General features: G+C 43.9%; 2 protein-coding genes across 3 annotated transcripts; both read right to left on the bottom strand.

The window, feature by feature from the left end:
• Positions 1–13,464: 13,464 nt before the first annotated feature.
• On the bottom strand, positions 13,465–47,595 carry ube2h (ubiquitin-conjugating enzyme E2H (UBC8 homolog, yeast)). 2 transcript variants are annotated; one of them, XM_071332128.1, is made up of 7 exons: positions 47,351–47,595; positions 25,596–25,672; positions 21,720–21,794; positions 21,478–21,517; positions 20,846–20,898; positions 16,741–16,869; positions 13,465–16,333 (listed from the first exon to the last, which is right to left on the bottom strand). In XM_071332128.1, the coding sequence occupies exons 1-7, from the start codon at positions 47,401–47,403 to the stop codon at positions 16,209–16,211; spliced, it is 552 nt and encodes a 183-aa protein (XP_071188229.1). In that variant the 5' UTR covers positions 47,404–47,595; the 3' UTR covers positions 13,465–16,208. The 2 variants fall into 2 exon arrangements, with proteins under 2 accessions (XP_071188229.1, XP_071188230.1); XM_071332129.1 differs by having other exon boundaries at positions 21,720–21,791; positions 47,351–47,592.
• Positions 47,596–51,902: 4,307 nt separating this feature from the next.
• On the bottom strand, positions 51,903–60,865 carry zc3hc1 (zinc finger, C3HC-type containing 1). Its single transcript, XM_071332127.1, has 10 exons — positions 60,495–60,865; positions 56,151–56,253; positions 55,739–55,889; positions 55,494–55,577; positions 55,159–55,286; positions 54,767–54,915; positions 54,207–54,474; positions 53,792–54,007; positions 53,278–53,493; positions 51,903–52,957 (listed from the first exon to the last, which is right to left on the bottom strand). Exons 1-10 carry the CDS (start codon positions 60,629–60,631, stop codon positions 52,886–52,888), a joined length of 1,524 nt encoding a protein of 507 aa, XP_071188228.1. The 5' UTR covers positions 60,632–60,865; the 3' UTR covers positions 51,903–52,885.
• Positions 60,866–61,223: the final 358 nt, after the last annotated feature.

The following is a 61,223-nucleotide window of genomic DNA, read 5'->3' as shown; positions in this document are numbered from 1 at the left end:
CCATTAGCTCCCTCACCCTGGGCCCTGCAGTGGAGGAGAGCCCACATTGATTCCAGCTCTCAACCCATGTTCTAAGTGATTTCTCAGACACCCAAATGGCTCCCAGAGCAGGACTCCTGTTGCCATTTCCTGGAGAAATCAATAGCACTAAAAAGCCCAAGTTGAAAAAGCACTGCATCCAGTCAGATTGACCTGTCTTCAGTTTTTTCAGCTGATTAAAGAGCCTAATTTCTGTGTATCATTGGCCATTCGTTCTAATTTAAAGAACCTGAGATTTACATACGGTAGTCGGTAGTCGGTAGCCGTTTGAAATTCAGAAGATTCTATGAAAAAACAGACAGGTTTGAAATGAAATATAGTATGGTAAACAAGTCATTCACAAAGTGTTTTATGTGAATGAAGATGAGATTTCAATCATTTCAATAAGATGAGTTCAAATTTTGAAACAGAAAATAAATGACATTTTGGTTAGAGATTGAGTTTTCATTGATTTGAGACATGTTTAAACATAGACATTTTTAAACAAATAACAATTAAATTAGTAAACTGATCCACATGTATTATGTAGCCTAGGCCTATCTATGAATTAAGCTATTTTGAGTACAGAAACAAAACAATCCTTAGCCTACTCAGTACTCACTGCCAACTAAAGGTGCTGTGTATTGCGTGCCCGTCTCTACCATGGTATATTCTGGACACCCATCGTTCATTTAACCCCAATGACAGTTGCAAAGCCTTTTCGTCTAATCGCATTTGTCTGATTACGGAGTCTGCAAGTCCTCCAACTTCGGTTATTTTAGGAGAGATTTGACGCGATGTTGCTATGGTCTCTCTCTGAGGTCACGATAGGGTTGACGAATTAGTTGACAAAAAACAAGACTGGAAAAATGGGAAATAAAATCTGAATTAATAATATATATATATATAAATGTGCAGCATGATATGGCACATAAATAAAACAAACGAAATTGTAAATAATTTAATTTTAAGATCATCATATTGTAGCCTAGGCTATATGGGGGATTTCGTTACATTTTTCCATTTACAAATGATTGTAGCCGAAATACAATTCCAGAAATATTCTACACTACAGTTAGACTAAATGAAATACAGACATATGAAACTAGTTGTAGCAGTTACGGTCCATATCCTATTCATAACGTGTAAACTACTGTATAAACAGGTGTAATGGCTCAAAATACACTAATTAGCCTACACCTGCTCTAATTTCACCCCTAGCCTGTGGCATGATGCAAATAATTTCCGTAAAACATTTTTTAAGAACGATATTTCTCATTACGATGTAATAGCTAGGCTACAAACTTCCAGTAAAATATTGTTCGAAATGTTTTATTGTAACAAAATAATAATATTAAATGTTAGGCTATATATTTTACTGAATGTATTTTCTAGTCTAGCCTAATTTATAGGCTAATAATTGTTCTAGTTTGCTGAAGCGTGTCCGAATTGCTTTATCTTGGAATAGGCTAACGGATTACAGAAATGTAATGTTGCCAGAAGAAATGTCTCTCCAACAAAATAAAGAGATTTTTTAAAGGAAAATACAGTCATTAAAAAAGTTTTTGAGGACCGATGGTCTACCAAATCGAATTATTAGCCTATATAAAACTATTCTCAAAAAAGAATCAGCCTACCTGTTCTCGATGCGCGACGAAATGTGCATTAGCAAATCGAATAAAAAATGTACCTAACCTAAGACTAGACTTATTCTAAAAGCTGGGGGAAAAATAAACACTTAATTGAGGTCCCCTTTACTTTTTTTCAGAGCTCACCACTTTGAGCAAAACATATTCAAATCAACATTTGACTAGCCAACGCTTTTTAAAACAGAAAGCTATTTGCTCGCCCCATTTCGACAAAATAAAACGTCGTTCGAAGCTCCCTAGACCTCAGCAAAACTGTAGAATTACAATGAAACAAAGAAATCCAAGCGGCGTCGTTAACTTCCTGAGTATCAAATGTCAATTCCAACCCCGTTCCCCCCATACGATTCGCCTCTCTGTCCCAACCTTTCTTTTACCTGCGAGAGAGGCTCAATCCGCGGCGTTTTGTCGACTCCAGGTGCGCTAGTCTCCTGTTGCCTCGTTTACTGCCTTCTATCCTGCCGCATGCTGCAAAGGCTCTACTTCTGCCCACAAGCCGTTGCTCCTTGTTTGGGCTGTGAGAGCAAGGATTTGCTAGGAAAGAAAATTAGTTTGTAAGCATCTTACTATCGTACCAAAGGAATAATCCAAACCCGCCTCTGTCTCTCGTATTCTGCGATGTCACTGGCTCAAGTGCTTTTTTTTCTTTTAAGGTGGAGCTCGCGGGAGGCAAGGCAACATTAAAAGTGCTTCGATTTTGGCTGGAGGACTATTGCAGCCTGAGCAGATGAGGATTGGTTGCTCCCTGGATTAAATTATTTAATGGAGAATCATTTGGTCCAGCCCCTCTTTAGCCTATTGCTTGATTTAACAAGAGGCTCTCTGTGATTCTGTATCTATGGTGCTCTGATGGTTTTGGGACTACATCGGAGAGAGACCTACGTTTTAACCATTAGGAATAATATTTTATTGCCTTTTAATTGCTATTTCTAGCAAGTCTTTTGACCTCACATACACATATTACAAATTCAATAGAAGTTATCCGAAATTCGTTCCGCAAAATCCTGCTGTGGGTCATTTTACCATTGTTTTATGGGGGACAATGATACAACATGATACATGTTATATAACATCTAAACATAATAGTAAGTACTTTTTTGCAACGGACATGTACGCAAGACAGTTCTGATTGTGTCTGTCTGGATAAAGTTAGACAGGTGTTTACCTGCGGTGCCCAGCAGACAAAAGAGGCTCTGTCTAGGGTGGAAAGGAAAGGGAAAGGGGGAGGGAGGGAGTATAACGGATCGACGGACTTGCCCTGTACTGAATTGTATTTTTAAAAATTAAAAAACATTTAGAAAGGGCTATTTGATATTACCTCTGATGATTACAATTAGCTATTTATGGATGTAGGGCAGGCAAAGCCTATCCAATTGCCATTGCGCATTTCACGCAGCCTTTTTTATTTGTTTTACCGACAATCTCTACATATGGTACAATACATAAACTAAATTAATATAAATAGTTAGTGCACTACTTTTTAGTTTCCCACAACATCAGGCATTGCATATTATACTTTTTAATTTAATCATATGATTTTTCTAATTGTAGAATAGGTCTAGCTATGCTGCATTTTCTGATATTAAGCCATAGGCCTGTGATACAGAGAAAATGGCTGCATCTTCCCAGCCCCCACTCAAGGATTAGGTTTAGTCGGCTGGAATACTGTTGAGCTTGCAGTTCTTGGGTTAAATTGATGTAGGAGGATCAAATGACCGCGTCCAGATGGCCAATAATTATCAAGAAGAACTAAAAAGCAGCATTTCATATGAACAAGCTGCCACAATGCGGTATACGTCTGTCCCTATTACCCATCATGTTAAGGCTGACAATAGGCTTACACAATTTCAGTCTACCAATATGTGTATTGTAATTTACCAAACAGTTGAGATAATTGCCAAATAAATCATCATGCGCTTGTTGGATGCATGTAAGACTAAAGTGAATGAAATGTTGCCAATTGTCCGCCGACGACATCCCCTTTCTGCTATACTACTATTTCAGCACAATCATGATCTTATACAACCTGAAGAGTGAGGACCATGACGTGCAGAGAGTCCAAGCAGTTGACAGTCAACTCTCCGGCGAGGACGTCACTCGATTCGTCCATAACGCATCGTCCATAACGCACAAACCCTTGAACCGATAGCCAGGCCGTGCGGTTTTACGCAGCTGAGCGCCTCACCACTAGGCCAAGGTCGCTCTACTAAGCTAAACTAGGTTTGGCATTCTTGAGCTTTGGATGTCTAATATATGCAGGTGAATTCTACCCATACTCCTCTCTGAGAGCTAACCAGAGTCCATTTACCTGCTGTTGATAATTGGACAGATATCGCAGTGGGAAAAAATGACCTAATATTTTGGAGTAATCCAAACGGCTTCAGTAGCCCTATATGTCCGATCTGGTTACCTCCCTTTCAAAAATAATAGCGACAGTGAAATCTATCCTTGGTAACACATTGTCGTAGTAGTCAGCGGTGAACCTGAGCGCGGCCTAAACCTCTCCAAGTCGCATACTTGGTTTCCACCTGGAAAAGTGGAAATTCGAGCTGCGAATCATCTGTGCACGAGGCACAGTATAGAAGAAAGAGTAGCCCAATAAATATTTAAAATTCTAATTTCGCTCTGCCCCACTGTGCCATGCCATTCCAGATTACGTTTTGGGTTCAGCATACTCTTCCACCTGCCAGGAAAGGTATCGGATGTACCGCCGCTCGTGTGGCATGGCGTCTCCTTTTTCAGGGTTTAGGCTATGCGATAGCGGCCAACTGAATAAATAATGCGGGCCCTCAACATGTACACTTGTTAATGATGGACATCCGTTTTTTGATGATCATTCGAGATCTGAAGTTAATTCCTCGAGCAAATTGGTGTTACAGTCTGCACTTTGTTCATCTCCCATTCACCTTTAGGGACAAGTGATGTGAAATATGCATACTTTTTCGATCACATATTCTCCTTGGTAGACCTTCAGTAATAAGAATAATCAAATAAATAACTTTATCCTGTAGAATAGTAGGCTTATAGGACTTTTGGCAAAGTCAAAGGCAACCCACTGGGCACAGACTTCAATTCAAAGTCTATTCCACTGGCCCAACGCTGTAACCACAAGGCTACCTGCTGCCTATAAGCCTAGGATGCCACTTTTCCAACAAGTCAGTTAGTCAAGTTTCTGCCCTGCTAGAGCTGCCCCGGTCAACTGTAAGTGTTGTTATTGTGAAGTGGAAAGTCTAGGAGCAACATTGGCTCAGCCACAAAGTGGTAGGCCACACAAGTTCACAGAACAGGACCTCGGTGTGCTGAAGCGTGTAGCGTGTAAAACTAGTCTGTCCTCGGTTGCAACACTCACTACCGAGTTCCAAACTGCCTCTGGAAGCAACATCAGCACAATTGTTCATCGGGAGCTTCATGAAATGGGTTTCCATGGCCGAGCAGCCACACACAAGCCTAAGATCACCGTGCGCAATGCCAAGCATCAACTGGAGTGGTGTAAAGGTCGTCACCATTGGACTCTGGAGCAGTGGAAACGTGTTCTCTGGAGTGATGAATCATGCTTCACCATCTGGAAGTGTGATAGACAAATCTGTGTTTGGCGATGCCAGGAGAACGCTACCTGTCCGAATGCATGGTGCCAACTGTAAAGTTTGGTGGAGGATGAATAATGGTCTGGGGCTGTTTTTCATGGTTCGGGCTAGGCCACTTAGTTCCAGTGAAGGGAAATCTTAATGTGACAGCATAATGTGACATTCTATATGATTCTGTGCTTCCAATTTTGTGGCAACAGTTTGGGGAAGGCCCAAAGCAAGGTCCATACAGAAATAGTTTGTCGAGATCGGTGTGGAAGAACTTGACTGGCCTGCACAGAGCCCTGACCTCAACCCCAACCCCAGAAATTGTTTGAGATGAATTGGAACGCTGACTGAAGGCCAGGTTTTATCGCCCAACATCAGTGCCCAACCTTGCTAATGCTCTTGTGGCTGAATGGAAGCATGTCCCCGCAGCAATATTCCTACATCTAGTGGAAAGCTTTTAGTCACGTAGTGTACGTGAAATTGCACATTGATAGAAATATCACTATCCTAGATGATAAAAATAAATAGTCTGATTTATTATGTTGTTCCTCTACATTCTGATTCGCTATCATTTAATTTGTTTTATCTGATCACACTATTCATTGCATTTTCCCGAGCCTATCATACAAAATGTATATAGCCTATAGACTAAAGGCATAATATCATGCGCAGTATGACACATAATCATTTGGAAAATCCAATGAATTTGTTAGGGGTAGGATACATATTTTCTTTATATCACAGTGCATATTTTGTTTCATGATGATATGATGCAATGCCAGAATGTGTGCATAAATAAATGGCCAGAATGTTTGAATACTTTTCTTAAATGAAAACGTATACATCCTCGACCTGAATTATATATTCTTAATAAATGTAAGAATATGCTTTTTGGATCAAATATGTTTGTTCCAAAAAATTCATTTGCTAGATATTTCTGTCTGATTTCGAACGCAAATCTGGTGCTGCTAATCCACCCTTGTGTAGCGGATTACGACGCATTAATCTTTCTGGGATGGAAAGGACACCACACAACACCATTTACCCTAAAAATATCAACCAGTAGGCAAAGATGTCCATACATTGGTTTTAGGTTAGATAGTCTATAATATATTGATATGTTTAGAAGGCTGGATATTTGGTGCAGGCTATGGCTACATGCAATTGTTAATAAATACAATGAAATAGGCTATACCAAATTCATTACATTATATACAATTTAAATATTCATTTAAAATGATAGCCCATATTTAATATGATAGGCTACTCTTTAGGGTCCATTTCTCACACGATGCAATCATTGAAATAATATCAGATTAGAATAATGGAGTCTCCATATACAACTACGGGGGAATCATTGTCAATATACATTTAGAATATATATAGGCAATATTTATATATATATTAGCAACATATATATATAGATATATTTTCCAATGTAAAGAACGTCACGCTGCTTGCTTACAGAGTACCACTTCCTTCTGACCATACTAGTGGGTATAATGTTTTGTATTTTTTGCCTGAATCGAAAATGATGGTGATGATGCAATATTGTTGCAGAATATTGCACTACCATTGGGCATCAGCGGCACTGTTATCCATAAACGCTCCCTCTTGAGAGTCTCTGATCATTTGAATAACATACAGCACACTTGAAGGAAAACTCGACATCAAAGCATGAGGACTTCATCAACACCAATAGTGTTTTAGATATTATTTCAATTTTCCATCCAAGTAGTCTTTAGTTAAAAATATATATATATAGCTTGAGGTTGTAAGTTGTGTGTGTGTGTGTATATACCTGTATATGTGGACTGGGAGGCCTTTTTAATCAGTAGGTCATCCATTAATAAAGACCTAGGATCAATGTTCAGTAGGCCCCCACTGTGCCCCTGAAACTGAGCTGGAAACCTGAGAGAGTCTGCTGCCTGCCTGCCACCCAGCCCCAGCCAGAGAAACCCTGCCATGTTGCATGGTGTTACATTCACCCATGGGGATGTCATTTCATCCACCTGGGACCGGCACCCAGTCTCCTGACTGCCAGGCTCAGATGAGAGGGGAAAGCCGTCTTGTAGTTGTACCTTCATCACTAGTAGGCTTAGAGTTAACTCGTTTCTAGCCTCAATAGCCTGGGGAGGAGGTTATACGTAAACATACATGTATTTGAAGCCAGGTCTGGTGTGAAATGCTGTTTGGGTGAATACCATTTCAATTATATTAAATGGAAATGGACATAGATGGAGTAGCGTGAACTGAACTGTTGTTTTCAATTAAAATCGTCAAAAAGGAACAAAAATAGCTTCTTAGTAAATATTTTTTTTATTTGACCTTTATTTAACTAGGCAAGTCAGTAATGAACAAATTCTTATTTTCAATGATGGCCTAGGAACAGTGGGTTAACTGAAATAGCAATTTCTCAAGCAAGAACTTTGCTAGGACTGTCTGGAAGTGGTCTGAGTGGGGAGGGGAAAATCAAAATGTAGCTGTTATTGGCAGATGTTTGGAACTCTCTTTCTTATTGGTCTATTAACTAATTTAACCGCATGGTGATGTCACCATTGAAGGCCAAAATTCCATCCCCCCAAAACTGGCTGAAAGTTCAAGTAGTCTTTTCAAACAGCTCCAACACTAAAATGGCATTATCATCATTATCAGCATTATCATCATTATCATCATTATCATCATTTTCACAATTTCACAGTATTATTCCAACCTCAGTGTGGAAATACATAAAACACTGGAAAATCACCCGTTTGACTGCACTGGGCCTTTAACCATCAGTGGGGGACATGCTAAACTGACCCAAAATCAGCCTCTATGGGCAACTTCATCCTACTCCGTTATAAACAGAGAGGAGAGAGCATTTGGGCGGTGACCATACCTCAATCCCACTGCGGCATTCTGGGACAGCAGGATTCTGACTCCACACCCTTGTACCAGCATCCTGCATTAAGCTCACAGAGAGCCCCACCCCTAAGCAGTGCAGCAGGAGATGTGTGCATTGTGCACGTTGTTTACAGAATTAGATTTCTCCCAATCTCAAAATGTTTCTGCAGGTTTCATTCAGTTTGGATGTTTTTAGATTGACACAGTGTGTTAGGTAATGACATTCTGTAACAACATTATACCATGGTTACAGAGTTTTTATTTAATTTAACATTTAAATATACAGTTTAGTCTCACTGACATCAAATATATTTCACAAGAGAGACCTGTTAGAGATGGCAGCAGTCACTGATGACTGTCAGTAGCTCAAAACATACACACTGATGACTGTCAGTAGCTCAAAACATACACACTGATGACTGTCAGTAGCTCAAAACATACACACTGATGACTGTCAGTAGCTCAAAACATACACACTGATGACTGTCAGTAGCTCAAAACATACACACTGATGACTGTCAGTAGCTCAAAACATACACACTGATGACTGTCAGTAACTCAAAACATACACACTGATGACTGTCAGTAGCTCAAAACATACACACTGATGACTGTCAGTAGCTCAAAACATACACACTGATGACTGTCAGTAGCTCAAAACATACACACTGATGACTGTCAGTAGCTCAAAACATACACACTGATGACTGTCAGTAGCTCAAAACATACACACTGATGACTGTCAGTAGCTCAAAACATACACACTGATGACTGTCAGTAACTCAAAACATACACACTGATGACTGTCAGTAGCTCAAAACATACACACTGATGACTGTCAGTAACTCTTGGGTAAAACACAGTATTGACAAAGGACGGCCGCTGTCCTGCAGTCCTTGCCAGTGAGTATCTTTACTCTCAGTATTCAGCTAATGGGTCCACAGGTCATGAGGACATCATTCACCAACTAGCCTACAGTAGTCGAACCAATAGCAGTCCGCTGTGGAGCCTGGGGGAATTGGGATGGTTTATAATAGCGCCAGAGGCACAGCCCACGGGTCACCTGACCAATCGGGCTCTGCCTCGTCCTATCAGAAGGTCAGTATGAGGTTGTGCATTACGTCATGCAGCCAGGCCCGGGTGGCGCAGCCCTTTTGACCAACGCACTGCGGATAAAGCAGCAGCTCTAAATATTTCATTGAGGAGCTCGGGTTTCTGGACTCTTGGAGGTCAGGCCTGTGGAAAGAAGCCTCTTCCTCCGCCCATCCTCCACGGCTACAGGGAGAAGGCAGGAGGGTGGGGGGGGAGTGGTGTGGAGGCTGGTGTTCTTCCTCTCTGTGTAGGCTGTGGCCCGGTACTGCGTGTTTCAAATCCCACCTCTGAAGACCAAAGTGCTTGTGACTTTGAGCGACGACCAGAGGCAAATCATGCTCATTTGTCCGTTTAAAAAGTTCCCCCTCAAGAATATTAGGTTCATGGCTCCCGTTTGCAACAATTAAATCAACCGACAACTGAAGTCGACAGTATAACAGTGGTGGTCCTGTATAACTCATGTCTGTGTTGGGGCCTATTGGCAGTAACACATGTCCATCACTGACATTACTCCCAGTGTCCGTGTCCCTTTAGGGGAGAGCCCTGGACAGGCTGGGGCTTGTCCCTGTAGGGGAGAGCCTTGGACAGGCTGGGGCTTGTCCCTGTAGGGGAGAGCCCTGGACAGGCTGGGGCTTGTCCCTTTAGGGGAGAGCCCTGGATAGGCTGGGGCTTGTGAGCTAGGACAGACACGGTGGCCTGTGGGCTACGACAGGCTGGGGCCGGTGGGCTACGACAGGCTGGGGCCTGTGGGCTACGACAGGCTGGGGCCTGTGGGCTACGACAGGCTGGGGCCTGTGGGCTACGACAGGCTGGGGCCTGTCGGGCCTGTGGGCTACGACAGGCTGGGGCCTGTGGGCTACGACAGGCTGGGGCCTGTGGGCTACGACAGGCTGGGGCCTGTGGGCTACGACAGGCTGGGGCCTGTGGGCTACGACAGGCTGGGGCCTGTGGGCTACGACAGGCTGGGGCCTGTGGGCTACGACAGGCTGGGGCTTGTGGGCTACGACAGGGGGCATGTTCACAGAGGGAGAACAATGGTGAGGGAATTAGAGGTTTAGAGAGGGAGGCAACAATAGAGAATAGAGAAAAATAGGGTGAGAGAGAGTGAGGGAGTGAAACTGAGGTAGAGAGTCAGTGAGTGAAACAGCAAGGTAGAGAGAGTGAAACAGCGAGGTAGAGAGTGAGTGAAATAGGGAGGTAGCGAGAGAGGTAGAGAGAGGGAGTGAAACAGCAAGGTAGAGAGAGTGAAACAGCGAGGTAGAGAGTGTGAAACAGCGAGGTAGAGAGTGAGTGAAACAGGGAGGTAGAGAGTGAGTGAAACAGCGAGGTAGAGAGTGAGTGAAACAGGGAGGTAAGAGAGTGAGTGAAACAGGGAGGTAGCGAGAGAGGTAGAGAGAGTGAGTGAAAAAGGGAGGTAGCGAGAGAGGTAGAGAGAGGGAGTGAAACAGCAAGGTAGAGAGAGTGAAACGGAGGTAGAGAGTGAGTGAAACAGGGAGGTAGAGAGTGAGTGAAACAGGGAGGTAGCGAGAGAGGTAGAGAGAGTGAGGGAGTAAAACAGAGAGTTTTGTTTTCCCTGTTTTCCCTTTTGTACTTTAACTACTTGCACATCATTACAACACTGTATATAGACATATGAACCTTTGTAAGTGTAATGTTTACTGTTCATTTGTTATTGTTTATTTCATGTTTGTTTATCTGTTTTACTTGCTTTGGCAATGTAAACATACATTTCCCATGCCAATAAAGCCCTTAAATAGAATTTAAATTGAATTGAGAGAGAGGGACGGAGTGAAGGAGGAAGTGAGGGAGGCACAGAGAGAAAGATAGGGAGATCTACCTTCAGATCCCTGTGAGTTCTAGGGGCTCCATCCTCCCTAAAAAAACTAAACAGTGAGAAGGACACATTTTAATTCTGCTCCTCAGGATTCCAGTGTTCACATGAAAGTAGACAGAGATAGATTACAGATTTCTATGTGAGTTCATATTTTTGGGTGGAGGAGATGAATAATGCCTTATAACGTAGAGTTTAGGTACAGCAGTGATAAGGAAAGCAAATGAGTATAGCAGCGCCATCATCTGGGCTAATGTGGAACTGCAGGATCTTTGGGGATCAAGTGGCATCATGGCAGCTACAAACTACCCATCCCTTCACAGTAATGTGCCTACCCCAACCATAGTGTGGTGGCTCAGATAGTTATTTTCACAATGGTGGCCGTGTAACCAGTTCACCACAGTACAGCTCAGTACTGGTATATCAAGGTTCACCCAACTCCCATGCCCAGCATGAACTCTTTGTTAGCCCCTAGCAGAGACACTCTACGATGGTTGCGTGATCGTTCTGAAAGGATCTGGTTTCTGTAAGCATTAAAAGGCTGAAACTCCCTAGCCCTCATGAGAGTTTCTGCCATGTTGCTTCACTGATCCAGTTCTTTCCTATCCATCTTCGAAGGTCCACCAATAGCTGTCTGGTTATCCACACGCCAAACTGGTACATATTCAATAATGAGAAGCTCAAGCTTTCTGCTCATTTATTCAACTATCAACTTGTGAAATGCAAAGATTTTTGGTTGCAGTCATTAACAGGTTTCAGCCACCTAGGCCTGGCATACTAGCCTGAATCTCAGGATTCGCTGCACCCTGGCTGTTCATGTGGAAGTTGGAACAGTGGTCCACATTGGAGAGTTTGACACAGGTACGTTGTGGAAGTGTGGACTGTAGTGAGAGGCTGCCATCTATCGGTAATAAACAGTATGACAACCATTAAAGATGTAAGGCAGGGCTCTAACTCTGGTTCATTACAGTTATCTAAAAACTCTACTTTGAGTCAAGGCAGATCAACTCAATAACCGTTCATAAAGGGACTAATAATTCTAAATTTAACTTTAGGCTGAAACCAACTGTTGTAGATAGGGTTAATGTGCATACATATACACAGTTCACTACACTATGAGGGGGAAAAACTACTACTATACACAAAAACATCTACTCTGGGAACAGAGTGTTATAAATACTGAGCTAGATGAGGAAAATCCCCAAACTGAAACACAGACAGTTTATACACAGTTAATGTTTTATTTAAAAAAAGAACTTACAGTTTATTTATACACAACTATTTATGAGGTTATAATCCTGTAGATAGAGAGCAGTGGAGGCTGCCGTGAGGAGATATAGGAGGATGGGCTCATTGTAATGGCTGGAATGTTGTAAATGGAACGGAGTTGTGGTTTCCATATGTTTGATACTGTTCCATTGAATCCATTACAATGAGCCCATCCTCCTTAAGCTCCTCCCAGCAGCCTCCTCTGATAGAGAGCGTCTGTCTTGTGACAAGCATGCCCACTTCACAATGCAGAGTAAACGGAGAGGAGAAAATGTAGAAGAGAGAGGGGATGAGGGAGGAAGAGGACTGAAATTCACGTAAGACCAAGGACAGATTTAAAAAAATGAAAACACCCTTGACTTTCAAGTAGTAGACAGGTACCAAATACAGTTCCTATAATGTTTTTTGTTAAGCATTTTTCCATGCCGTGTGCCCAATGTCCCCTGTAGTGAAAGCAGTAGGACTGTCTGGGTGTGGTGCGTTCCACTCTGGAGAAGCACAAAGACAGAACGCGAGGTGCACATGATGAATCGAGCCCCTCCACACCAGATGCATGCAAGACAAGTGCATGGGAGAGGTACAGTACAGTCAACACAGGGGTCAGGGGTGACGCCACGAAACAGGACTAGGTGGGGGGCGCCGATGGTGCAGATGGAAGCCAGGCCTCTACTTTCCCCTCTAATGTAATAGTCTGGACAGAAGCCACCAGCTGAGTCCCTCAGTACTGACTTCACTATGCACAAAGTGTGGTTGTGTGTGTGTGAGATTGGGGGTGTGTGTGTGGGCTACCACTATATCTTAGTAACACTAACCTTACTACAGTAATTTGTTTGGCCCCCTCCCACCTCGATATTACTCGGAACAGGTTGACTTGGGTCAGTGTTGATAGTGTGTTGGGGGAAATTAGATCTCACATTGGGTCAGTGTTGATAGTGTGTTGGGGGAAATTAGATCTCACATTGGGTCAGTGTTGATAGTGTGTTGGGGGAAATTAGATCTCACATTGGGTCAGTGTTGATAGTGTGTTGGGGGAAATTAGATCTCACATTGGTACACCTATGGTCTAATGTATTTAAGAGAGCGAGGGGCTAAAAATCTAATCAAGTAGTAAAACTTTCACAATCTTTTCAAAAATAATTTCGAATCAAAGTTGCAATAGAAGCACACGTTTATTGGAGATTTTTGGATTGTAGGAGTCATTGAGTCTTCGACTTGGGAATTAAAAACAAACAGAAAAACAAAGGTTATAAATAGTCCTCTCATCATTGAATTAGTTTGGGGGGAATAAAAAGGAGTGAAAGAAAACAAAATATTTACCATGGCAACAGACCACAGCTGAGTACATGTCGTCTTTGGATCGCCCCGTTTGTGGGAACATCGACACTTCTGCTTGAAAACCAAAACCATAGTTATAACAAGGACAACACAAGAGCACTCTCTTTAAAAATACCGAAATATCACATTTGCTCCTCTATGCAAGTGTCCAAAACACAAAATGTCCTCCATCGCCTTTCTCCACTTATTCTGATGGGATTTCTTTTTCACTTTAGTACAATACTGCATAAATGTGAAAAAGAAAAAGAAAAAAAACATTAAATCCAAACTGAATACTTAAAAAAGAAAGAAAATTAAAGTTCTAATTCTCTTCAGCATGACACAATTTGGCTGAAGCCTAAGTACATACACCTTTGTTTTAACAGCGGTGCCCGTAAATGATTTGATTAAAAACGAGAAAGAAAAGCGAAGGTTTCAATATAGAGTGAATAAATATAGGCAGCTCAGGAAACGACAGAAGCCAATTGCAAGGTACTCTGCTGCGTATCCTTGTGACATCATTCTGTTTTTGCAGGCTCCATTTGGCCTGTGAGGAAACATGGGAACCCCAAACCCACTTTCCTGTCTTATACCAGGCAATGGATTGGAACCCAATCCATATTTGACCATCTTAATCCAGGAGCCTTGAACAGTCAAACTTTTAGGGAACACTGAAATTAAAAACAAAGAAAACCGTGGTCTCCCATCCAAGCTCTATCCCAATGTGGCCTTGATCACACTGCGCAGTGTCTGATACTTTCATCGGGCCCAATGCTTTTGTTTTGCACAGACTATCATACATTCAGTCTAGTTTCTCCACCAGTCAATTCATTGCCATTGTCTGAAATCACTCTCACGTTGATCTGTACATCTCTGAAGGGGACCAGCCGGTATAGATCCATGGAATATCTGATGTAAACCCTACAATGGACATTACCTTCAAACTTAAAATCAGCTATTGTTGTTTTACTTATCAGACAATTGCCTGAAACAAGCTAACTCTGTAATATACCCATATATGTCTTTAGTTGAAGACACCGCCCAGTAAACTAACTATCGCTACATCAAGTCAAAAACACATATCATAGTTTAGCGCGAGCAATAGGCTAAGTTGGTCATTTCAACAATGTTAGCAAAAAAAAGACCTGCAGATATCCCCCCTGCATTTCCCCCCATTTAAGAGTGAAGGGTAACCCAGGTAAATCACTAAGCCTTGTACACAACGCAACTCAATACTTCAGACAGTAGCCACACAAGCAGTACTACTTTAGTTGAGCCCTACACTAGCCTAGCGCAATACAGACCAACACAACGTCACTTCTGGATCATGCCCAAACTGTACAGAATGATGTCCCCCCCCCAAAAAAAAATCCTGTCTTTGCCACCAAAATAAACAAATCAACAAGGTCCAAATCATCTAGGAGGGAGGAGTTTGTAGGAAATAAAACCTTGTGCTTTTCTTTTTTGTTACAAAAATGCTTCTTGCGATTTTTTCTACGCTCCTTTAACTTTTTTACAAAAACAGAGCGGAGGAGAATTTGTTGGGCGTCTGTGCTGTGGCCGGTGAGGTAAGGTCGGCCACTTCTACCTCACTTTTCAACACATCAGCGTTCAATCCCTCATTCTGGGCATTATTCACCCCTAAAACTTCAGTGGATACATAATACCTATGGCGTTCCAGGAAGTGATGTACTTTTCTAAAGGGGTACAGGTAGTCTGACAGCCACACCAGCTCGGACAGGCTCAGAGAGATGTAAGCGCTTTGATTGACGCGCTGGCTGGGTTCATAAGGCTCTAATGAGAAAGGTGAAGTATCACTGTACAAGCTAGGTGCTGCACACACACACACCATAGGCAGCTCCTAACCCCAGCCAAATGAAAAGCACAAATGACAAATGAACACTAGGAAAACAACATTGGTGAAAGAAAATAGATATTGAAGCTGCAATTCCCCTCTTTCATGTTACTTTAAAATACCCAATCACCTGTCTAGCAGGACAAGTCGACAGCCAACGCCGGCAGGGTGATGTATCCAATTCAAATCCAACTTTACCATTCAAACAAAAATCAGATCCAGACAGGTACGAATTCGGCTGAAGACCTGGACCATAATTGCCATGACCATGAATATGACATAACTCTCTAGTTCCTCTTCTTCAACACATTCATGAGATAAAGAGAAGGGAAATCCCCCGGTGCCCACCTCCCACTCAGCCCAGCCCATAGAGCTAGTCTCCATTTTGTCCGGTCGATGGTGCAGTGAGGGTAAGGCCGAAGGTCACCGGGTCAAAGGGGACATTCCAACTACCGGTGGAATGTGGGGACTGCTACCGCTAAGTCCAACGCACCTTTACAGGGATTGAAGGAGGAGAAAGCGACTGGGACATGGCAAAAACACAAAGCGGGTGGTGTGTGATATACGCCGAGGCTTGATATCCACAAAAATCCTTGTTTTAGCAATAATAATAATAATAATTATAATAATAATAAAAAAATCAATTTATATGAATATGATGTCTGCTTTCTCATGGTTAGGAAATCATACAGTCTGTGGTTTTAAAGGGGAGTTGTCTCCCATCACTACAACTCCATATCCTGGGCTTCGTCTTCAGAGAAATCCGACATGGAGCTTTCCGATGAGGAATCGCCCTGGCCCTCCTCCTGCTCCTTGAGAGCCTCCTCTGTTGCATATTTCTGGATGTACTCTGTGGAGAGCAAGGCAGCAGGGTCAGTAAGACTCAACCTCGTTGGCTAAGAGCTCCGAGCCAGGGAGCAGACAGGCGCTTTAAAACAGTGAACAAAGCAACAGCCAGGAGTGACAGACACACACTTACTATATCAGACACACTTAGCTATATCAAATCTGAACAAAGGGTAGACTATGGCTTAAGGCAGGGGTATCTACTTCACATGATCAAATAGTAATACAAAAAAAAGAAAATGTAGCTGCTGTATGTCAAAGTATATTATTGACCAACAGTATTAATTTCATTAGTGAGCCTCCTGATTCTACATGGACCCATTACGCAACGTTTGAAATGAACATCTGCACTTCTGAATTCCCTTGAGACAGACAACACTGAGAAAGCAAGGCGTAGGGAGAGAAGCGTACCTTTGATTTTCTGTTTGTACTCCTCTGGTCGGTGGAGGTACATGGCGGCCGCGTCTCCGTTCAGCGGGTCGATGGGGTTGGGGTATGCCAGCAGCTGAGGCAGGAACGACTCAAAGATATTGGTGAGATCTGTGGAAGTGGACGAGAGAGGCAGAGAGAGACAGAGAACATAATGTTATCGATAAAACAGGGCACAATGAACATACATATGACTTTGATAAAATATTGACTCTTCCAATTAAAAAAAACATCCTTTCTGACATAACTGGATAGGTGATAGTTATGTAATAGAACCCTTGCTTGCACCTATCCAATCATTTTAGGATTGGGCCTCTATGTAAAAGGCCCTCTATGTAAAAATAAAATAAAAATTCTGCCGGAGGAAGGACCTTCCACTAGACATACGGTTGCAGGCCTTGCTTTGTCTCTGCAAGAAAATTAGCACTCAACAAAAAATAGGCAATGCTGCAGATGTCTACTGGGTGCAATGATTTATATATACACACTAGATGACCTCTAGGGGGTGCTGTTTTGAAGCCACCACACCTCGATCTTGGAACTCCACCACCATTGGAAGCTATAGAAATGCATGTATTAATGTCTACATTTGTTTTTACCACGTTTACTCTATTACAGACTTTTAATTATATTATGTGAGCTAAACATAATAAAAAATATATTTTTTCCCTTAAAGTAATATTTTTTTTTTTTAGATCATTAATATTATTGTCCCCACGACAACAACAAAATACTTAAATACATGTCATCTTGTCCTTGAAACATTTAATTGAAATACTGTAGAATTCCACTCATTCTTGTGGAGGACTGCTCCTACTGGGGAATGCCAATATGGTCGATCGGTGGCTTCAAAACCTCTCAACGGTCAATACACAGCATCAGCAATCCAGGGTTTATATACATTGACTGGGTGTCACTATTGGTCAAGTACAAATATGACGAGAAAATACATTACCGGGTAAAACTGTAGACTGACTGTAACCCAGTGTTTTAGACATCAAATCAAGTGTTTGTTCCCTACCCACAATCAGGACCCAGGCCTAGAGTAGACAATGCTTCACTGATTGGCTTGTTTTTGTCCCAAGCCCTCCACTACAGTTCTGGAAATCTAATTTGTTAGAGCTCTCAAAGTCCATTACACTGCTGGAAGTCCACACAAAGCCCACAATAGCCAAATCAAACATATCAGCTACTCAACTTGAGTGACTCATCTCGAACAACAAAGCCGCAGTCCAAAACACACAGAACGAACCCTGCGTGGAATGAACCAGGAGGCTTCAGAACTTCAATAATTCAGAAATCTTCTGATAAGAAATCCATTCCGTTCCATATTGATTAGTCTCTAAAAACCTTCAGTTTCTGAATGTTTGGTGTCCCGTATGGGTTAATGTGAAAACTCAGTGAAAGTAAATAGTGAATGCTAATGAAACATCTGTTGTGGACTTGTTATTGACTTGTTATTGTTTACTCCATGTGTAACTGTTGTTGTTGTCTGTTCACACTGCTATGCTTTATCTTGGACAGGTCGCAGTTGTAAATGAGAACTTGTTCTCAACTATGCTACCTGGTTAAATAAAGGTGAAATAAAAAAATAAAATGAAAATAAAATAAAAGGTCATTTACACCAGTGTGCTGCTGTCTTAAAACCTGTTGAGGATAGGGGGTGCTGTTTTCACTTGGGGAAAATCGTTCCCAAATTAAACTGCCTCGTACTCAATTCTTGCTCGTACAATATGCATATTATTATTACTATTGGATAGAAAACACTCTCTAGTTTCTAAAACCGTTTGAATTTTGTCTGTGGGTAAAACACAACTCATTTGGCAGCACACTTTGTGACCAGGAAGTGGAAAGTCTGAAATCGATGCTGTGTTCAAGTGGCTGCCTTTAAATGGGCATGATACGTATGACTATACGTACACGTCATACACCTTCCCCTGGATTCCCCTGGATGTCAAGAGGAAGTGAGAGGAAAAAGGAGTTGATTATCTCTGTCTGACGTTGAATGAGCCCTCTTGGAACAACGTGTCCCCCATTTTCTGTTTTCTGCAAGGCGCGTGTTGGACCTGTTATTGCCTACTGGAAACCTGTCGTTATGGGCCAATATGATCTCCGGCTTTGATTTTATTTGATACATGTTACAATATCATCCTAAAGTATGTTTTTTCAATATAGTTTCATTAGATTATTGAACTTTATTCGGGACGTTCGGCGTGTTACGTTGTTTGACTTTGTTGACGTTGGAGAGCTTAGCGCTGCATGGCCAGTGTGCTTGCTAATTCAAGAGGGAAAGAGGACGTTCTGAATCCAAAACAACGACGTTCTGGACAAAGGACCCATTGTACAACATTCTGATAGAAGATCAGCAAAGGTAGGAACCATTTTGTGATGCTATTTCATATATCTGTCGAACTGTGTACTAGTAGCTTTGCGCTCAGGTTTTGGTTATTCCCTTACCATAACTAAGTCTTATGTCGTAATGAAGATATTTTTAGAATTCTAACACTGCGATTGCATTAAGAACTAATGGATCTATCGTTTCCTATACAACATGTATTTTTTTGTAATGTTTATGAATAGCTATTTGGTCAGAATAGGTGAGAGTCTAATAGAAATATCCGCACATTCTGGGAAAAAGATGCTACGTTAGCACGTTATGCTACGTTATGCTACGTTGTATAACCACGGATTTCAGCTCTAAATATGCACATTTTCGAACAAAACATAAGTATGTATAACCTGATGTTATAGGACTGTCATCTGAGGAAAGTTTATGAAGGTTAGTGAAATTTAATATCTTTTGCTGGTTTATTCGCTAACGCTAACGTGCCTATTGCTATCGCTAACGTGCCTTGATGAATGAATGCGGTAGTGTGGTAGGCTATTGTAGTAAGCAAATATAATGCTATATTGTGTTTTCGCTGTAAAACACTTAAAAAAATCGGAAATATTGGCTGTATTCACAAGATCTTTGTCTTTCATTTGCTATACACCATGTATTTTTCAGAAATGTTTTATGATGAGTATTTCGGTATGTCACGTTGGTGTCTGTAATTATTCTGGCTGCTTTCGGTGCAATTTCTGATTGTAGCCGCAATGTAAACTATGATTTATACCTGAAATATGCACATTTTTCGAACAAAACATAGATTTAATGTATAATATGTTATAAGACTGTCATCTGATTAAGTTGTTTCTTGGTTTCTTTGGTTTGTTCTAGGTTAGTTTGGTTGATTTTGTGCATGCTACCTGTGCTGTGAAAAATGTCTGTGCTTTTTTCTATTTGTTGGTGAGCTAACATAAATATATATTGTGTTTTCCCTGTAAAACATTTTAAAAATCGGACATGTTGGCTGGATTCACAAGATGTGTATCTTTCATTAGCTGTATTGGACTTGTTAATGTGTGAAAGTTAAATTTAAAAAATATTTTTTTTTTGAATTTCGCGCTCTGGCTTTTCAGTGGAATGTGGGAGGAGTTCCGCTAGCGGAACGGGGGGGCGAGACAGGTTAACCTTGTTGGGCAGGTGGGGGGGGTCAACTTCATTCCATGGAGGGCCCCAGTGTCTGCTGGTTTTGGTTTCTCTTTTCAGTTAAGACCTAGACAACCAGGTGAGGGGAGTTCCTCACTAATTAGTGACCTTAATTCATCAATCAAGTACAAACATGGAGTGAAAAAAACCTGCAGACCGAGAGACTGGTCATTATTACTGAGGAATTAATTGCGATATGAAGGGGGGGAGACAAACAGACAACCAGTGCGGTTTTGTTCTCTCAGCTGAAGAGTTGTTCATTATTAGTGTCAGGAGAAGCAGCTAGGCTGTCTGTTTTCTGACTTTGCTGGCTCAGGGTATTACCTTGTTAGCCTTCTAGCACCAGTAAGAGGATTACAGGAGAACTGACCGCCCTGCGCTCCTACATGAAGCCACACGCACCACTTTTTACACTTGTTTCTCATGTTTTTGTTTTCTTTTACACTGGACAGGGGAGCCGTGGCTCATGTGCCCGTGTCTCACATACGCATAGACAAAAACACAAATACACACACACACCTCCAAAACATCCAAGCTCTGAGTCACCCCACTCACCGTAAAGGGCTGTCCACGTCTGGTTGATGACATCTAAACACACTGTTCCTGACCTGGAGATGAGAGAAGAGAGGGGGTTAAGGAGGAGGCTCTCTTAGACACTTCCTCTCTACACAACACGAGGAGCACCCCAAAGTGAGGTTGGTGGCAGAGGGGAATACATTCCTTAAATATGACCCACTGAAATGCTCGAGGCAGTGCTTTCATCATGAGTGTTTTGATGTTTTGTATTCACGTCAGATTATTATGGTCAGTTAACGTAGAGGATCAGACTGTTGTTCTGTGCTTTAGATCCTCCAATGACCCCTCTCACCATTTGATCTGGGAGACAAGCCAAACCAACCATTGATGTCCTTGAATGGAAATTCAATGGAATTAGATTACGCTACAAGACCTTAGAGATGGGTATGCAGGTGGGGTCATCACTAGATGTTCGTTCTTATTTACTGGTTAGGGTCAAAAGGTCAGGGCCAGGGTTAAGGTCAGGGCTGGTGGTTTAAGATAGATGTGGTTAGAAAAGCTCCCTGCTGCCATTGCCTCCAGCAACACAAGGTTAAGGTGATGAGTCTCATGAGAGGGCACCCTCTACTATTTCAGTGTTCCTTTCAAATCAGAAGTCGTGATCAACTTACGCTTCATCGATGTTGGGATGGAAGATTTTATTCATGAATCCTGCAAACGAAAGAGAAAAACAATACGCAAGTCACCTACAGATGTTACGGGTCACTTCTAGTAAGAGGGGGCCGTCCTACAATGGCTGACCCTGTAAGACTGCACCCATCCCGTGTTTGTGACAATAACAATACATATCTATATATTTTTTGTGTGTGTCAACTGAGAAATGAACCCCACCGGCTGTATGCCGTCCCCCTACCTATTGATGGGGATTTGAAAGGGTATTTGTCCGGTAGATCTACGCGCACCTTCCATACGCCCCCCTCGTACGCTGCTGGATGGGAGGAGACAGAGAGAGAAGGGAGATAACAGACATGCTACAAGAAAAGATCACATATGCACATCCACTGTCTTTGAGCAGCCGCTGGACATCAAAACGGTAAATGGTAGAATTAGAGACTCTGCAGGTCGCAATCTAGACCTATGAGAGTCTGCAGGTCGCAATCTAGACCTATGAGAGTCTGCAGGTCGCAATCTAGACCTATGAGAGTCTGCAGGTCACAATCTAGACCTATGAGAGTCTGCAGGTCGCAATCTAGACCTATGAGAGTCTGCAGGTCGCAATCTAGACCTATGAGAGTCTGCAGGTCGCAATCTAGACCTATGAGAGTCTGCAGGTCGCAATCTAGACCTATGAGAGTCTGCAGGTCACAATCTAGACCTATGAGAGTCTGCAGGTCACAATCTAGACCTATGAGAGTCTGCAGGTCACAATCTAGACCTATGAGAGTCTGCAGGTCGCAATCTAGACCTATGAGAGTCTGCAGGTCGCAATCTAGACCTATGAGAGTCTGCAGGTCGCAATCTAGACCTATGAGAGTCTGCAGGTCGCAATCTAGACCTATGAGAGTCTGCAGGTCGCAATCTAGACCTATGAGAGTCTGCAGGTCGCAATCTAGACCTATGAGAGTCTGCAGGTCGCAATCTAGACCTATGAGAGTCTGCAGGTCGCAATCTAGACCTATGAGAGTCTGCAGGTCGCAATCTAGACCTATGAGAGTCTGCAGGTCGCAATCTAGACCTATGAGAGTCTGCAGGTCGCAATCTAGACCTATGAGAGTCTGCAGGTCGCAATCTAGACCTATGAGAGTCTGCAGGTCGCAATCTAGACCTATGAGAGTCTGCAGGTCGCAATCTAGACCTATGAGAGTCTGCAGGTCACAATCTAGACCTATGAGAGTCTGCAGGTCACAATCTAGACCTATGAGAGTCTGCAGGTCACAATCTAGACCTATGAGAGTCTGCAGGTCACAATCTAGACCTATGAGAGTCTGCAGGTCACAATCTAGACCTATGAGAGTCTGCAGGTCACAATCTAGACCTATGAGAGTCTGCAGGTCACAATCTAGACCTATGAGAGTCTGCAGGTCACAATCTAGACCTATGAGAGTCTGCAGGTCACAATCTAGACCTATGAGAGTCTGCAGGTCACAATCTAGACCTATGAGAGTCTGCAGGTCACAATCTAGACCTATGAGAGTCTGCAGGTCACAATCTAGACCTATGAGAGTCTGCAGGTCACAATCTAGACCTATGAGAGTCTGCAGGTCACAATCTAGACCTATGAGAGTCTGCAGGTCACAATATAGACCTATGAGAGTCTGCAGGTCACAATATAGACCTATGAGAGTCTGCAGGTCACAATATAGACCTATGAGACTCTGCAGGTCACAATATAGACCTATGAGACTCTGCAGGTCACAATATAGACCTATGAGAATCTGCAGGTCGCAATATAGACCTATGAGACTCTGCAGGTCGCAATATAGACCTATGAGACTCTGCAGGTCGCAATATAGACCTATGAGACTCTGCAGGTCGCAATATAGACCTATGCTGCCATGTGGTTGATTGGTGACCAACATTGTCACCAAAAAAACACATTAGGAACATAGAATGCAATGTGCGGTGCCTTTTTCCCACACATGTACATAGACATCATGTAGGATTCAGTCCTGGGTTCACAGTATCTGGTATTTAAAAATAAAAAAACTATGAGTATTTTCAAATGCACAGCCCAAAACAAGTACTTGAGTATTTGAATGGTTATTTGTAAAAAAAACAAAAAAAACAAACAGTTGACAGCATTTTCAAATACATGGGAGTGTGTTTGAGTATATCAACTACTTTCCAAGTGTATTTCCAAATACATTAAAATATTCAACAACTTGTCTTTTCAAATGTAAGATATGAATACTTTGAATGCATGTGAAAGTAATTGAGATCTGAAATAGTACTTCAACCCAGGTCTGGTAGGCTTATATACTACTGACATTGAGGGAGATACTTAATATGAGTACAGGGATTACAGCAGTTAACCATAGAAACCCTATGGACTTGACACTGCAAGGCTGTAGCCCTTCACAACGGTCAGAGGAACAGTCTACTCTATACCACTGACATCAACAGTCAGGAACAGTCTTCTCCACACCACTGACATCAACAGTCAGGAACAGTCTACTCCACACCACTGACATCAACAGTCAGGAACAGTCTACTCCACACCACTGACATCAACAGTCAGGAACAGTCTACTCTATATCACTAACACCAACAGTCTTCTCCACACCACTGACATCAACAGTCAGGAACAGTCTTCTCCACACCACTGACATCAGTCAGGAACAGTCTACTCTATATCACTAACACCAACAGTCTTCTCCACACCACTGACATCAACAGTCAGGAACAGTCTACTCCACACCACTGCCATCAACAGTCAGGAACAGTCTACTCCACACCACTGACATCAACAGTCAGGAACAGTCTACTCCACACCACTGACATCAACAGTCAGGAACAGTCTTCTCCACACCACTGACATCAGTCAGGAACAGTCTACTCCACACCACTACCATCAACAGTCAGGAACAGTCTACTCCACACCACTGACATCAACAGTCAGGAACAGTCTACTCCACACCACTGACATCAACAGTCAGGAACAGTCTACTCCACACCACTGACATCAACAGTCAGGAACAGTCTTCTCCACACCACTGACATCAACAGTCAGGAACAGTCTTCTCCACACCACTGACATCAACAGTCAGGAACAGTCTACTCCACACCACTGACATCAACAGTCAGGAACAGTCTACTCCACACCACTGACATCAACAGTCAGGAACAGTCTACTCCACACCACTGACATCAACAGTCAGGAACAGTCTACTCCACACCACTGACATCAACAGTCAGGAACAGTCTACTCCACACCACTAACATCAACAGGCACCGTGGAGGTAAAATGAGCAGGCATTGATTTTCCTTTGATTCTACACAGTAATGTACTTTAGCCATAGGCAGCGAAGAGCTCTTTACTTCCAGATCAATCTCCATAATATAAAGACATCCCATGACTGGGTCCCAATGGAGAGGGCTTGTGTGGGTCCTGATCCACCAGAATACCTGGTGCAGAACCAGAGGGTCGTGCCGAACTGGAACGGGACAGCACATGCATATACACACACACACACAGAAAACAGACACTAGTGTACACACTCCAAAGAGTAATTTCCCAGAATGCTGTTGTCTGCATCATAGCCACACACAAACTTCCTCTCTTTATTGCTGTGCAATCAGGGGAGGGTTTGGTACTACAGATGTGAAAAACATGGTGAGAAGTACCTCCACCTACACCTTCTGTACAGGCCACGTTCCAATCCCTTTTACACCCTGCCCTGGAACTTCACTCAGCATTCAGAGCAGGAGACATTCCTGTGGTAGCTGACCTGAGGGCTTCAGTCCAACAGGACCTTCATAACTGACTCTCTGTTGTGGTTCTCTCATGAGTAAACTTCAGACATGATAGTGATTCATGACATATGAACAAATACTTGAAACCTGTGATAATTAGTGGTTCTTCATTTCAAAGTCAATGTTTGTCAGATGCTTTCAGACCTCAGTGGTTTAGTCCGGGATTAATTTTGTAATGAACTAGGAGATCACTTTAACAATGGAGAATGTCTTTAGTTATTTGATTAGGGGCGGGACTTCAAAATGGCATCTTGAACAGAAGGCAGTTGATAGGTAAATAGGACAGAAACATTTCCATAACATAAAAGACACTTACTTCCTTGTTGTCCATAAAACTTCACTACAAATTCATTGAGTCCGCTGAGGATCGTGACTTCGTGCTTGCTCTCGATGCTGTGTTGAAGGAGGTTAAGGATAATGGATATTGGACACACTGGATTTGAATTACAAAACAACCTGAAACGCTAGCGGAGGTGGCTGCAGCTAAATAAATAATACAAATCTCTCATTTCTCTTTGTTTTGGGTCACAGAAATGTTTGACCTCATTAATATGATAATGCGCCTGCTGATGAGGAAACGCTTTCTCTGTGGAATGTCACCACAAGCTTCCTCACAATGGAGTGGAGGAGAGAACACTATAAACGGGTTGGTCGTTTAGCAACAAAACCGACACGTGCGCAACTATGGACCAAAACTGACGGGTTGGCTTAGATTGTTGACAACATGTAAACTATGTTTATATTTGGGGAGGCAGGTAGCCTAGTGGTTGGAGCGTTGGGCCAGTAACCGAAAGGTTGCTGGATCGAATTCCTGAGCTGACAAGGTAAAAATCTGCCCCTGAACAAGGCAGTTAACCCACTATTCTCCGGTAGGCCGTCATTGTAAATAAGAATTTGTTCTTAACTGACTTACCTAGTTAAATAAAGGTTAAATAAAATACAAATATTTAGTCTCCATTGTTTATTGAAAACAAATACATTTGCAAAATGAGCACTTGTCTCAAACACTTTGTTACAGTTGGTTTGCTAGCTAGCGAATTTTTGCCAAATTAGCATAGAGGTGACAGTCAAAACACCTCAATACAAGACATGGTATCAAGAACAAGATGGAACTAGCTGAAACGAGCCACCTACGATTCTCCACATGGTAGCTTGTCATTGTAGCTAGCTATTTGGCCATCCAAAACCATAACACAGCCTTCCCCCCCATTTAAGCATGTGCATCGTTGTCAGCTAACTGGTCTATCCGACCTCTCTCCGTCTCTCCCGCTCAATGAGAAGAGAATAGCTTGTAAGAGGTAATGATAACCAATCAAAGGGAACAAAATCCACTGAGGCTTTCCTCGACTACCCTCTGTTCTGTCAGTACGTCTATGAAATCAACGTCAACAATTAGCTGGATTATTACGTTTCCTTCATATCCACACGTGCGCGACATGCCACCCACACACCTCTGCTGATCCATCCACTCAAACCACTATTATCTAATAGCCCTCTTATTTCTGTTGTTATCTCTAGTGTCACCATTCTCCAGGAAAGAGAGCCCAACCACCAGGGCCATCAAATCAGACTACAGTTTTCAAAACACACACCCCCCCTCACTAGTCAACATGATATAGTACAGACAGGAAGACAGTAAGACCCAGAGAGAGCTGCTTTTACCACGCCGCTACTGTTGTCAACCTGGCCTTTTACCACGCCGCTACTGTTGTCAACCTGGCCTTTTACCACGCCGCTACTGTTGTCAACCTGGCCTTTTACCACACCGCTACTGTTGTCAACCTGGCCTTTTACCACACTGCTACTGTTCTCATCTGGGGGCTAGGAGCAGTTTACAGCACATATACACACACACACATATTTTTTTAACCTTTAACTAGGCAAGTCAGTTAAGAACAAATTCTAATTGACAATGACAGCCTAGGAACAGTTGGTTAAATGCCTTGTTCAGGGACAGAACGACAGATTTTTACCTTGTCAGCTTGGGGATTTGATCTAGCAAACTTTCGTTTACTGGCCCAACACTCTAACCACTAGGCTTCCTGCTGCCCCATAAGTCAAGCTCTGCAGATCTACAACACGTTTCAATAGAGAGTGAGAATCAAATGCTTCCAACAACTGGTGTTCTGTTGCTTTGTGTGGTGTTGTCTTTTACCGGTTATCTAAAGGGATTATGAGATTTGCCAATCTCTAGCCTGGTCCATAATCTGTATCTTTAGCCAACAGTCCTGGTGCTATTGTTGTCCTGCCATACATGACATGTTTTACAATAGTCAGAGCTGGCGGCTGAATCAAGAGTGGCACATACAGATCTGGGACTAGGCTTGTGTTTTTCATGTGTTTGACTCCCTCATCTGGAGTGTGACATACCCATTTAAATTCTATTCCAAAGAGACGTTGGATAATCTGCCAGTCTTCAGGTGGATCTCTCCTCTTCTGGCCATTTAATGCCCACGACTCCAGATACACCAAGTTAATTACAGTAATCACTGAGGATTTCTTCCCAAATGGCACCCTATTCCATATATAGTGCACTACTTGGTCAAAAGTAGTGTACTATGTAGGGAATAGGGTGCCCCCTACCCCTTAGCACAACTGGTTAAGAAAAGGATATCCCCCATCTCCCGTTACCACTCAGTACAGTATGGGGTCATGTTATCCCCCATCTCCCGTTACCACTCAGTACAGTACGGGGTCATGTTATCCCCCATCTCCCGTTACCACTCAGTACAGTATGGGGTCATGTTATCCCCCATCTCCCGTTACCACTCAGTACAGTATGGGGTCATGTTATCCCCCATCTCCCGTTACCACTCAGTACAGTATGGGGTCATGTTATCCCCCATCTCCCGTTACCACTCAGTACAGTATGGGGTCATGTTATCCCCCATCTCCCGTTACCACTCAGTACAGTATGGGGTCATGTTATCCCCCATCTCCCGTTACCACTCAGTACAGTACGGGGTCATGTTATCCCCCATCTCCCGTTACCACTCAGTACAGTACGGGGTCATGTTATCCCCCATCTCCCGTTACCACTCAGTACAGTACGGGGTCATGTTATCTCCCATCTCCCGTTACCACTCAGTACAGTATGGGGTCATGTTATCCCCCATCTCCCGTTACCACTCAGTACAGTATGGGGTCATGTTATCCCCCATCTCCCGTTACCACTCAGTACAGTATGGGGTCATGTTATCCCCCATCTCCCGTTACCACTCAGTACAGTATGGGGTCATGTTATCCCCCATCTCCCGTTACCACTCAGTACAGTATGGGGTCATGTTATCCCCCATCTCCCGTTACCACTCAGTACAGTATGGGGTCATGTTATCCCCCATCTCCCGTTATCACTCAGTACAGTATGGGGTCATGTTATCCCCCATCTCCCGTTATCACTCAGTACAGTATGGGGTCATGTTATCCCCCATCTCCCGTTACCACTCAGTACAGTATGGGGTCATGTTATCCCCCATCTCCCGTTACCACTCAGTACAGTATGGGGTCATGTTATCCCCCATCTCCCGTTATCACTCAGTACAGTATGGGGTCATGTTATCTCCCATCTCCCGTTATCACTCAGTACAGTATGGGGTCATGTTATCTCCCATCTCCCGTTACCACTCAGTACAGTATGGGGTCATGTTATCCCCCATCTCCCGTTACCACTCAGTACAGTATGGGGTCATGTTATCCCCCATCTCCCGTTACCACTCAGTACAGTATGGGGTCATGTTATCCCCCATCTCCCGTTACCACTCAGTACAGTATGGGGTCATGTTATCCCCCATCTCCCGTTACCACTCAGTACAGTATGGGGTCATGTTATCCCCCATCTCCCGTTACCACTCAGTACAGTATGGGGTCATGTTATCCCCCATCTCCCGTTACCACTCAGTACAGTATGGGGTCATGTTATCCCCCATCTCCCGTTACCACTCAGTACAGTATGGGGTCATGTTATCCCCCATCTCCCGTTACCACTCAGTACAGTATGGGGTCATGTTATCCCCCATCTCCCGTTACCACTCAGTACAGTATGGGGTCATGTTATCCCCCATCTCCCGTTACCACTCAGTACAGTATGGGGTCATGTTATCCCCCATCTCCCGTTACCACTCAGTACAGTATGGGGTCATGTTATCCCCCATCTCCCGTTACCACTCAGTACAGTATGGGGTCATGTTATCCCCCATCTCCCGTTACCACTCAGTACAGTACGGGGTCATGTTATCCCCCATCTCCCGTTACCACTCAGTACAGTACGGGGTCATGTTATCCCCCATCTCCCGTTACCACTCAGTACAGTGTCATGTTATCCCCCATCTCCCGTTACCACTCAGTACAGTGTCATGTTATCCCCCATCTCCCGTTACCACTCAGTACAGTATGGGGTCATGTTATCCCCCATCTCCCGTTACCACTCAGTACAGTACGGGGTCATGTTATCCCCCATCTCCCGTTACCACTCAGTACAGTACGGGGTCATGTTATCCCCCATCTCCCGTTACCACTCAGTACAGTACGGGGTCATGTTATCCCCCATCTCCCGTTACCACTCAGTACAGTATGGGGTCATGTTATCCCCCATCTCCCGTTACCACTCAGTACAGTATGGGGTCATGTTATCCCCCATCTCCCGTTACCACTCAGTACAGTATGGGGTCATGTTATCCCCCATCTCCCGTTACCACTCAGTACAGTATGGGGTCATGTTATCCCCCATCTCCCGTTACCACTCAGTACAGTACGGGGTCATGTTATCCCCCATCTCCCGTTACCACTCAGTACAGTGTCATGTTATCCCCCATCTCCCGTTACCACTCAGTACAGTATGGGGTCATGTTATCCCCCATCTCCCGTTGCCACTCAGTACAGTATGGGGTCATGTTATCCCATCTCACATCATCCAGAGATTTTAGTCTACATCCCACTCTAGTACATTTGAGCTAGATTCATCACAGAGAGATTACCCACTGCTGGCTGAGGGGGGGAGAATGCTAGAGAAGAGAGCGGGGGGGCTAGAGAAGCGAGAGCGGGGGCGGGCTAGAGAAGAGAGCGCGCAAGGGGGCTAGAGAAGAGAGCGGGGGGGCTAGAGAAGCGAGAGCGGGGGCGGGCTAGAGAAGAGAGCGCGCAAGGGGTCTAGAGAAGAGAGCGCGGGGGGTCTAGAGAAGAGAGCAAGGGGGCTAGAGAAGAGAGCAAGGGGGCTAGAGAAGAGAGCAAGGGGGCTAGAGAAGAGAGCTAGAGAAGAGAGCAAGGGGGCTAGAGAAGAGAGCAAGGGGGCTAGAGAAGAGAGCAAGGGGGCTAGAGAAGAGAGCAAGGGGGCTAGAGAAGAGAGCTAGAGAAGAGAGCTAGAGAAGAGAGCTAGAGAAGAGAGCTAGAGAAGAGAGCAAGGGGGCTAGAGAAGAGAAAAGCAGCAAAAGAGAAAGGAAGAGGGAGAAAAAAAGAGAGAGTGATTCAAACAGAGAGCCATCATGTTCTGACTCACAGCAGCAGCTGGCTGTGGATCCTGACAGAGTAGGCTGGGATCCCATTAGTGGAGTAGTGACCCACCCCCAAAGGGTTAAATCAAACTGAAGGTTATTTTAAGCTCTGCGGAACATGCAAGGGCAGATTGAGTGAGTCCCGACATGTCACAAGAAGTGTTGCTCTCAGAAAGGAAGTACTGTAGTGTGTTGGGTAGCAACCGATAGCCATTTTGGATGACACAATTTCAAAACAAGGCTTTGACAGTCTAATACAACACAGACATCAGTTGATTTGATGAAGTTAAAGGAAACAGTAGCCAGCCAGCAATACAGCTAACACGCTGACCACACCGCTTGCGTCACAAAATACATCTTCACATACATGTTACTCAATCATTGCAGCCACACTGCTCATGCGCATCTGCGTAGCCAGGCGCTAAATTAGAACTTGGTTTCATTTGTGACGCTTGACTCGCTGCAAGTCCCGCCTCTCGTTGTTTTGTTTAGGAGCATATACCCACGTGCCATCTCATTGGTTATTAGGAGCATATACCCACGTTGGTGATTGAAAGAATAAAAATATATATTTTATCCCTTTATCTCTCCAATGTTGTGGTATCCAATTGGTAGTTACAGTCTTGTCTCATCGCTGCAACTCCCGTACGGACGACTCGGGAGAGTTGAAGGTCGAGAGCCGTGCGTCCTCCGAAACACAACCAAGCCGCACTGCTTCATGACCCAATGCCCACTTAACCTGGAAGCCAGCCGCACCAGTGTGTAGGAGGAAACACCGTACACCTGGCGACCGTGTCAGCATGCACTACACCCGTCCCGCCACAGGAGTTGCTAGTGCGCGATGGGACAAGGACATACCTGCCGGCCAAACCTTCCCCTAAACCGGACGCTGTGCCAATTGTGCGCCTCACAATGGGTCTCCCGGTCGCGGCCGGCTGCAACAGTGCCTGGACTCAAACCCAGAATCTCTAATGGCACAGCTAGCACTGTGATGCAGTGCTTTAGACCACTGCACCAGTGGAGAGGCCGGGTGATGGAAAGACGAACTGAAGTTCACACTCCAGTCGGTAGTGGTAATGCACATTAAAGGTGGTTGCCAACCGTCATATCAAGTCCAAAGACGCTTGAAGGACGAGAGATTACTAGAAACGGACTCTGTTGACCCTTTTAACTGTCAAATTTAACTGTAAAATAACAGCCCAATGTTTATATCCCAGGACAACAGCAAGCTAGCTAGCTAACTTACCATAAATGTTTAATGCTTTTCGACCTGTCCCCAAATGAATATCGTTGATTCAGAGTATTGATATTTCAACCTGCGTGTCCTGATCGCGTCTGGTGTGGGGGGGACAAAATCAACATGCGAGTGATGGCGCGTGTGCGGTCTGATCAGCATGTCAGCCTAGTACTTATCCTTTAACGAGGACACAATGTACACACTTATGAGTAGCCACTATTGACAAAACAAACCCTTCATGTGCTGTACCTGTCTATAGGAGTCTGTCTGAACACAATTCAAGACAAGGGATCAATATGGTTGTTTTATCAGAAAGCTCAGGCCTACTCTTTGTCTTTATCTCCATGTTAATCCAGCCTTCATGTCAGGGGAATCTACCAGTAGGGAATTACTAGTGTTTACTAGGAGACAAAAGTTCCCCTTGAGGATGGGAAAGGGACGTGTTGAAGGGTAGTGAGGAGGAGAAGGGGGTTAGGGTTATTAAATGGGGTTGAGTCAGCAGTAGTGACCAGCAGACGCCTCACAGACTAACTGACACTGGGCATATTGAGCACGGCCACTAAACAGGTGATAGAGCTACATCTCCTACAGAGCAGAGTCGGCCTGCCAACACCAGCCCTGCCTGGCCCAATCACACGTGGCAGAGGACCTACTGTCTTTGTCTGGTCACACACACACGACATGAACACAAAACACACACGACATGAACACAAAACACACGAAACCTGCATACACAAAAACTAAAAATACATTCACACAGCAAGAAACACACACTCTCTCTCTGCCTCCATACCCAGTGGCCTGTGAACGAACCCGTCCGCCGATGGATTCAAGGGTCTCACCGTCCGTCATGATTTAGTAACAGTTTTACAGTCAGATCCCACTGTTTTTTTTATATTGAGACAGCCCAGGAAGCTGTGTAGCAGTTTATTCACTCATTCTTCCTGGCCAGAAAATAAAACCATGTCATTGTCAACTCCACACACACAGTGATGTGAGGGCAGCTCAGGTGTTAAGAGGGTGTTGGGCTACTAACCTGCCTAAACTCCAACTGTTACACTGACTGATGCAGCAGAAGACAGTTGGCTATACAGCCTGACAGCTACTAAAACAGAGGGAGATGAGCAGGTTTACCTTGCCTCTCAAGCCCTACTGCAATTTACTAACAATTCCATACGAACTTCCACTAACTCCAGTTTGACATATGTCATGATGGTGACACAGGAGAAGCAGTTGCTAACTCACCCTATCCTTCCTTTCATCCCTCCTGTTTTCTCCCATCTCGTCACTAGGCACCCCTCCATCCCCCCACCTGGGATCTGCATAGATTTAATCATAATCTGCAGAGGGCCATTAGGTCAATATCCCATTACGCACACACATAATCTAATACCTCAGGGGCCCAATCAATCGGCTTCCCTGTGAGACAACAGACATGTTTTTTAATGTATTCTGTTTGGACACTCACCAACACTGGTTTGGTCTGGTCTAGACATCACATCTTGCCTAAGGGCCTAGCCCCTCAGGCCATTCTGACCAATACTATCGTCCCTCTCTGACTCACCCGGAGTAAAAATATCCCCGGAGCAAAAAGACTGAAAACAAACACGATAATTATCATAAATGGCTATGTGCTGTAACGTGGTGTAACCACTCAAACATTTTCCCACTTTAGAAAGCAAAGTAATGGGAAAGTTATTCAGAGACCTGACACGACATTGGCTGAACACTGAGGTGAAGTGAAGTCAGCTCTCTTCAAGAGGAATGCAGACCAGACAAAAACATCTCCTGATCGAACTCCCACCAACATAAACAGACAAAAGAAAGATGGCTGTCCCATGCTGTGGAGTGTATCAGGCCCTCTTCCAAATTCTTGCAGAGCCAAGATATTTATAAAAAAAAAAAGAAGAAAAAAAAAAAGAAAAGAGAAAGACAGACAGAGAGACAGAGAGAGAGCGAGATCATCCTGGTGAATGCTGACCTAGCCTCACGGCAGATCTGGTGATCATAACAAATCCAAATGACATCACAGCACACTGCAAGGCCGATGGCTACAGTGATGTCACAGTGTGTGAGTGAGAAGAGGATGATGATGAACCATAAAGGTGCTGAGAGAGCAGAGCAGAGGCCAAGGGCTGGCAGGCAGCATACTCCTCCCTCCATTAATGCCAGGGCTCCAGCAGGGCTCTGGTGAAAGGTAGTGCACTATGTAGGGAATAGGGCTCCAGTAGAGCTCTGGTAAAAAGTAGTGCACTATGTAGGGAATAGGGTGCCATTTGGAACACTGTACCACTTTACACCGGCCATGTGCGGCAGGACAAATATTTACCAACTACCCATGCAATGGTCAGCTCATTAATTACCCCCTGATTACCTGCCTACATGGATTACCTACATTATTTGTGCTTGATTGAGCTTGCCTGGCTTAAAGGACCAAGAGAATAGACCCAAAACAGCAAACCCTTCCCATCTTGCACTCCAGGCAGGATAGAGCAAATGACTATTTGAAAGGGTGAACTCAGATGCCCTTCTCAGATGTGCACCGGCACCTTTCACCAATGTTCACTGGTGAATAGTGCTTCTGAACACAGGCACGTACACACCCCCTCTCTCTCTGGGCCCCAATGTGCAATCAAAGGCCTTGCAGATGAAAGGCAGGAAACAAAGAAGTCCTTAAGGGTGAGGAGGAAGACGGAGAGAGAAAGAACTAGAGAAAGACGCAAGTTCAAAAAAGAAGAGCCAATATTAGGACACAGAGTGCTGAACTACACAAAAATAAGCCAGCAACAATGCTGTCCTTTCTCACATGACAGGTCCACTCTCTGACATAGGGCATTATAGAGAGAGAGAAAGACAGAAAGAAAGTGTTGCCATGTGCCAATGCCAAGCAGGATTACTGTGAGTGACCTCACTACACTGAGTCTAGGAACACAAAACACAACACAGACTACCAGTATGGCATGGCAACAGTCCTCGACCGAGGCCACGGCAAGACGAGGAAAAGTAGGGCCGTTCCGAGCGTGATTAAATCTGCTCGCCGCCAAACTAAAACTCCCCATAGTACACCAGCAGGAAACTCCAGTGACCTGCTCCTCTCTCCCCCCGCCCTGATCTATCACTTCATCCGCCCTTATTGCTCATTAACTCCTTATTGAATCACGGACATGACTGCAGCTGTTAGCTGGAGAGTTAGCCAAGCATTAGCCTGCACTGACAGAGCTGGGTTCACAGAGCTAGCAGCCTCTGGAGTATATAGGCCTTGTGCCTTCACAGGCTTCAAGGGTGGTAGCATAGCCAAACTCCTGAGGAGCCACCAAGTCAGCCATTTTACTTTCATCAACACTTAGAGACCCACTGGCTCCAGGTTATCTACAAGTCTCTGCTAGGTAAAGCCCCGCCTTATCTCAGCTCACTGGTCACCATAGCAGCACCCACCCGTAGCACGCGCTCCAGCAGGTATATCTCACTGTTCATCCCCAAAGCCAAGTCTTCCTTTGGCCACCTTTCCTTCCAGTTCTCTGCTGCCAATGACTGGAATGAACTGCAAAAATCACTGAAGCTGGAGACTCATATCTCCCTCACTAGCTTTAAGTACCAGTTGTCAGAGCAGCTCACAGATCACTGCACCTGTGCATAGCCCATCCAACTACCTCATCCCCATACTGTATTCATCTATCTATCTTGCTCCTTTGCACCCCATTATCTCTACTTGCACATTCATCTTCTGCACATCTACCATTCCAGTGTTTAATTGCTATATTGTAATTACTTCGCCACCATGGCCTATTTATTGCCTTACCTCCCTTATCCTACCTCCTTCGCACACACTGTATATAGACTTTTCTACTGTATTATTGACTAAGTTTGTTTATTCCATGTGTAACTCTGTGTTGTTGTATGTGTCGAACTGCTTTGCTTTATCTTGGCCAGGTCGCAGTTACAAATGAGAACTTGTTCTCAACTAGCCTACCTGGTTAAATAATGGTGAAATATATATATTTTTTAAGACAGGCTGTCTTGAATGAATCGCAAAAAACGTGAAAGTTAAAGACCAGTTACTGAGACAGGCTATTAGGCTTTTGCTTTAAGAGCAGCAAAGCAATTAGCCTAAGCAATGTCAATGTAACAAACTTGGAAATCAGGTTGTGAAAAGGCCATATCATTGAAGTGCTAGGTGTTGTCGTCCTCCCTCCTCCACTCCCTGGTCTGCAGTGATAAGTGAATGCAGGTGGGGTGCCACGGTAGGAGGGAGTGAGACTGCTGCAGCCTTTCACCAGCTGTTCCCACTTCCCTTTCCTGCCCTCGCCTCAGGGAAGGGTTTTGTGTCGACTTTTACTCACTGTCCCAACACTCCTCCAACACTGCTCTGGGGCTTCTCAACTGGAGCCCTGTTGTGCAGGACAACTCCAGTCTCTTAGACTAGAGCTGCATCCCATGGGGCTAGTTTTAAAAGTAGTGCACTACGTAGGGAATAGAGTGAGATTTGGGACGCAGCCTGGGGCTTCCCACCACCCATTCAGTAACCCCAAGCCTAAATTGTAACTTCGATGATCGTATAGCTTTTGGCCTAGAATAAACCAAGTTGCCACTTAGTTGTTCTCCATTTCCTCCCAATTCAGTATTGAAAAGGAGCAGCAAAATCTAATCCAAAAGGAAACAGTCTAAAACCAACACCGGAGTCAAATAAACGGGAAAGACTGAGGAGAAACATGTCTATTCATCTGAAGGACAGGGTATGACGGCATTTCTCTACAGTACAGGGGGTTTTACATGACCAGATGGTCAGGCACACTTAGATTTTTCTTGTACAAATCCCAAATATACACTACTGTTCAAAAGTTTGGGGTCACTTAGAAATGTCCTTGTTTTTGAAAAGCAAATGTTTTGTCCATTAAAATAACATCAAATTGATCAGAAATACAGTGTAGACAATGTTAATGGTGTAAATGACTATTGTAGCTGGAAACGGCTGACTTTTTATGGAATATCTACACAGGCGTAAAGAGGACCATTATCAGCAACCATCACTCCTGTGTTCCAATGGCACGTTGTGTTAGCTAATCCAAGTTTATCATTTTAAAAGGCTAATTGATCATCAGAAAACCCTTCTGCAATTATGTTAGCATAGCTGAAAACTGTTGTTCTGATTAAAGAAGCAATAATACTGGCCATCTTTAGACTAGTTGAGTATCTGGAGCATCAGCATTTGTGGGCTCGATTACAGGCTCAAAATGGCCAGAAACAAAAAACTTTCTTCTGAAACTCGTCAGTCTATTCTTGTTCTGGGAAATTAAGGCTATTCCATGCGAGAAATTGCCAAGACACTGAAGATCTGGTACAACGCTGTGTACTACTCCCTTCACAGAGCAGCGCAAACTGGCTCTAACCAGAATAGAAAGGAGTGGGTGGCCCCGGTGCACAACTGAGAAAGAGGACAAGTACATTTAGTGTCTAGTTTGAGAAACAGACGCCTCACAAGTCCTCAACTGGCAGCTTCATTAAATAGTACCCGCAAAACACCAGTCTCAACGTCAACAGTGAAGAGGAGACTGCGGGATGCGCTGTTCTGTGAAGGGAGTAGTACACAGCGCTGTACGAGATCTTCCGTTTTTACATTAACATTGTCTACACTGTATTTCTGATCAATTTGATGTTATTTTAAATGGACAAAAAAAAGTGATTTTCTTTCAAAAACAAGGACATTTCTAAGTGACCCAACTTTTGAATGGTAGTGTATACGTTTCCATCCAAGACTGGCAGTGAACTTCCTTCCTTAGCTTTGATGTGAATTGAATATGGCGACCTACAGTAACGTATAGGCCCATTTAGCTTTCTCCAGCACCAGTGACCTATAGAAGTCAACAAGTTAAGCTCAACAACATTTAAGGGACTGATTTCCCTACTTCCACTGGTCCTTGCATCTCAAAAGAAGTGGATATCACAGAGCTCATCTTCAAGACACTGGGACAGAGAAACATAATATGGTCTATTTAATTCTGTACCCTGAGACTAACTGTACAATACACAGCAATCTTACTAACTTGTCATCTAGCTTCAGGCATTCCAATTCTATTTAAATCTCATCTATAACCAACTGCATTTCCCCACTGAGGCATGTACGCCATGCTACGTGCTGGAGATGTACTGGTCGCAGACTCTACTATGGTACGTGCTGGAGATGTACTGGTCACAGACTCTACTATGGTACGTGCTGGAGATGTACTGGTCACAGACTCTACTATGGTACGTGCTGGAGATGTACTGGTCACAGACTCTACTATGGTACGTGCTGGAGATGTACTGGTCACAGACTCTACTATGGTACGTGCTGGAGATGTACTGGTCACAGACTCTACTATGGTACGTGCTGGAGATGTACTGGTCACAGACTCTACTATGGTACGTGCTGGAGATGTACTGGTCACAGACTCTACTATGGTACGTGCTGGAGATGTACTGGTCACAGACTCTACTATGGTACGTGCTGGAGATGTACTGGTCACAGACTCTACTATGGTACGTGCTGGAGATGTACTGGTCACAGACTCTACTATGGTACGTGCTGGAGATGTACTGGTCACAGACTCTACTATGGTACGTGCTGGAGATGTACTGGTCACAGACTCTACTATGGTACGTGCTGGAGATGTACTGGTCACAGACTCTACTATGGTACGTGCTGGAGATGTACTGGTCACAGACTCTACTATGGTACGTGCTGGAGATGTACTGGTCACCGACTCTACTATGGTACGTGCTGGAGATGTACTGGTCACAGACTCTACTATGCTACGTGCTGGAGATGTACTGGTCACAGACTCTACTATGGTACGTGCTGGAGATGTACTGGTCACAGACTCTACTATGGTACGTGCTGGAGATGTACTGGTCACAGACTCTACTATGGTACGTGCTGGAGATGTACTGGTCTCCGACTCTACTATGGTACGTGCTGGAGATGTACTGGTCACAGACTCTACTATGGTACGTGCTGGAGATGTACTGGTCACAGACTCTACTATGGTACGTGCTGGAGATGTACTGGTCACACTCTACTATGGTACGTGCTGGAGATGTACTGGTCACAGACTCTACTATGGTAAGTGTTGGAGGTGTACTGGTCACCGACTCTACTATGGTACATGGTCACAGACTCTACTTTGGACGGGTCACACGTCTGGATATGGTTAAAAAACAACATGGAGTAATTAAGGAGAAGTGGATCCCCCTACTTTTGCTCCAGAGGCCCAAATGGCAACATGTTATCAGCAATATACATATATTTGTAATCAAATATCTCATGGTTCTCTCTTGAACCTCTGCAGCAGACATAGCCTACTATGGTAAGCAATGTGTTTGGAACATTAATCACTAAATTGCAGTATTGAATCGTGATATAGAATCGTGATACATCAGATTTTATTGGATGAAATTATATAGCGTATATGATTTGAGACTGCTAGACCAATTGATCCAGCCTTTCCCAGGCACTCTCTAGCAGCCAGGCCTAGAGAGACACACCCAGCCTGGTGATAGAGGCCTTGATAGTACCTCCCTGTCCCTGGTGGTACATCTACCCCTTGGGGTGGGGCTGTCTGTGACAGAGCTACATTACAAAACCACTAAAGGCTAAACCTGTGTGACCCAGAAACAACACTGACTAACAGAACAGTCCTGGGGCACGCACAGCATTGTGGAACATTCAGATAGAAATATGTTACGTAGAACAAACATGCCACTTTGACATGTAGAATAAGGAATCATGTCAGCTCATGTCATTTCTATCTGCAACAATCTACTAGTCTTCTTTCTTTGGATTACCTGCCATTTAGGGACCTACCTTCTGCAACAACGCAACATGTTTACCACAGCACAGGATCATGTCTGGGAACAGAGAGAGCTAGCTAGATCAGTGAGCTACACTACAGGCACTTTCCAGGGCCTAGCTCTCTCTCTTTGTCTCCTCTCTGGTGTGAAATCCCCCCCACTGCAGTAATAATGACTCCCTCCCTGAGTGAGCACTCCACGCCACTCTCCCCCTCACTAGATGAACTATCTATTTACAGAGCATTGCGCCACGTACGATCAAACAACCAAACCAGGCATCCATCCATATGCAGGCAGGCTTGTGATTGCATTACTTTGAATGGAGAGGGCTGAGAAAAACAAAACGCTAGGCGATTGCTTAAAGAGTGCTGCTCACTGTAGCTAAGAATAAAGGAGATGTGGACAGAGAGAAGACGTCTTTGGCAGCTTGTTGTGGGGTGGATACGGCTGTAGCTAGCAGCAGCCTTTGTCGGGGAGCTGGAAAGGGAGAGAAATTAATCATTGCACAAAAACACACACGACAGGGGCTGCTTTTAGTAAGCTGATCCAGGGAGAGCCACAGAGAGAGCTCCCCATCACCAGATACAGTCCAGGGAAGTGTTGATAGGACTGATTACTGTACAGATTAACTTCACTCTCATTCCACTTCTATTTAACCAGCTGATGGGCTATGGAGCACGCTGTAATAAGGTAACATTGCTATTCCAGAGAATGATTAACATGTAACCTAGTGTTTCAAACCATTGGACAGGACAAGCCATGTACACGCAGCAGCAACAGCAGCAGCAACAGCAGCAAATGTTGGGAGACAAAGACAGGAACTGGAGTCCATCTGTTCTTCTGAGACGACTCAGCCATGCGTGCAGGAAGCCTTTACAGTTAGCGCTGTGGGATTACAGAGGGCCTCAAATCTCCCACTGTCACAGATGCCCTGATCCAAGACCCTGGAAAACACAACCCGTCACTCAGGTCTGGGCTCCTGCTATAGAACCCTGAAACAGATTTACGAATCGTAACGAAGACCGTTACAAATATCGACCAATGCGAAAACAAGACGGTAGGCTGTGGGGGTCTAATGTTTGAAAGTGTAAAACAGCATCACAAATGTAATAATACAGCAGGGTAAATATGACTTACTATTATACCCAATAGGCCTTTCTCATTGTCCCCACTGAATCAACAGGAGCCTTTTCTCCTTGTCTCAGTCACCACACAAAACCACTGGCTCCTTCCCTACAGTGTGCCAGCAATCTAGTTAGTGCAGGCCTGTAACAAAGGGGCCATGCAGTGAAGGACCTGTTCAATGTGGCATCACATGGACTGACACAGCAGCAGAGGGAGGGACGGGGGTCACACGGTTCCTGTAAGGGCAGACAAAGGCGTGCTGATGAGGGCCGGATGTCAGACGAGGGGGCACAACGGGGCCAAACCCAGGACAGCTAAAGCCCAGAATTGGTATTCCACTCAGTGACTGCCTGATTGACTCATTGCTTGGGATGTGTGTGCAGTGGAATGGGACCCACACACTGTCTAACAAGAAGGGAAGCGTTCCTGCCAGCCCAACCCTTCACTTCTGGGGTCACTTCAGCAAAGACACAATGTACCACATGCACACAGACCACCTCACCCAATGGACCCCTTCCCCCACGCACAAAAAGATGCTGAGTTGAGTGACGGACCTTGAGGCAGGCGACTCCAGGAATGATGACGGATAACTCAGCCCAGCGAAGCACATGAAAACACAGCCCCAGGCTCCCATAGCACAACCTCCCTGAAGATTCACTGGCTGTCCGACATGCTTCAGAGAACCGCTATCCAATCACTTATTATGGGCTTTCAGTTGGGGATTCAGGCCCTATCCAGCCCAGCCTGAGAGAGGTTTAACCTTACACAACAATGTCTGGTTATGAATATCCATAATAATACAAATAAAATATCCATATCCTGATTAACTCTCAAGTAAGGAAAATGTGTCACTGACTCAGTACAACACAAGATGGGCAACATCAGAAAAAACGACGTAAGGAAGAAGTTCCCTACATGTTAAAGGGAACCTTCAGAAAAGTTATCTTCCCTTGTTGCGACTGTGAGCACAACTTCAAATCAAATCAAAGTTTATTTGTCACGTGCGCCGAATACAACAGGTGTAGACCTTACAGTGAAATGCTTACTTACAGGCTCTAACCAATAGTGCAAAAAAGGTGTTAGGTGAACAATAGGTAAGTAAAGAAATAAAACAATAGTAAAAAGACAGGCTATATACAGTAGCGAGGCTATATACAGTAGCGAGGCTACATACAGACACCGGTTAGTCAGGCTGATTGAGGTAGTATGTACATGTAGATATGGTTAAAGTGACTATGCATATATGATGAACGAAGAGTAGCAGTAGCGTAAAAGAGGGGTTGGTGGGTGGCGGGACACAATGCAGATAGCCCGGTTAGCCAATGTGCGGGAGCACTGGTTGGTCGGCCCAATTGAGGTAGTATGTACATGAATGTATAGTTAAAGTGACTATGCATATATGATAAACAGAGTAGCAGCAGTGTAAAAAGAGGGGTTGGGAGGGGCACACAATGCAAATAGTCTGGGTAGCCATTTGATTACCTGTTCAGGAGTCTTATGACTTGGGGGTAAAAACTGTTGAGAAGCCTTTTTGTCCTGGACTTGGCACTCCAGTACCGCTTGCCATGCGGTAGTAGAGAGAACAGTCTATGACTGGAGTGGCTGGGGTCTTTGACAATTTTTAGGGCCTTCTTAGCCCCAGTGATGTACTGGGCCGTACGCACTACCCTCTGTAGTGCCTTGCGGTCAGAGGCCAAGCAATTGCCGTACCAGGCAGTGATGCAACCAGTCAGGATGCTCTCGACGTTGCAGCTGTAGAACTTTTTGAGGATCTCAGTACCCATGCCAAATCTTTTTAGTTTCCTGAGGGGGAATAGGCTTTGTCGTGCCCTCTTCACGACTGTCTTGGTGTGTTTGGACCATTCTAGTTTGATGTTGATGTGGACACCAAGGAACTTGAAGCTCTCAACCTGCTCCACTACAGCCCTGTCGATGGGAATGGGGGCATGCTCGGTCCTCCTTTTCCTGTAGTTCACAATCATCTCCTTAGTCTTGGTTACATTGAGGGATATGTTGTTATTCTGGCACCACCCGGCCAGGTCTCTGACCTCCTCCCTATAGGCTGTCTCGTCATTGTCAGTGATCAGGCCTAACACTGTTGTGTCGTCTGCAAACTTAATGATGGTGTTGGAGTCGTGCCTGGCCAAGCAGTTGTGGGTGAATAGGGAGTACAGGAGGGGACTGAGCACGCACCCCTGTGGAGCTCCAGTGTTGAGGATCAGCGTGGCAGATGTGTTGCTACCTACCCTCATCACCTGGGGGCGGCACGTCAGGAAGTCCAGGATCCAGTTGCAGAGGGAGGTGTTTAGTCCCAGGATCCTTAGCTTAGTAATGAGCTTTGAGGGTACTATGGTGTTGAACGCTGAGCTGTAGTCAATGAATAACATTCTCACATAAGTGTTCCTTTTGTCCAGGTGGGAAAGGGCAGTGTGGAGTGCAATAGAGATTGCATCATCTGTGGATCTGTTTGGGCGGTATGCAAATTGGAGTGGTTTCTGGGATAATGGTGTTGATGTGAGCCATTACCAACCTTTCAAAGCACTTCATGGCTACGGACGTGAGTGCTACGGGTCTGTAGTCATTTAGGCAGGTTGCCTTTGTGTTCTTGGGCACAGGGACTATGGTGGTCTGCTTGAAATATGTTGGTATTACAGACTCAATCAGGGACATGTTGAAAATGTCAGTGAAGACACCTGCCAGTTGGTCAGCACATGCCCGGAGCACACGTCCTGGTAATCTGTCTGGCCCCGCAGCCTTGTGTATGTTGACCTGTTTAAAGGTCTTACTCATGTCGGCTACGGAGAGCGTGATCACAAAGTCATCCGGAACAGCTGATGCTATCATGCATGCCTCAGTGTAGCTTGCCTCGAAGCGAGCATAGAAGAAGTTTAGCTCGCCTGGTAGGCTCGTGTCACTGGGCAGCACGCGGCTGTGCTTCCCTTTGTAGTCTGTAATAGTTTGCAAGCCCTGCCACATAAGACGAGCGTCGGAGCCGGTGTAGTATGAATCAATCTTAACCCTATATTGACACTTTGCCTGTTTGATGGTTCGTCGCAGGGCATAGCAGGATTTCTTGTAAGCTTCCGGGTTAGAGTCCCGCACCTTGAAAGCTGCAGCTCTACCCTTTCAGTGCTTAGGGTTAAGTCTACTGTACCTTTGGAATACTAAGCTAAGTGTAGGCTACACCTATTCTCAATACTAAGTGTCTACCTTCAAATATAAAAATGGCTCACATATTTTTGTCCATGTGTTTAAGAACAAGAGGAAACTTTGTTCAACTCTCTCCAAGTCTTTTAAACCATAGTTTGTAGTCATTCCGTATAGCGACAGTGCTATAGATAATAGCCCATTGTACTCAGTTGGTTGTGAAGTCCTGGGGGCTTCCAGTTCAACAGCCAGGGTAAATGACAGAATAATGAGACTCTCTCAGGTCCTCACGAGCACCACTTCCTACACAAGTGCACCTTCACAGATCAATGCAAAGCCTACATGTTGTTGAAAAGATGCCTATCCAGTGAAGTACTGCCCAGGCAGGTGAAAGAGGAGTGAGGACACAGGGTTAGGCTTATTCCCACTACACGAGATGCTGAGAAAGAAAAATACCAGTCAACCAGTACAGTATGTCACCAATTAACTGGAAATATTCAAGCAGTCAGTGTAACTTAGCTATAACAGTCCCATATAACAGTAGATAGAAGTGGATTTATGTAGTAGATTATAGGTATTTCATGTTGCAGGGATTAGTGATGCAAGATCCATTGCCACTCAGACAGCAAGCGTTGATGTGGTGTGAGTGATCAAGAGGGAGACGGAAAAAGGGAAAGGAGAGAAACAGAAGATGGGGAGACAGAAGAGAAAAACAGAAGAGGGAGTGCGCCTACAGCAGCATGAAGTGTAACAAGACATTCCATACCTCTACTGGGACTGTTTCATTCAATCTGAAGGACAGACCTGACCTATTCCATGTTATGGAGGTAGGTGCCAACGTCACAGGCAGATCCCCATTTTGTTTTCTGTCTTAGGAAGAGTTTCAAACCCTATGCTACATGGCCAGGCCATTCTGACATGAAGTCCCTATTGAGCTTGCTCCAGATTTTTAAGCTCTCTTGTGCCGCAGCAAATTAAGCGTGTGGTTTGTTCTCGGCGTCAGTCAGCCCCATAAGAAGTCCCTCTCCAAAGCTGGTGTTAGTTTCGGGTTTTGGTTACATGGGGGAGGCTGTGGTGATCTGGAGCACAGAGGACTGTGCTGTGCTGCCTACTGCAGGGACACACTCCACACAAAACAGCTGCGCAGTTTCACTGACCCCAACCCCGCTAATACACAAACAAGGACAACTCAAGCGTAGATGGAGGTCCGCACAAGCGTGCCATGCATGCACACAAATAGCTTTTTTTCTTGAACATATGCCCCACACACAGGTCCTTGTATGTGATTGTGCAGGTGGCTTCCAGTAAGAGTAAACCTGCTCTGACCCGTCACAGACACAGTGACATCTTCAGAGAACAGTTGGGGTTCACTTCACAGCACTACACTCGTGCGTGCTCACAATACACTGTCATGGCTATCATGCAGGCTACAGACAAGAGGCGAAAACTAGCTGAAACAAATGCTGTTGCTAGAAGTGACCACTATCCACATTTAACTCCGGCAACTACACCCAATGACAAAATAAAAAAGCACAAGTAGGCTAAAAGCTTAACTAGAGCTGCAAAAGGTTCAGCAGCAAGTATTGACAAAGAAGCATTTTCACCCTACTAGAAAAAAACTGCCTTTGTTCAACAACTTTTTCCCTGCAGCACTTGTTTTTGTGACTCTCAGCGGAGGAAGGGCTTAGTGTTGTTTGTGGTTTTCTCCAACCCCTCCTCCTACCCCATATTTGAACAAGAACTGAGGTCACTCAATCAGCTGTTCCTAGTCCCACCCTCTACTGGTTTCCGGGTAGTAACAGACCTACCCAATCATTAAACTCCCTTCCACTGCAGGGCACACTGGGGACAAAAACAAAACTTGTTCTCCCCCCTCCTGAATCTTGCAGGGAACTTCAATAGGCCTAGAATATTTTTCAATAACTTTGCACTGCACTTTGGCATATACAACGAAAATGAACTTTAAAAAACAGTTTTGTAAATTGCCTTTGTTCTTTTCTTTGTAGATGTATAAAGGCAGAAAGCGATCTATAACAAAATGGGAACTCTCGAGTTGTTGTTGAAAGCAAAGTAAAGAATTAGACAGCACAACGCAAGTCCATGAAGCCCCACAATCCTAGATGGTTAAGCCGTAGTTCTCTAGCCAATGGTTCTTTAGTGGTTATCGAAATATGAGAATAACCTTTTCTGCAAACTATTCTATTCCGCAATGCAGCCATGTTATGATAGATACAAATCCAATATTTCTGCCTACCTAGCAAAGCATACTTAACAGCTAATCAAATAAAAAGATTGGTATTTTCGTGATAGATAAGTTATTCATAATTTAATAAAAAATAACAAAATAGCTAGCTATACTTCGAAAAGGACCAAATCTCAGATAGGGCTCGCGTTTAGTTTGCCTTTGAGACTCAGTGATAGTCGAAATAAAGCAGTTTTCATGTAGCGTTATGTAAACAAACGTGATAAGTCAACCTGAAAATGGAATAAAAAGTGCTTTAGCTAATAGCCTTCATGACCGCAGGCTTGAGTCTTAATCAATGTTCGTCATTTCGGTTCATAATACATACAATATATAAAAATCTTTAAGTTTAAATTGCATTTTCCACTAGGTAAGTTAAGATAGTTAGCTAGGTCAACTCGAGCAAAACAACAGGATGTCCGTTTGTGTAACGATAGCTAGCTAGCCGGACAATATTTTTTGATATGGGCTTATTAGCTACTGTAACCACGTCAAAAATACTGAGCTTTGTTTATACACCTGGCTGGTTTGAAAAAACAAACTAATTAACGTTATACTCCTTGTTCCAACATTTTAAATGGTTTAAAAACAAGATAGCTAAAGCTAACAAGCAGGTAATTAGCAACAAACTTGGCAACACATTCTATCGGTCTCTGTGCCTGGTCTGGTTAATTAGCTAACGTTAGCTAGGCATCATAGCTAACTGTGGCATGCAATTCATCAAGGTAACGTTAGCTAGCTACCTAAGCCAAGTTATCTACTGTAACGTTAGCTAGCTAGCATTAGAAATACACTTTTTTTTAAATAGACATAGTTAACGTTATTGCCATTAAACGTGAGCAATAATCAATGCTATTAATTTATTATACAAACTATGCATTTCAAGCAGCTGTCATTACTAGCCATCTGTAGCAAGATGGAAAACCACCGAAAAAATATCGCTAGCTAACTAGTGTAAAACGTTAGCAGCTAGCTTGAATTCTTCTGTTGTTTATGTTCTGAAAGGATACAGTTTCACCACGTCAGTATCCATTCGCCTTTTACCCGGACTTGGAGACGACATTTTTATATTCCACTGTAGACCACCAAGTCGTAAAGTGATGGCAGCTCAAACGTCTAGCTGTATTATCCCAAAGTTTACATTTGCTTTCGTCGCAAATGCGTATAACGAAATCTTTCCACGTCCCCTACTCTATCTGAAGCAACGTATAGCCCTTCTCTCTCGCTGCCTAGGTCTCACTGTCCTGAAGCTTCTGCTATCCCTCCGCCGATTGCGTCATATACACGAGACAAAAACGTCAACATAAATGGCAAAATTGTGTTAGTAGTCTTTACAGATTTATCAACGTAAAAATGTTTGATGGACAAGCTACCACAAAGCTAAGGTATTATTTTCACTATAGACTGAGATTTTAATATGAAAATAAAGTGTTTGCTTTAAAAAAATAAAAAAGTGGTAATGGCACTCCCTGTGAAATATCTCTCTCCCCCTGCCAGAACCCACCCCCCTTCTAATTTCCTTAATTTTGTGGCTAGAGTCAAATACTTTCTATGGTACACATCAGAGTAAAATACTTTCTTTTGAACAAACTTCACGTCAGGATAGGCAACCGAAATTAATAATGAATGTATGTGTGTTATATTAAACAGAGGAGAGAGTAAAATGTTGGCAAGCAATAAACATTTCAGAACAACTATGGCTGAATTATTATCCTTACACTTTCAAAAATATTAGTCGAATAAGACATGGGAGAGATGACGATTTTTGTCAGAGATTTATTCATAGACTAATACATATCAGTAGCGGATTTAGGTACAGGCGACATCTTGCCAGAGGCGGCACGGGGCGCCCGCACTCAGGGCGCTGAAGGGGGTTCGCCCAGGGCGCCATACAAGCTAGAACCGCCACATACACTTGAAACAAATAGCCAAAACGAAAACTGCTTAGCCAAATAGCCAAAACAAAAATGCTTTCTGCTACTAAGATCAGTGAAATGTAGGCTAAACTGACAACGGAGTGAAGAGCAGAAATCTCAACTAGCAAACAAGTTGCAGCAATGAAGAACTAGAATTCTGTCGGGGAGATTTTCGGCACAACACCGTTCTCACAAGGAGTATTCCATTACGTACCGTCAGACAGCAGGATCTCTTTCCCCACAGCCCAGTGCAAACTGCACATTGTGTAGTCCACCCGCAACCCCAATCCAGCCACACACACACACACACACACACACACACACACACACACACACACACACACACACACACACACACACACACACACAGCCTACTCATGAATCGCAAGGTCAAAGGCGCTGCAGAGGCAATTTTTTTTTACCGAAATAGAGCAGAGGGCCTCATTAATCAGTGTAAGTGTGTGAGGGGGAGCAACCAGTTGCTGGTATCAAATCCTATCCATTGTGCCCTTCAGCAAGGCACTTAACCCCCCACAAGAACAGGCCCCCTCTCCAAAACCTGTATATGTACAGTACCAGTCAAAAGTTTGGCCACACCTACTCATTCAAGGGTTTTTCTTAATTTTTACTATTTTCTACATTGTAGAATAATAGTGAATACATCCAAACTAGGACATATATGAAATCATGTAGTAACCAAAAAAGTGTTAAACACATCAAAATATATTTTATATTTCAGATTCTAAAAAAGTAACCACCCTGGAATGCATTTCAATTAACAGTTGTGCCTTGATAAAAGTTAATTTGTGCATTTTTTTCCTTCTTAATGCATTTGAGCCAATCAGTTGTGTTGTGACAAGGTAGGGGTGGTGTACAGAAGATAGCCATATTTGGTAAAAGACCAAGTCCATATTGTGGCAAGAACAGCTCAAATAAGCAAAGAGAAATGACAGTCCAACATTACTTTAAGACATGAAGGTCAGTCTATCTGGAAAATTTCAAGAACTTTGAAAGTTTCTTCAAGTGCAGTTGCAAAAACCATCAAGCGCTATGATACTGGCTCTCATGAGGACCGCCACAGGAAGACCCAGAGTTACTTCCACTGCAGAGGATAAGTTCATTAGAGTTACCAGCCTCAGAAATCGGCAATTAACTGCACTTCCGATTGCAGCCCAAATAATTGCTTCACAGAGTTCAAGTAACAGACACATCAATTGTTCAGAGGAGACCTTGTCAGAATCAGTCCTTCATGGTCAAATTGCTGCAAAGAAACCACTACTAACAGGACACCAATAAGAAAAAAGACTTGCTTGGGCCAAGAAACACGAGCAACGGACATTAGACCGGTGGAAAATTTAAGTCCAAATTTGAGATTTTTGGTTCCAACCACCGTGTCTTTGTGAGACGCAGAGCAGGAGAATGGATGATCTCCACGTGTGGTTCCCACTATGAAGCATGTAGGTGGTGTGATGGTGCTCTGCTGCGGACACTATCAGTGATTTATTTAGAATTCAAGGCACACTTAACCAGCATTGCTACCATAACATTCTGCAGCAATACACCATCCCATCTGGTTTGCGCTTTGTGGGACGATCATTTCTTTTTCAACAGGACAATGACCCAAAACACACCTCCAGGCTGTGTAAGGGCTATTTGACCAATAAGGAGAGCGATGGAGTGCTGCATCAGATGACCTGGCCTCAACAATCACCCGATCTCAACCCAATTGAGATGGTTTGGGATGCGTTGGACCGCAGTGAAGGAAAAGCAGCCAACAAGTGCTCAGCATGTGGGAACTCCTTCAAGACCAGCATTCCAGGTGACTACTTCATGAAGCTGGATTGAGAGAATGCCAAGAGTGTGCAGAGCTGTCATCAAGGCAAAGGGTGGCTACTTTGAAGAATCTCAAATATAAAATATATTTTGATTTGTTTAACACTTTTTTAGTTACTACATTGCATATGTGTTATTTCATAGTTTGATGTCTTCACTATTGTTCTACAATGTAGGAAATGGTAAAAATAAAATAAAAACCTTGAATGAGTAGCTGTGTCCAAACTTTTGCCTGGTACTGTATGTCTTTCGGGGGGGTTGGGTTAAAAGTGGAAATCAAATTTCAGTAAGTCCTTGTGTGTAATTGAGCAATGAAGTGATCTGAATTAAATGGGTGTTTGAATATAAAAGCTTGCATTGATCCTTGATGCAATAAAAAGCTAAAAGGCACGCTTGTCAGATTCCTCATCCATCAAATCGTGAATATCTTAAGTTGCTTCGTGCTTCTACATCTGCATTGCTGCTGTTTGGGGTTTTAGGCTGGGTTTCTGTACAGCAGAGATATCAGCTGATGTAAGAAGGGCTTTATAAATACATTTGATTTACGTATTTTGGTTCCGAGTTCAGGAATATATTATTTTTATGGACACGTTCTTCTCTGTGGGATTGCTTCCAGTTCAGACAGATTCACCCCCATAATGTGTCATATTTGTTTGACTCCCCTTCTCTCCCCCAGCAGTGAATGCACAGATGTTGGGTGGCAACTGGCAAGGCAGACCCCAGATAGCTAACATTGACAGTCCATAGGACACAGCCTCTCTCTTCTAAATAAAATGACCAGAATGGACGTCCTCATTCAAGTCAACGTTCCTTGATAGGATCATTCTATTTCTATGGCCTCTCTCCCCCATAGCAACACTAGCAGGGGAAGCCAGGCCACAAAACGGCATCGCTGCCAGGTTTGTTTTAGCTGCACACTTAGTACCTTTCCAGGATCCTTTAAGATAACACATGTTAAGGATTTCTACCAGCTTTCTCACAGTTGAATTGCCTCTTAGAAACAGAAACATTACGGTATAACTCGAAACTTGTGCAACAACATAGGATACAGATGGGACCTAACCAAGGGAGTTATTTCTGAGCAAGACCAAGGCCATAAATGCAATGATGTATCAAGGACAAGTTCAGTTAGCTGCTGCTCTCATAACAGCCATGTTTTTCTTCTCTACTAACTGCTTTCCCTTTTTCTAATATATTACCATTGGTTGTGTAAGTCAGACTAATAGGCTACATATTATGCCTCAACCTGAGTAGCATTACTAGTACTAAGCTCGGCTGAATCTGAGATGTGAAGGAAAACACTGCACATGTTGTCTGGTTTTAAATGAGAGCAGACAAAATGGCCACCAGGGAGGACCCTGAAATGCAACTCTTCACTGCCACTGTAATGTATAATGGGCTGACCTAGAGTACTTCAGTGTGGAACCACAGGACAGCCCGGGAAGAGTTAGGGCTATTGTGTAGGTCATAGACGCTGCTGTGAGAAGACTAAGGGCCACTCAAAACCAGGGCCTGTATCCACAAAGCATATCAGAGTAGGAGTGCTGGTCTAGGATCAGTTGTGCATTTTAGATCATAATTGACAAGTTTATACGGGCAGATCTTAGATCAGCACTCAGATGCTATGTGGATACAGGCTCAGAGCTTAGCTTTGTTCTCCAAACTACTTATTAAGACCACATTTACTGGAACAGTGCCAGCGACATGTTCTCTTTTGAAGCTGCATTTGAATTTGTCATTAGTTTATCCTTCCAAAACAAATTGGATATGCCGTGGAAACACATGAAAATAAAATGCAGAGTAAAAATAAACATGCAGAAAGAGGAACATTTTATTAAATCCTCTTAGGAGAGTAAAAGCACATGCACAGTAGAAGGGACTGCATTGGCTAAGAAAACCACAAAGGCAAATGGAATGAAAGACTAAATCAATGTTAACCCCAAACATCCTCTGACTTCTATGGCAAATGATTTGTTCTACCTGGTTTAACATCTACAAAAAAAAATAGATTTCCCCCGCTCCCTCCCTTTAGCACTTTAGACTTGCAAACAAACAAAACCAAAAAGCCTTTTCAAAGTTTCTAAAAAATATTTGTGTAACAAAATTGCTTTACAACAAAATTTAGTATGCGTAAAGTTTAGAAATCCTATATCTACGTCTTTATACTCCCTGGAAAAAACAGCACTGAAAAAAAATGACTTCCTCACAGCTTTTAGGGTAAAAATGTAAATAAATGTTTACACTTCTACATGATGGAGTATACCCTTTGAAGATAATACATATGACTTTTTTTCCAGTGTAAGCCAGATGGCTCTTTCTCTCACGGGATAGATTTCAGAGTCCTTGTCCCTCATATATTCCATAGACACAGGACAAGAGCACATGCGGTCTTCATAGGAGGTAAAACAAACGAGGCAAGGCGCTGGTCTGAGACCAGGCAGTGTTCGTGTGCCATTGCATTCTGTGGTTCTAAGTTTAGTGTAAAGTCAACCCACTTTTAAAAAACTGCACTCAGAACAGAATTTCCTTGGTGGGCAATGTCCGTGAAGAACTCATCGCTTTCGAACCATGCAGCCGGGCAACATTCCAAAGTTCATTGGCAAAACCATCCTCATCTGTACTTCAATTCATACCACCCCCCCCCCCCATGATTGTAAACCAGACTTAACGGATGGGAGAAATACACGGATATGAAACCACTGTCAGTGCAACTAGTACAGTACAGCATACCACAGGGAAGAATATCAATGGAGAATGTCACGACGACCCTGTCTCTGGGGTGGAGAGAGAAAGACCTTACTGAGATGGGGAAGATACCTGCCACTGACGGAATATAGCAAACACTCTTTTAGACTTGTCATGTGGACCCTGGAGGAAAGAGGGAACAGAAGTGTTAGAAATGGAAGCTTGCTCATATAGCAGAGGTATGACCAAATGCTGAAACTGTAACAATGCAATAGACATTGCTCCATTGTAGAACATAGCTATGTCAACCCTTCATATTGTCATAATAGTATGCCGTTTTTACAGACGCTTTTATCCAGAGTGACTTACATCATTGAGAGCATACATTTCGTATGGGTGGTCCCAGCAGGAATCAAACCCACAATGCGGGAATTGTTAGAGCCATGCTCAACCAAGTGAGACACAGGACCACCATTTTACCACATCCAGGTTTTGATTCTCACCTGTAGGGGACTGGCTGCCTTGTTTGGGCTGAAGCACTTCTTCATGGGGAGGAGGAGAGTGAGTGCGGCCTTCCAGCCCTGCTGGTGCTCTCCCTCTTGGCCCAGCAGGGGTACACCACCAGTGGGCTGGGTGTTCTCCTTGCCTACATTCACCCAGGGGCACCAGTCTCTGTGCTGGGCTAGTGGGTCAAACACACTCCTATGCAGGGGGCCCTCCTGAAAACAAGAGAATGGAGAAAGTCAATAGGCGACTGTAGCATATGTTGTGGCATGCACCGGAGTAGGGTGAAGTTAGATGCTGCTCATGGGTCAGTTTAGTAGCTTAACTTCACCTTGAAGTGCATTCCCAGTGAACAAGATCAGTTAGAACAAGGCAGACATTTATAGGTAAGGGTGGTGTTAAAATAGATTATAGATTTGTCTGTATTATATCTGCTACAGAGTACACACACACACATCCCAGGTCTGGACAATCCAGACACACCTGGTGTGATCACAGAGAGTAAAGACTTACAGGGCTACTGGCTGAGGAGAGGCACATGCGTTTGGGGTTGCGTTGGGGGCTGGAGCCCCCCGAAGCAGTCCCCTCGCTCCCTGTCCCCTCCCCCTGGCCTCGGCCCCCGGTCATGGGCCTCTTCCCCCTGGGCAGAGGGCTGGGCTGCTCCTCGCTCGGGCTGGGAGAGTCCCTGCTGCGGGTGCGGACCACCATGGGGGACAGACTGCCCACAGGCTGCCAAGACACAATCAACAGAGAACAACTTTAACAAACAGATCCATGACTAGAGGTGTGAGAGTCCATGTTACAACATTCTGAAAGCTACAAAGAAATGAGAAACTGGAGAAACGGGTTTGCTAGAACTTCCAACTCATCCAAGTTCCACCTTAACCTATTCACCCAGTTAAAGTGGCCTGCCTTGCCTGAGACCTACCTGCTCTGAGCCTCTGGTCTTGTCCTGGCTCCGCAGCCCCCTTCGGTAGGGAGTAGGAGAAGGCGAGGGCGAGGTGGGAGTCTTCCTGTCCCCCTGGGCCTCGGGTGCAGGCAGGGGTGTAGATGACGTCGGGGTGGTGGGGGACTTTGGGGCGTCTCCCTCTACCTCTTTTCCTGTTCCCTCCATCTGGTGGAAGTTCCACAGACCCACTTTGCGCATGCAGAAGGAGCAGGTGAGGAGGGGTAGGCTCATGGTGTGCAGAGCGGAGCTGCAAAAACAGCAAGAGGAGAAGGTGGAAACAAACCTATTAATAGAACATGAATACAGAGGGGGAAAAAGAGTTGAGTTAATATGCTAAGCTGCTTTTTGCTTTCCCAAATGTAAAGTTAAGACAATCAAATGTTTTTAACTTTCCTACATGGAGATGCCAATTCAATAAAGGCTTTTAAGTGCCACAATCTGGTAAGAGTGACCTGGTATTTTTCTAATGTTACAATGTTTCGCCTCCACATTTCTTGGTCAATAAAAAGGAGAATGGCAGACTTGTTCTCATATCTAACCTTCCAGTCCAGCCACAGAGGGCCACGATGCAGGCAGCTACCTGGACAGCCAGGGCCTCAGAGGTGGACTTCAGAGGGGACCTGCCCTGCTTCTTCTGTTCCTCCTCAATCAACTGCAGTAGAACGCTGATCACATCCTCCGTCAAAGACTGCAGGGAAACAAAGTGGTGAGATGGGAGGGATTCTCTTTTTGCAAAGGATAATGGATCGTAGTGCAAGAAGCCATGTGGGAAACAGCTAAACTGCATTCCCAAACCAAGGGTTCATAGATAGACCTCCACAAGGGGAAGGGGCTAGCAGAAGGGGCTAGCAGAGGGGGTTAGTATCTGGACAGAGCCCGTCTTTCTATAGGCGATTCATTGTTGTGTAGGAACATGGCTCCCCTCCCTCACCATGGTTTTAAGCTGTTCTGGCTTCATGGCAGGTAGCTGCTGCTCCAGGAGACAGGTGGTGTGAAAGCGCTCCAGGAAAGCACTGAGCAGCACTGATGGCTCGTTCGCCGGGACAAGCCAGAACCGGTCTAAAACGGCAATACAACATCACGGTCATGTTCAGTAAGGCACACAACATAAATAGAAAATTACTGTTTCTTATTGGACAAGTCCAGGTAGTCCCTCCCTGTTTCAGTACATCCATACAACTTCTTCCTTTTGTTGCCTAATGAACACAGACAAATGTACCCACCTCCAATCAACAAGAGGATTAATTAATTAAAGTTGTGCATTACCTGGGCATGGAAAGTCTGGCCATGGACAAAACTTCTCATGCTGTGTCTGTAGTTGTCTAGTTATCTCTGCTATCCGGGAATCATCTATGGAGAGGAAAGAAGTAGGGGCAAACATTGATCCAACCGCTAAAAGTATTTAGCTACAAATTAATGACAACATTCTGTGTTTTAATTTTAAAAAACAAAGGCTTTTGCAATAATGGTTGAAAGTTCAGCAGACGTGTCAAACCGGTTGCTCTGCTCACATTTCTGGTAGTCCAGGGTTGGTTGTAGTGATGCACAGAGGAAAGCCTGGCAACTTGAACATTTCAACATGTCACATCCCACGTTGATCCAGCCATAGCTGGCACACTTCAGGGGGGAGAGAGTCCGAGGCTTTCCTGCCCATCTCAGACAGTGCTTCCGCTAAGGAAACGTTTTACACAGAAAGTTTACACAGCACACTAGAAATGATCATAATGAGCATTATGATTAAATAAATGTGGAAAAGTATTTATTGATGGAAAATGTGAAAAGGGGAATGTAGGCAATGTTATTAGTGTGTAAAAGGCAACACAAAGGGTGTGCTGGACAACTACAGTACTACTCAAAAGGTTATTCACACAACTCTTTGGCAGTACAACATGTAATGTCACGGCTTGGATGCGGAAAGGATATAGAGTATGACTCCACTCTTGTGAAAAAGGCTTCTTTGTTAGACGCTTCACAAGGAACTTGACTGTTGCCGTTTGGTGCCACCTTATCCAGCTCCCCCTGAACACTGAAATTCACAAGAAGAAAAAACATTTCACAGAAGGAATTTGCATTAGCTATAGTTATAGGGCTAAACAAACATTCATCAAATACAACAATTCGTATAGGGTACTTTAAAAATGTTACGTATGATATTCTGTGTCGCGCACAAGTCAGCAATATCTCATGTACACAGTGTACCAACCATAGAATTAGGAATTAGAATACTAGAACGGTCATGGACCTTCTTATGATGGATAAAGGTCAGCCATTTTGGTCAGGGAGTTGGTCAACCATGGTTTGCCAGTGCTGTAATAACATAGTGTAAATTATAAACTGGGTGGTTCGAGCCCTGAATGCTGATTGGCTGAAAGCCGTGGTATATCAGACCGTATACCATGGGAATGACAAAACATTTATTTTCACTGCTCTAGTTATGTTGGTAAACAGTTCATCAATAGCAATAAGGCAACTCAGGGGGTTGTGATATATGGCCAATATACCATGGCTAAGGGCTGTGTCCTAGCACTCCGCGGATCGTTGTACGTAAGAACAGACATTAGCTGTGGTATATTGGCCATATAAACTCAGCAAAAAAAGAAATGTACCGGTCTTTCAAAGATAATTCATAAATATCCAAATAACTTCACAGATCTTCATTGTAAAAGGTTTAAACACTGTTTCCCATGCTTGTGCAATGAACCATAAACAATTCGTGAACATGCACCTGTGGAACGGTCGTTAAAACACTAACAGCTTACAGACGGTAGGCAATTAAGGTCCCAGTTATGAAAATTTAGGACACTAAAGAGGCCTTACTACTGACTCTGAAAAACACAAAAAGAAAGATGCCCAGGGTCCCTGATCATCGGTGTGAACGTGCCTTAGGCATGCTGCAAGGAGGCATGAGGACTGCAGATGTGGCCAGGGCAATACATTGCAATGAGACGCCTAAGACAGCGCTACAGAGAGACAGGACGGACAGCTGATCGTCCTCGCAGTGGCAGACGACGTGTAACAACACCTGCACAGAATCGGTACATCCCGAACATCACACCTGCGGGACAGGTACGGGATGGCAACAACAACTGCCCGAGTTACACCAGGAACGCACAATCCCTCCATCAGTGCTCAGACTGTGCGCAATAGGCTGGACTGAGGGCTTGTAGGCCTGTTGTAAGGCAGGTCCTCACCAGACATCACTGGCAACAACGTCGCCTATGGGCACAAACCCACCATCGCAGGACCAGACAGGACTGGGAGAAAGTGCTCTTCACTGACGAGTCGCGTTTTGTCTCACCAGGGGTGATGGTCGGATTCACGTTTATCGTCGAAGGAATGGGCGTTACACTGAGGAGGTGGAGGGTCTGTCGTGATCTGGGGCGGTGTGTCACAGCATCATCGGACTGAACTTGTTGTCATTGCAGGCAATCTCAACGCTGTGCGTTACAGGGAAGACATCCTCCTCCCTCATGTGGTACCCTTCCTGCAAGCTCATCCTAACATGACCCTCCAGCATGACAATGCCACCAGCCATACTGCTCGTTCTGTGTGTGATTTCCTGCAAGACAGGAATGTCAGTGTTCTGCCATGGTCAGTGAAGAGCCCGGATCTCAATCCCATTGAGCATGTCTTGGACCTGTTGGATCGGAGGGTGAGGGCTAGGGCCATTCCCCCCAGAAATGTCCGGGCACTTCCAGGTGCCTTGGTGGAAGAGCGGGGTAACATCTCACAGCAAGAACTGGCAAATCTGGTGCAGTCCATAAGGAGGAGATGCACTGCAGTACTTAATGCAGCTGGTAGCCACACCAGATACTGACTATTACTTTTGATTTTGAACCCCCCTTTGTTCAGGGACACATTCCATTTCGGTTAGTCACATGTCTGTGGAACTTGTCCAGTTTGTCTGTTGTTGAACCTTGTTATGTTCATACAAATATTTACACATGTTAAGTTTGCTGAAAAGATACTCAGTTGACAGTGAGAGGACGCTCCTTTTTTTGCTGAGTTTACCATACCCCCTCGGGCCTTATTGCTTAATTATACCATAGCATCGTTGAAAACGTGTTTCTGATTGGCCTGAAGGGCATTCCAGAGCGTGCATTATTTCCCTATAATGCACAGTATATTTGTATGGTAGAATTCAATGGCCATAGTTCATGTTTACATGTTTTGTTTGAGCTGCTTTTGAAAGCAAAAGTCAACTTGAAAACAGTATTGGTATTGTTGAATTTGATTTTCATAATAGCAAGCTAGGACTGATGGTTTGGTTAGCTAAACTAGCAAGTCTGTTTGTTTGGTGTCGTGGAAATTCTAACCAATAAGGAGAGACTTTGTTAATTCTTCAAACAATTATACTTTAATATCGATGAATTTTTGCAATGATGGAGCTGGTCTATAACCACCCGGAAGTGATCGTTGAGAGTCCGAATAATACAGAAACGCAAGGGGTCTATATAGAAACCCAAAAATTGCTTAGTCATGGTTGGTTCCACCCATCCGCAGCAGCCCGGGGCATCATAAGCTACCTTGTTATCTCCTTGTGCCTATGTGTATTGGTTGTGTGAGATCATAGCTCACAAACAAGTGATAACAGCAGTTCCGTTTCTCCTTTCAGTTCAAGCTAGCCTCTGTTCTCTCCATACCTCCACACAGCTGTGCCCTTGGAAGTTAGCAAAAGAAAAGGAAAGACTCAAGAACTGTGGTCACTCTTGTCTTATGCTGTGTGACCAAGTTACTCAGAAGCAAAGCTAACAGGTTATTCTGTCCCTCAAGTTCTCTCTATCCCGTAGTCGCCAAGAAAGTCCTTGACTACACGCCTAGACCAGCTGAGGGGAGTGAACGTGTAAGAGAGGAGCCAACCCTTTACCGAAGCACAGCATTAGTAGTCATGAATAACTCTCACTATTTGTTAAGCATATAGTTGTTAACTATTAATATTCAACAAATCAGGTAAATACGTAATTTCTCTCACATTGGTTACCACGGCAATTACTGTAGCTATCTAGTAAACTTGCTAGCTACTTCAGTGGATGTTTAACACATTTCTAGTGGCAAATGTGTTAAATTATAGCCATGGTTTAAAAGGGATAATCAACTCGAGGCTGTATGCGTTCTCTGGAAAGTAATGCCACTCTGCTAGCACATCGCTAAACACACCTTACACATTATTATTTTCAATAGAAGATATAGCCACTTGTTGATCATCCCTTTCATAATGCATTTATCTGCACTGTACGTTTGTTAGCTAGCTAGCCAGATAGTTTTAGAGGTATGATACCATAAATTGTTTTAATTAACTGCCAATATGCCAACATTCCATTCAAACAATGCAGTCAATCCACAGCCAGACACTGGCTGACATCAGTTGATGATAGGACTTAGACAAGTTGTAAATGCAACAAACACTGATATTATATAATAGCACTCACATCTTTCCAAGAAAACAAACAATTAGATATTAATGATGGTCTGTTTACATATATTTTAGAGGATATTTATACAGAACATTGGTATAAAACCTGTATAAACTATTAAATGATGTGACAATATTTTAGGTTGAGAACAATTACACAATTTCTGATATAACACATACCTTACTTTTATTTTCCCGCATAAGTACAATTAGGACTATGCCTCTACTGCCGTTCATTCCAATTACACTGGTTTGGATTTCTCCCTGACCAATATGGATGCCATTTTTACCTCATGCTGGTACTTCGAGGGTTATGACATAGCCACTCCAGTAATTGAATAGTTACAAACCCTAATTTATGCACACACATGTGGACTCATGTGAGCAATCAAATATGGTTAAAAAAAAACATAACCAAGTTCACACTCGAAGACATTGCATGTTACTACAGTGGTGCATGCAGCAGCTACTATGAAAACAATACTGCAATTAAATGTCTTGATCATTTGTGATTATTATTTACATTGCATATATGATTGACCGTTTACGTAACATAGCCAGCTCTAATGGCTAGACTTTATAGCCAGCTAACGTTATAATGGCTAGACAGTATTGTAAATAACAAAACAGACAAACACAAATTAGCTGTCGAGTAAGAAAGGCATCAAGAAAAAAATAACCTGTCTCTATAAAGTGTGCAACTTGCTTGCTAATGTATTGAAACATGTGGAAACTAGATCCGTAACTGGGTACCTAGTTAGCTAGATGGCGAGCCAGCCACAGTACGCTAACTAGCTAACTAGTTAACGTTAGGTCCCTAAAAAATTGCATTCGTAGATTCTCCAAAAACTTACCCAGTTGATCTGTTTTCATCCGACAACACACCTGCGTTAAGAAGTTCACGGACTTTCTCTGGAGTTGCTAAAACAGATTTTAATTGTCTGTTTGGAGAATTGTCAAGACAATTTCCACGACTGCCAAGGGTCGCCATGATCGGTCGGTGCTAGATGCTAAATCTTCCCCCCTGAAAGAGGAACGCTATCTGTTCCGCTTGGGATAATGCCCTGCTTAGATTTCAACTCACGTGGCCAATGTTTACAAGTCCATACAAAATCTATTATATTCTTCTAAATGTACCTTTGCTGTAGGCTACTGTCGAAGTCCATACACTGTAATCGTTATACTGTTACAGTGCTATTTATCAAATACATGTTTTAACTATTTCCTTATGAAATCCTTTGCCTTGGTGGTTAAATTATGAAATTCTTAAAGGGAGAATCCACTCAAAAATGTATCTTTCAGAAAATAAAATCACTAGTCCACTGTTGATACAGTTCCAAAATGTTTTGCATGTCAGGTTTTCAAGATATTGGACTTGAGGGAAAATGTTGTTGTCTGAAGAGATAGCAATGAATTGTACACATCCCTCCAGGTGACTGTGACCTCCTCTTCAGACCAATTGGCAGTACGCCCACAACATTGTTTTGGGAACCAAAATCAGTATCTCAGTTTAAGGGTCAGTCATCATGAGGTGTCAGTCAGTCACGTGCAGCAAACAACATTAATGATAAATAATGAATAAT

The sequence above is a fragment of the Salvelinus alpinus genome, chromosome 11 (assembly GCF_045679555.1).
Source record: "Salvelinus alpinus chromosome 11, SLU_Salpinus.1, whole genome shotgun sequence".
NCBI lineage: Eukaryota > Metazoa > Chordata > Actinopteri > Salmoniformes > Salmonidae > Salvelinus > Salvelinus alpinus.
Note: the sequence above shows the minus strand (reverse complement) of the source record. Positions and strands in the feature narration are given on the sequence as shown.

What these genes read in the sequence shown, in the direction of transcription:
- ube2h (XM_071332128.1), bottom strand. Translation starts at nt 47,403, where the DNA reads ATGTCGTCTCCAAGTCCGGGTAAAAGGCGAATGGATACTGACGTGGTG. An exon ending in GATACTGACGTGGTGAAACT is followed by an intron (nt 25,673 to 47,350) that starts GTATCCTTTCAG and finishes CCTTCAACACAG; the next exon opens with CATCGAGAGCAAGCACGAAG. An exon ending in GACGTGGACAGCCCTTTACG is followed by an intron (nt 16,870 to 20,845) that starts GTGAGTGGGGTG and finishes CCACTTCCACAG; the next exon opens with ATCTCACCAATATCTTTGAG.
- zc3hc1 (XM_071332127.1), bottom strand. Translation starts at nt 60,631, where the DNA reads ATGGCGACCCTTGGCAGTCGTGGAAATTGTCTTGACAATTCTCCAAAC. An exon ending in CAGAACAGCTTAAAACCATG is followed by an intron (nt 54,916 to 55,158) that starts GTGAGGGAGGGG and finishes GTTTCCCTGCAG; the next exon opens with TCTTTGACGGAGGATGTGAT. An exon ending in AGACCAGAGGCTCAGAGCAG is followed by an intron (nt 54,008 to 54,206) that starts GTAGGTCTCAGG and finishes GTGTCTTGGCAG; the next exon opens with CCTGTGGGCAGTCTGTCCCC.